General features: G+C 31.2%; 5 protein-coding genes and 1 non-coding gene across 8 annotated transcripts; 2 read left to right on the plus strand and 4 right to left on the minus strand.

Annotated features, from left to right (window-relative positions):
• Positions 1-28438: 28438 nt before the first annotated feature.
• Positions 28439-31117, plus strand: LOC103493079 (DCD domain-containing protein NRP-B). 2 transcript variants are annotated; one of them, XM_008453704.3, is made up of 5 exons: positions 28439-29863; positions 30016-30116; positions 30248-30331; positions 30427-30537; positions 30669-31117. In XM_008453704.3, exons 1-5 carry the CDS (start codon positions 29086-29088, stop codon positions 30708-30710), a joined length of 1116 nt encoding a protein of 371 aa, XP_008451926.1. In that variant the 5' UTR covers positions 28439-29085; the 3' UTR covers positions 30711-31117. The 2 variants fall into 2 exon arrangements, with proteins under 2 accessions (XP_008451926.1, XP_050943071.1); XM_051087114.1 differs by having other exon boundaries at positions 28751-29863; positions 30427-31117.
• Positions 31118-34890: 3773 nt separating this feature from the next.
• On the plus strand, positions 34891-34962 carry TRNAC-GCA (transfer RNA cysteine (anticodon GCA)). The gene has a single exon. It is a non-coding gene; the product is annotated as a tRNA-Cys (tRNA).
• Positions 34963-35058: 96 nt separating this feature from the next.
• LOC103493080 (uncharacterized) lies at positions 35059-36099 on the minus strand. The gene has a single exon (XM_008453705.3). The coding sequence runs from the start codon at positions 35859-35861 to the stop codon at positions 35295-35297; it is 567 nt and encodes a 188-aa protein (XP_008451927.1). The 5' UTR covers positions 35862-36099; the 3' UTR covers positions 35059-35294.
• Positions 36100-46047: 9948 nt separating this feature from the next.
• On the minus strand, positions 46048-47808 carry LOC103493081 (RNA polymerase II transcriptional coactivator KELP). The gene is made up of 3 exons (XM_008453706.2): positions 47402-47808; positions 47162-47267; positions 46048-46610 (listed from the first exon to the last, which is right to left on the minus strand). Exons 1-3 carry the CDS (start codon positions 47675-47677, stop codon positions 46516-46518), a joined length of 477 nt encoding a protein of 158 aa, XP_008451928.1. The 5' UTR covers positions 47678-47808; the 3' UTR covers positions 46048-46515.
• A 1676-nt stretch (positions 47809-49484) lies between these two features.
• On the minus strand, positions 49485-56809 carry LOC103493082 (uncharacterized). 2 transcript variants are annotated; one of them, XM_008453708.3, is made up of 3 exons: positions 56452-56809; positions 55516-55758; positions 49485-49736 (listed from the first exon to the last, which is right to left on the minus strand). In XM_008453708.3, the coding sequence occupies exons 1-3, from the start codon at positions 56670-56672 to the stop codon at positions 49712-49714; spliced, it is 489 nt and encodes a 162-aa protein (XP_008451930.2). In that variant the 5' UTR covers positions 56673-56809; the 3' UTR covers positions 49485-49711. The 2 variants fall into 2 exon arrangements, with proteins under 2 accessions (XP_008451930.2, XP_008451929.2); XM_008453707.3 differs by lacking the exon at positions 49485-49736 and adding an exon at positions 53214-53966 and having other exon boundaries at positions 56452-56763.
• Positions 56810-57647: 838 nt separating this feature from the next.
• On the minus strand, positions 57648-60607 carry LOC103493084 (F-box protein SKIP8). Its single transcript, XM_008453709.3, has 3 exons — positions 59808-60607; positions 59246-59442; positions 57648-58411 (listed from the first exon to the last, which is right to left on the minus strand). Exons 1-3 carry the CDS (start codon positions 60291-60293, stop codon positions 58153-58155), a joined length of 942 nt encoding a protein of 313 aa, XP_008451931.2. The 5' UTR covers positions 60294-60607; the 3' UTR covers positions 57648-58152.
• Positions 60608-67176: the final 6569 nt, after the last annotated feature.

Genomic DNA, 67176 nt, shown 5'->3' on the forward strand with positions numbered 1-67176 from the left:
TATGTAACGTTATAACTTCAACTTTACGCGAGTTTATTTGTTTTGAATTGTTGCTAGCATGTTTGTCACATACTACTTTATATTTACGGTTACTATTATAAAGTACCTACCATATATTTGTTCGAACAAACTATTCATTGTATTGCTCAATATGGGTCGATACGGTTACAAACCTCTGGTTCAAGACACCAAAACGTGTTTTCGGTGACTCAATTTTTGTCGTATTGATTATTATATTTCTAAATTCTTTTTACCATTTTTAATATTATAGCTTGACCTAAATAAAAAAGTTTGTGGAATGGGATCTTTAAAAGAATTGTCATTCTATCCAAACATATCAAAACGATCCCATTCTAATCAACCATAGATTACAATTGAAGTTATTCAATTTATACAATATGCTCTTCTTTTTTTTTCTTTTTAATTATTATGTTGTTCTTAAGTACTTTGACTTTGGAATATATATTTCTATTTTAAACATCATGTTTATGGCCTAAATTCTTACTAAACCAAATTAAATTGTATCTTAATGAAATATTCTGGGAAATTACGACGAAACTTTGATGCAAAAATTAATTTCCTAGTTAATAAAATAATAATATTGCTAAACATTCTTGGAACTATTTATGTCTAATTTTTTACTATATTGTTCTTTCTTTCTTTGAATTCTGATTTTTACATTTATTTCTCTTATGTGTATTTTTAGAAAAAAATATATATCTTAATAATCATAAATTAAACTATATATATATATATATTATATATATATTGTTCTTAAAATTGTTTTTGCAAATTATATTCTATCAATTCACACATCATAAATTGTTTTTTTATATATACCAAATATACTTAACTTGTCTAATTATATGTGTGGTTGATTAAGATGAAAAATTTGTGCTACATTTGTTTGGCAATTTTTCATTTCTTTTATAAGCTTGAAGTTTCTTTTAAATTTCAATTATTAGTTACATTGGAAGTTCAATAAGTATATATGAATAAGGGTTTTGACCATCTTTAATTTATTTTTTATTTTTGTTTCAAATTTGAATGATGTTTCTCTTTTCATACCGACTATCGATATCCCATATTTTGAACTTCTAACTTCAAATTGATAATATAAAAGTACAATCGACAATTGAATTGACATATATTGTATTTTATTTCTTTTAAAACTTATATATAAGTAAAAAACAATGATAAACACAAACACTTGTGTGTTCACATCAACACAAATCTTAAAAATGGAATATATATATATATATACACACTTACTTCAACCTGATGATAGATATATTTTATGGGTTATTCTCAAATATAGCAAATAAAGTAAAATATGTATTTATAAATATAGAAAAATGTTACGATTTATTATTAACAATAGACATTGATAAACTACTATCATTTATTACTTATAGACACTTATATATATCTATTAACGTTTATGATAATTTATTATCAATAGATACTAAAACTTGGCTATATTCATCAATATCCTTAATAATTTTGTCATTTAAAATAAATGAAATAGTAAATGGATAAAAAAAAGACTTAGTTTTAACCAAACAACTCAATTATTTTTCATTAATTACACAAGTACCATCACTGTAGAAGATAACATTAAATCTAAAAAAAAAATAATAATAATTTTAGTTTTGGGTTGCTACGTAAATCTTTTAAACCCATCAATAATGGTACTTTTGAGTTATGCATAAAATAAATGGAGCCACTTTACTAAAATTTAATTATTACATTTACTTTTGCATTGATATTCCTATATAACTTACTACTTCCATTTGACATTGTGTCCAAAAGAAAAAGTACACCAACTTGACAACAGAACTCAAAATCCCATCAAAATTCTAGGGTTGAATCTTTAATAGTAAACATATAAATAAATATCTAAAAATGGTACCTTTTTCCCATAATTAGACTCATTGTAAATCTCAATGTCTCATCTTAATTGTCCAATAACCCTATCAAAAAATCAAATTTGTGGAAGAAAGTTTGAAATTCTCCTCTAGTATAAAGGATCAACCTGTGGTTCTTGTGATCCCATATATTCATCCATTTTATAATTAATGGTAAATTTAGAAGCTCTTCAATTTTGTCCAATATCAAATATGTTAATTACATAACTAGACTTCCGATGTAATCGTTAATGTCCAACATTTTGGGACAAATACAATTTGGAAATTTTAAATTTTAAATTAATACTAGACATATATATATATATATATATATGTCCAAAACATTTTCTCAACAAAATTTGAAAAAAAATATTAATTTCTCCATTCCCCAACTAAGAAAGGTTCAACCTATTTGATCATATGTTTTCCAATACCATAAAAAGTATATTGTAGAATTTTCAATTTCATCCATTAACTTGCTAGAAAAATGTTGAATACGTGGGTTAGTGTTATTAACTAGTTGGCTTTTTTATTTTCATTCGTCCCAATACTCACGTAGACGTAATTAAGTTAGTGCATGTCTCATTCACTTTCTCTATGTATATACTTATTTACTTATGTTGTACCTTTTTCATTCACTTTCTGATCTATTGAGGTTCTTTTGTTGGATATTACGTGCACTTGTGCTTATGTAATATTTTTTTTAATTACATTAATTAACGCTTAATTATTTAAAGAGACTATTATTATATAATGAATAGATTTAAAAAGTTAAAAAGTTTGAAATCGAAACTTTTAACATATACTAATAAAAAAAGTTACATAATGTAAATATATAGAAAATGAAATAATGCTTAAAAGTTATACTCTGAAATGATGCAATAATTGGAATTGAAATTAGAACATGAATGATATGGACTCTCTTAAGTTGATTTGAAGAAATGATTTAAACAAACGTTTGTAGAGCCCACAAAGGGAATGACATTGTTTAATTAAGAATGATATTTAGTGCTTAATGGATAAGCATTTGTATGAAGAAAGTGGTTTATAGTTTTAAATTTATTTTATTTGTAATGGAGAAGGAGAAGATGGACTATGCAAAGGACAAGCCAATAAAGATATGGTAGTGTGTATGTTTGGTTGTACCTCTCTATATAATTAGGGCACCCAAAGAAAAAAAGAAAAAAGAAGAAGAAGAGGGGGGGGGGGGTTATTTCTTAAACTCAACTTTAATCTCATGACACGTGTCCATTATTATTGTTAATGAAATAATATAAGGCTATAAGGTGTGTGACTCTTGCCTCTCTTGAAGAGTTGGGGGTCTAAGTTCTCCTTTTCTTGCTTTCTTTTTTAATTCACCAAATTACACTCTTATTGCCCAAAAGGAGATAATGGCACTTTTTGGTTTATATGATGTTTCAACTCATCATCTCATTATTTAAAGCTACCACTATACCAAAATTTTAAACAATTAACTAAATAAATAAATGATAATTTCACATTATTACATTATTACTTGATTTTATTTTATTTCTTTTATTATTATGTTTTATAATAATATGTGTTAATTAACATTGGGAAAATCGAATCTTTCGCTACTTTAAATAGAAGTTTTTTCCTTTTTATAAAAAAAAAAAGAAGTTAAATAAAAGTTTTATATTAGTTAAATAAGTTCATTTGAACCATATTTTATCGTGGAAGTATATAAATTTTGGTTGAATGCTTAAATAAAAATAATTATGTATGAGATGGATAAAGAAAAAAAAAAAAGAAGAAGCTTAAAGATTAACTTAAATATAATTCAAATTAAATAGATTTTTTAAAACCTAAATTGTTTTTTTTTAAAAAAAATTTGTAACTTGAAAAATGTGCATTTTTTTTTTAAACTTTCTATATTTACAAAGGTTTAATTTTATGAATTATTTTTAAATACATCAAAATTAGCTAACTTATTTATAAATATAATAAAATATTAATGTTATTTATTTGTAATAAGTACTAATAAATAATTATTATGATCAAACACTAATATTTGTTGCATTTGAAAACATTATCGACAATTTTATCATTTAAAACAACAATTTCATGTAATTGAGATAAAAAATAAAAAGAAAATTGTACTTCCAACCTGAAAGACAAGTGTGTAGCAACAACATTAGTTTGTTTTGTGATTTTGAAGTTAAAAAAAAGATAGTATAATCAATGTTAAGATATAAGGTCCTAAAAAGAAGAATAAAATGAAGGTTAATTTAGGTAAAAAAAGAAAAAGAAAAAGAAAAAGTAGAGATGCAGAAAGCATGATTATGATAATGATTACGGAAGTGCTTAATTAAACCTTAAAAGAAAAAATGATGAGAGATTCAAAATGCATAAAAAGAAAATGGAAGGGGTGAGATTGATTTAGAAGTAATTGTCAGCATCATGATAATCATGGACAACATGTACTTCATCTTCCCCAATTTCAAGGTGGACCCACCATCATCCCCTTCCTTCAAACATCCAAACATATTTTAACCAAAATAAAAATCTCTTTCTTTTTTCTTTTCTTTTCTTTTCTTTTTTTTTTTTTTTTTTTGCAAAATTTATATTTTTGAAAAAAAAGAGAGGAGAAAATAATGAATGAAAATACTTTGAAGAATAAATGCAATTAAATAAATATAAATATAGTTAAAGAGACAGTGGCATTATTATTGGGTATGTTATAAATATTGTTTGTAACTTCCCCATGTGGAGACCATTCCAACTTGTTCTCTTTTTCCTTTTTTGCCCTTCCTCTCCATAAAAGGACCACTCCTCCTCTATTCACAAAATCATATAAAATATAATATGTCTTTTTTTTTCTTTTTTAAGAAAATAAATTCTCTTTTCTTAAGTTGAATTAGAATCAACTTTTAGGATTTTTTTTTTTTTTGATTTAATCCTTTTATTTATTTATTTATTTTAAACTAAATCTCTCTTGGAAATATGTTTTAAATGTTGTCCTTTTGATCGAAGGCAACTGCTAAAATTAGGTTATCGATGGGTGAGTTTTTTCTTTTAAAAATGTATTATAATAAATATAAATGTCAGTTGAGTTAAGTTCATATTAGCTTAATAGATAAATTTACAAGGGGTTTAACCAGTAAATGCAATAGGATTGATTTTGGTCACATTTACTTAAAATCATGAATATGTCATAATTTTTATACTATTAGAAATTCAAGTTTAAAAATAGACCCCGCATTTCTTTTGGATTATAAAATACATGTAAATGACGAAGATAATTAACTGAATCAAATCAACTTTGATTTGTTATGTTTCTAATAATATAAACAAAACCTTAGTTGAAGTAGGGTGGTTGCAAGAGGACCATTTTTGTTAAGAAAAATTCACAATGAATCTCTCATTGTATATTTAAAAAGTATTTAGAATATTGTTTGGATTTATTTAGTTTCTTTAATTAGAAATATAATATTCTCCCTAAATATATATATATATATATATATATATATAAATGATATGGTTTTTAAAGAAGAATTAATTGAAAGTTACCATGATAATTTAAAATCCAAATGACATTTGTTTCCCTTGGTCATATTTTTATAACAAACTTATTCTAAAGAAATGTGTTAACTAACTTTGTAATATAAATGCCAACTGGCGGTCACATGTTTTAAACAAAATTAAAATATTGCTTTTCTAAAAGAAGGGTATGATTGGGTATAGCCATGACTACCCTAACAAGATTTTACCACTCGATGTGCTTTTCTTAAATTATTTTAATTTCACTAATAAATCAATCTTCATTCACCATCTCAAACCAAATAAATCGGACAAATTATGTGATAATATTAATTTCAAGGTTAATTTGTATTACTCTAACAAAATATCAAAATATTTATAGTCTGTCTAATAAAATCAAAAAACTTAAAAGTTCGATAAAATATTTTCATAAATTTTAGATTTGTTTTTTATATTGATTCGTTATTTCTCTTTCTTCTCCTTCTTTCAATTTATTTAGCTTCTCTTCCATACTTTCTTTATTCTATTTTTATTTATTTTCTTTTTTTGTCTTTCTTCCAAGTCTTCTTTTTTAATATCAAAATCGTTTAAATATCATTTTGATATGATCTAAACGATTATTTACCTGGTCAACACAATCATTTAGCATGATTAACAAGATTTGAAGCCTTTTTTCTATCGTTTAAAAAAACTACACGATCGTGTGGATATTATCTAAAAGATCACTCACCTAATCAACATAATCATTTAGATTTGAAGCCATTTTTTCATCGTTTAAAAAGAACTACAGGATCGTGTGGATATGTCGTAAACGATATCTTACCATAGTCAACATGATCGTTTAGATTTGAAGCATTTTTTCTATCGTGAAAAAGAACTATGTGTTGATATTACCTACACGATCGTATATCATTTCCTACACGAATGCATATCATGATCGTTTAGAAAAAGAATTATACATGCGCGTGTGACCAATTAATCGCGTGTTAACTGTGACATTTTTTGTATTTTCCATTGTGGGTCTATGGACTTTTTCTATTTTCAAAATTGTTAATTACAGTGTAAATATTTTGCGAGTTTGTTATATCTTTGGAAAAACCACTAATTTAAAGGTTTATTATTAGTTAAAAAAAGGATAGGATTTTTTATTTTTATATTAATTAATAATATTTTTGGTCCTTTTGCATCATTTCACAATCCAACGATAAACGAAAGATTCAAGATTCACCTCGTTTCTTCAATATTAAAATAAAAAGCTAAGAACAAAATACCTACGATAAGGTTTCTGAGAGGAAAAAAAAGATATTTGTTAAGTACAACAACTGTCAAATGTAAAATGGAGAATCAAACCTTCGACTACCGAAGAAATATTTCAAATTTTATTGAATCTAGTGTTGCTTTGTAGAAAGAAAAATATTGTTTCCTTTTATTTAACTAATTATATGTTATATTTATTCACCTTGTTTACTTTGATATAAAAGATCGAATCATAAAGAAAAGAAATCAATTTTGAAAGAAAACTTATAAACTTTGAGTCTACGTGAAAAAAAAAAAACAACAAAAGGTTCAAAATATTTATTGTCCCTAAAATAAAATAATATGTAATGAATTTTTGTTATTTAATAGTTTTATATAAAATATAAATAGTTTGTTTTTATATTATTTTTAAAAATTGAAAAAAGAAAGGATAACTATTTTTTTTACAACTGAAATATAGTTAGTTATAGAAATAATATATGTTTTATGCCTTAAAATACATTATTTACATATAAATTGAAGAAGAATAAAAGTAATGATTTTGGTAAAGATTTTTAATTGTGGTTCCATCATGTAATAATTGATTAAGAGATACAAATCAAGTGGAGATAATCATGGAAAAATGGGAAATTAGCCATCAATAATCCATTTGAAACGGATGATTTTTTATATTTAATTAATTATTTTTATTATTATATTTTTTATGAATGGATGATGGAGCCGTGGTTTAAACTCCAGACCTCTTATCTTTAGTTAAGCAAAACTTTTATTAACATTTAATTAATCAATTACTTCGACCATCAAAATATTTGTTATGCTTGACAGTAAAATGGTTATGATTAATACTATCTATGTTTTGATTAGTAAACTGATAAAAATATAATATCAAATTATTTTGGATCAAAACACTTCTTTTTAGGGTAAAAGTTGAACTTTTAAAAGTTAAAATAAAAGAAAAGATATAATTATGGATAGACTTAGCTTATAAAAGGTTGAGCTAGGATCGCCTTATCAATAATATTTATACAATATATCGTTTTAATATAATTTAAAACACATGTCAGTATTTTTAAGGATGGTTTTCAATCGTAACAAAATGAATCAAAATATTTATAAATATAACAAAAATATATCATAGTCTATCGCAAATAGATCACAATAGATTGTCATCTACGTCCTACTTTTAAGTATATGCATTAAAAATTGTGTTGAGAAGTTATTGTTTTCCTTAAATCGAACAATAGAATGAAAGATATTTACTTGGAAGGTACGTCAACTAAAAATAATATAGTTTTTCTTTTCTTTTCAATATTGAAAATATGTATCAATTTTCTCAGATATATAATGTTGTTCTACATTAGAGTATATGTTTTAAGAGTAAGCATACAAGTATATATATACACGGACAAAATGTGTACATATATATTCATGTCTTCAAAGATTATATAGAATCAACACAAATAATCATAGTAACTATTATGAGTAATGTTGGACCAGTAAAAAATCATGGTAAAAGTAAAAGCCAAAAAAGTTACCTAGACAAAAAAAAAAAAAAAAAAACCAAATCTTGCAAGAAGTAGACGGAGGATAATTCCTACAAATAGCAAAAGGGCAATTGGGCTAAAAAAAGACCAATTGACCCTTCTTGACCGATAAATCCCTTGAAAGAGGTCAATTCGAATTTAGTGTTTGGTCTGGAACATTTAAAGTGACTCAATTCTAACCTTAAAGGAGTTAGAAACATAGCACACGACAACTCTTAAGGTAAGCATAGCTTCTCCCTAAAAATTACTTGCTTTGATTTTTGTGTTGAGTTTTGATTTATAATGCATTAGAGGAGTATCAGTGGCAAAATGGTCGCTGGTGTGTTAGTTTTTGTTGTTTTGCGGGTAACCTCTTCTCCAATTTATAAATTGATTTCTAACAATATACACGAAAGTCATGTTAGTTTGTTTTATCATATTTTTCCATTTAGAATGAAGATTACTATTTATTCACGCGTTTCTTATTAAATTCTAGCAAATAAGCTTCTAACCAAGCAAAAAAGCCAAGGAAAATATTTGCAACACACATGTGCATCCAAAATAGCAATCCTCACGAAGCAAGAATTTGAAATAGGATTTGAGAATGACATGAATATAATAAAGAAATGAACATAAAACAAAAAGAGGAAAGGAAAAAAAAAAAACCATAGAGAAAAGACAAGAAATTGAAGAAAATAAATATAAGTTGGACTTTAGAAAAGACATGTTTCCTAACTTTGAGATGTTTTTTAAAAGGTGCAAAAGCAAAATCAAAATCATTTAGGAGTCACAAGATTGGTCAACCTTAACAAAAAAGAAAAACAAAAAAAAACTTGGAAAATTTTGTTATTAGTCAAACTTTGTATTGCCTATATATAATCTGATTTTATTAGTCAATTTAAAAGGAAAAATTAAGAAGAAGAGAAAAAAGAGGTGTGGAATGGAAACCCTAATTTGTGGGGGTGATGAATTCTAGTGCTCATAGTTAGGTCAATGGAGATACCTACTACCCACACAATGACAAATTTATTGGTGAGGTGAACCTATTATGCAAGAAAATAAATAAATATCAATTTACAATCTTTTTTAATTTACCTTATTGTTGATGGTCTTTTTTTTTTTTTTATTTTTATTTTAAAACATAAATAAAATAAAAGGTACGTTTAGAATTGATTTAAACATATCACATGTACATATTTGATAAATATATTTTAAAGATAATTTAAAGTAATTCATTTTTTTTTTAATTTAATTGGTTTCTAAAATCTAGTAATTTTATATTAGCTTCTTAAAACAATATATCCTACCTCTTTTACCTAACTATTAAAATCTCAATTTTATATCTATTATAAAATTTCTTTTTCATGTTTAAGTATAATTAATTATTTTCAACTTAATAGATTAAAAATGTTTAATATGTTTAATTTTTCATTTAAATTTTGATTTTCTTTTAAATATTTCAACAATAATATATAATCGACATTTATATAAAATTGAGATTTAGACTTTTTTATCCTCCAAATTTTAAATCCTAACCATGGAAGATAAATTTCATAAAATGGTCTTCTATATATATATATATATATATATATATATATATATATATATATATATATATATATATATATATATATATAACCTTCTAAACTGTAATTAATCTATACACAAACAATGTTTCCACCATAAATCAGCTTCATCACCACAATTTAGCCCCAAAAAAGTGGGATAAAGACATAAAAGCACACTATTCTCTAGAATCAAATTAGGTAAAGGATATATTTTTACTCAAAAAGAAAAAGAAAAGTAGGTGTGGATTAAAAAAATAATAATAAAATGTGAATAAATATTTTTAACGTTTGGTAAAATGTAATTTTTTAATTTTTTACCATTTACTTTCTTCGTAGGAAAAAAAAAAAGGAATCCATATATGGAAATTGATGGTGACATTACAAGAAGGGTTGATTTTTGGCAGACAAAAATTGAAATTTAACCCTACATTATATATATATATAAAAAGAAAAATAAGTGTTAGTAATAAAATGAATCAAATTTGGCAAATATAAATTATCTATTAAATTTTAGGCTTAGGAAAATATGGCAGTAGCACAATTTAGATATAACATATTATTGCTATAAATTCCTAATTTGTGATTTGCTACAAAAATGGGGAAAAAATGGAGTTATTGTTGAAGGAAAAAAAAGAGAACCTTAATCATATTTATATTAGTCTTGAACATTAATGATTAGGTGTTGAACAATACCTAATTTAGCCTAATTAATAATTTGTTAATGCCCCTTAATTAAACAAGTTGAGATTGATGGCAATTATAAGATATGATCTTACCAACTAATTCACTTTAACACTCAACCATTTGAACAATTTTTTAAAATAATTTTTTTAGGGAAAAAAATTGTTTTTCTCTTTCTTTTATTTTTATTGTTTGAAATAAATCTTTTATTAATTTATAATTGAATCGTACGATGATCATATAAAAAAGGAAGATCTAAAATAGATAATCAAAGTTAGCCCACGACACTTTTAAGTTTGTTTCAATTAATTAATTAGGTAACCCACGTTTTGCAAAGTGACTTTTAACTTTCATGTTCGAGAGGTCTATAATTTTTAAACTTTACATTCAAAGATATTGTTTGTAACAATGAATTGAGTTATGAAGTATATATGAAATTAATATATATGTCGAGCTAACAGATAAGTTTATAGAAACATGTGTTTGTGTCGAGTTATTAAGTTTGATATGGTACAAATTGACAGTTATTTTTGTTGGTTTTAATTTTTTTGTTCAAAATATTTAATTGCATGCACTCTTATTCAAATCATCAATCCTTAAGTGGGATGTTAATTCAAAACCTTCACGTATATTTTTATAGTTTTTTATATGTAATTATTGTAGTTTTAGATAGAAAAAATACTCATACTTCATATGAACAACAAAGTTACAATATACTTTCATATTAGTAAAAGATGTACCGAGTAAAATTACAATATACTTTTATATTAGTTGAAGGTAGAAGTAAAATTTAAACTTAATTTTAAAAAACCAAATGGATACCAAGCATGACTTTATAAACTAATAATTTCAATTTTGTATTGATAAAGCACTTTTACTTCGTCTAATTTCTTTTATAAAGTACATGTATGATGGATTGTGTTAATTGATATAGTTACTTGCAAGAGATTAAACCGATGAAATTGGTCGTAAGATGTACTCGTTGTAGGTGGTACTCCCCAAGATGTGGTTACTACACCAAGTCAGAAGTGTTAATTAATACAAAATAAAATGTCAATAGTCTAAACTTTGTCATTTTTTGCAATAATGCCTTCTTTTCTTAATTACATCTAATTATATACACATAAATATAGCAAACATATGAAAAAAAAAAGTCAAAATTGAAATAAAAAAAAAAAGAAACTTTAAACTCAAATTTAGTATTTTTGTTGTGACATTTCAATAATTTGTGGCTGAGTATGTATATGCATTTTTTTTTTGTTTGTTTGAAATTGAAAAATGTTAGGCAACAAAAATTTCGTTTATTTAACTATCCTTCATTGCTAGAGCTAGGCTATATATCTACCAAATTAATAACAAATTAATTATACTTTCACTAATTATGAAGACACCCTTAGCCACTTAGAAGCTAATTAGTAGGGTCTTTTCACTAGTTGCCACAAAATATATGATAATAATCATAATCCTATATATATATATATATATATATATATATATATATATATATATATATATATATATATATTTTGTGTTCTAAATTTAGTTTAACATTTTATAAGAAATTTATGTCATTTGATTTGATTAGAAGTTGTTGTCTATAAAGTAAGTTTAGTTACATCTCATTTTTACTTTTCATGCAAATTTTTTTTGAAAAATCTAACAAAATTCTGTTTTACATTTTATAAATTCATAATTAAGATATGAATGCTGTTAATTAATGCATTATAGTGTTTGGAAGATGGATATTAACTTTAAAAAATGATACAAATGTACATATAACAGATTATTCCATCAAATGGTAACACCAAAATGCTTGAATGGGAAAAAGAGTTATAATATTTAATCATTAATTTTCTTTTCTTTTCTTTTATCAGAATTTAGTTTTAGTAATATTTGCCGATCAATTTAAATTATTTTGAACAATTTAACTAAAAATTAAAATTGAGGTAACACGCAACTAAAGACAATTGGATGAAAGAAAATAACGATAGACCGATTGTCAGTGATGGAAGGGTTGATTTGGTTGTTGGCTTGGTCCAAAGCCAACCAAATCATTTGATTGGACCTCGACCCAACAAATCATATGCATCTCTCGTATGATTTGGCCCAACATGGGCTTGGAAGAAGGGTTGACTTGTTCCAAAACCAAATAAGCTCGTTCAGCCTCTGTTAGATCAATGTCGAGTCCACCCAAGTCATACGATTCTTGCATGATTTTGCAAGAAAATATTAAAAACCGTGAAACACAAAAAATCCCTAATTAGAGAAGATTTAGGTCATCGAAACCTACAAGTACACAATAAGAAAAAAGGCGAAAAATGTAAGTTGATACTCTATTAAAAATTTGGCAATGAACTTTTAGTTATGTTTATGTGTAGTTCCTTGCTAACCTAGAAGTTGAGATCTTCTTTCTCAAATATAAATTTTCCACTATTACCGGCCATGATAAAAGTTAGACTATGGTATCATGTTATCATCATTTTAGATTTCAATAAGATGATCATTAATCTATCTAATATTATGTATATATATCACTATCTATAGATTAATAAAATATATAAAAAAATGGTTGACATTTTAGAACCGTCGATAGATGTGGATGAACTTTCTTATATACACAAAGTTGCAAAAGAGTGATAGATAGATTTAATAAGGATGATTAAATAAACAAATGCAATGGTTTGTTGGGGGTAAAATTGTTGCACTAAACAAGGAGAATCTCCCAATGGAATATTCTCATTAAGAATAAGCTTTCTTTGTTTACAAAAAATCAAAGTCGTGGTTTCTTCATAATAATAATAATAACAATAAGAAGAAGAAGAAGAAGAAGAATAAAATAAAAGTCATGGCCAATTTTGACCATGATGATGTTCCTTTTGGCTTCAAAGCCTCCTCAACTAGGCCCTATGGGTGTTGGGATTCTATGCTACATTTCTTTTTCTTTCTTTCTTCTTCTTCTTCTTTTTTTTTTTAATTAGATTAAACAAGGGCAGTAAATTGTCTTGAAATTTAAAGATCTATTTATTACAATTTTAAAAATTAATAATTTAATATTATCTTGAGATTTCATTTCCAACAACAAAGATGCTTAAATTATTTACCATCTAATCATCAATAATATTCAAATTTTATATTACTTCTCATTTGATTTCTTTTTACTATTTACTAACTATTTCTTTTTCATATTTAATCTACATTTTCATATTATCAATTAAAATTCTTAGTTAAAATTAAACGATAAAAAAATGCATGATATTGAGACACATAATATCGATAATAAAAGAAAAAAAAAAGACTTTATTCATTATATTTAAAATATCACATGGTGTTAATTACAAAAAAGATAATTGTCAAATATAGTAAAGTCAATTAGATATAACAAAATTTTATAATCTATTATTGACAAACATTGATGAAGAAGTATTATCAGTATTTATTAGTGACATTGATAGACACCTATAATTATTGAATTTTGTTATATATATATATATATATATATATATATATAGATTTTTTTTAACAGTTTTGTCACTTAAAGTAATTTTTCTGTAATCAATGATAATTAACATGACATTCTCTAAAGGTTAGTAGTTTGATCATGATATCTACAATTACATTATACTAAAAAAAAAAGTAAACATATTAGTTGAAGATAGTATGTCTGTGTATCAAGTAAATTTATACTTTAATGTTGTTATTACTGTGGTAAAAGAAATTCTAAACTTAAAATAAAAGTAATATATATATAAAAGTAGTTCAGATACAAACAATTAAGATAGTGTATATGTAAATTGAAATGAATATAATTAAAATGAGAGATCCAAATTAGAATAAAGTGAATGAAGAGATTTAATAAGAAAAGAAAAGAAAAAAGAGAGAGAAGAAGAGAAGAGAGAGGGAATTGCGTAGGCACATGTGCAGCTTCTTCATACATTCACCTGCAGCCACTACAGTAACCACCACCAACCCAACTTCCCCTTTTCTTTCTCTCTTAATTATTATCATTTTCTTTAATTAATGTCGGTGTTAAAGTTAACATTTCTTTAATTAATCCTTTTCCTTTTCTACTCTTTTTTTTTTTTTTTTTTTAATTTTAATATTTATAATTATACAAGCTTAGGGGACAACTTTTTGTTCCCTTTAATTAATAATATATTTACATTTTTATATTTATGTTTCTCCCACTTACAAGAAATTGATTCTTGTTCTTCTTAGACTTCAAGTTTTTTTTTTTTTTTTTTTTTTTTCCTTTTTCTCTTTCTTTCTTTTGGCTGTGTCAAGAAAACTGAAAAGTGAGCAAATGGGCATAGGTTAGGATCATGTCCAGCCCTAGCTTTGTATGTTTATTCTCAGCTCTAACTATTTTTTTTTTCATTGTTAGGTTAGGTAGATGTGTTGCATTTGAGTTATCTTAATTTTATATTTTTGTTTGTTTTAAAGTTCGATAAAATCATTTTGTTAGGTTGAAAATTATGGGCACAGTAATAAGATTAGATTAGTTTGATATTTTTAAATGGAATTTTTACAATTGAGTTATGTTTTGAAGGGCCATCTAAATATTGTTATCATTATTAATTAACGGTGCTTTTTTATGAGAAAAGAAAGAGTTGTCTTTTTGAAGATGCATGATTTGAAATACAAGAATGGAAAGTTCTTGATAAGACATGAAATCAAAAGTAAACAAACAAAAGATGTTAAGTACACGTACTATATTTGTTCAACAAAAAATTGAACAATCCTTTTGATTTCAAAATAACATAAAATTAATAATAATAATAATAAGAAAATTGTTCAAAATTGAAAATTTGATAAAATATTTTCTTTTCTATTTTTTTAAATTAAATTTCTCTTAGATAAAGTAGATAGTTTATTTTTTATTTTCTATTTTTGGAATATCACCTAGATATATTTATTTAAAATTATCATTACAACTTTTAGATCCTCATAGTTATTTAGAAATATTCGATTAAAATGAAAATGATCAAGTTAGAATTCATTTGAATCGTTAATATTTTTATAAAATATATGTTTTAATAAGTTAAATTAAGATATTAAAACTATTTCTATGTATAATAAAATATTAAAATTATTTTAAAAATACTTAAATGAGTTATCTAAAATTAGATAGGTTTTGCTATATTTAAAAATGTTTCTAAATTATATCTAAATTGTCTTTTTCTTTTGTTAAGCATTGACTTTGGGATGGTTATCATGTTGTGATTGTTATTGTTATTTCAAATATAGGTCATTATCTAATCGAAATTAATAGTTATTTTATTTAATCTAGATATATCCTAATTTTTTTTTTATCAAAGTTTATAATTAGGAATAATTGTAAGTTTATGATATTTTAAAATTTATTTCTTAATTTGGCATGAAGTCCCAAGTTCAGTAATTGGAAAATTGAAAGCTAGGGCCCAGTGGGCTCTGCTGGATATTAACTGATTGAAGAATTGGGCTTAATTAAAATTAATTCCATTTTTATTGTGCTTCCTGATGCCCAACCTGAAGATGCATAATTTGAGTTTGGGCAAGTGGCATAAATGCCACATTTAAGCCCTAATAAATAAATAAATAAAACAATATCATAATCAATAACAATATTAGGAATAATAATTAAGTATAGATTTTTATGGTCTACCAGTATCTACTGTATAGTTTATTAGTGGTAGACTTCTATATCAAAAATAGATTTTGACAGATCTTTTGATACTTGCAATTTTTTAAACATGTGTTATAAATGTTAATAATTTGAATTTAATTACTGTATTTAAATTTGTCTAGTACAAGAATAAAATAATTGTATGTATTGTACAAAAATTGGTAAACGAGCAAAAGTGTAAGCTTACCATCTCAAAGGTTTCTTCTTAGATTTCTCAAAATTAAAAGCCATCGGTGATAACAATCATCGTTGAATAGCTTTTAAATTGAGAAACATGCTATTAGTTGCTAGCATCGATAGAGGCTATTAGTGATAGCTTCTATCAAAGATAGTCATTCAAGAACAATCTTGACATTTTAAACGAATATATTAATTGATTGGTTCAAAATTTGCTAATTTTACAAATATTTTATCCTTATACTATATTTTAAATTTATTTCTGTAATTGTGCCCCACCTATCATTTTCCTTTGAGTTTAAGCTCAATTTTTTGTTTGTGGAAAGGGGTAAACACATATAACTTATTTTATTTTTAATCAAATCATATCTAACCTAGGTAAAGAAAATATCAAATTTCAAAAAGAAAAAAAGGAAGATTTTTTTTTTAGTTTGTTCATTATCAGAAAAAATAAAATGAACAATATTAGAATGTATGATATAAATAAAGCCTTCTAATTTATATTTTACTAATTAATAGTTATTTGCTTATTTTTTTTCCTATGCAAAACAAATTATTTAATCACTTTTATTTGAAAATTTACATTATTCATTACCTAAAAACTTGATGTTATTAGTCTAATTTTAAACTGGTGGACCGTTAGAGGCTCATGTCCAAAGATAAACTAATGAGTTATGCTTCTGATAGATTTTGGTAAGTAAAAAGAATCAACTTGCAAGAAAGTGAATAAATTTATAGGCATGGTTTGTATTACAACTTATTAGAGTGTATTACATTAATAAATGTTTGTTGGCTGCATATGCGGAGGCCGTCTACCCAGTTGGGAATCAGTTAGATTGGAAGACAAGCGAAAACTACGTACATATGACTGTTTTACCTCTGAAAGTAGTCAAAAGAGTTAGTCGACCGAAGAAAAAGAGGATTCCAAGTGTTGATGAAGCTCCGAAATTGCATAAGTGTGGTCGGTGTAAACAAATAGGTCACAACAGATTAACGTGTATCAATCCAATTTCATATACCGACAAGTCGAGCATACAAGATTAGAAATTTCTCTACCAATGTACTAATTATTACACTAATTAATGAATGTTTGTTAATGATGTGTTTTCTTAATGATGTGTCCCAACATTCTTACTTTCTGTGCTTCCAGATGGATGAAGAAGACGAAAATAACAATTGGCTTATTCATTTAGGAATACAAGAAACTGGTTTTAGGATCGTTTAAAAATAACTACACGTTCGTTTAAAATATCTAAATGATCGTTTTAAAATAACTAAACGATCGGTTAAAAACAACCAAACGATCGTTTGAAAACAACTAAATGATTAGTTAAACAAAACTAAACGATCGGTCAAACAAAACTAAACGATCGTTTAAAACAACCAACCGATCGTTTGAAATTAACTAAACGATCGATTATAAAAAACTAAATGATCGTTTTAGTTTTAAACGATCTTTTAAAACAACGAAACACACCTGCGAATTGTTTACAACCGCGATTTAGCATTTCAAAAAAAGTACGCGAATTTACAATATTGCCCCTTTGGTAAAAACAACCGATATATACGTTCTGCCTTCTTCGTTCGTTTTTCGTCACTTCGCAATACACAACCGCACTGATCACTCACCTTCGTTTTCTCTCAGTCCATTGTTCTCTGAGACCATTTTTGTCTCAGTCCATATTTTTCGTCAATGTCAAAAGGTATTTTCCCGAACTTTTTCTACTATAACGTTACCTTTTCCTTTCTTTATATTTCAAACGTTTCGATTTCTGTCTTGAAAAACTATCATTGTGTTCTTAAATTATTTTTGTGAAGCGTTTAGGGTTTCAGATTCGACTTCTGTCTTCAATATAGTTCTCCAGATTGTTAAATTTATTACTTTCCAATTAACTATATTTTCAGGATGGTTGTACCTAACGACAAGTATTTCCCTGCCACTGTGTCATGCCAAGTGCACAAGATCGGCAGTCTTATTAAGGATAAACTGACCAAGGAACAGCTGCAAATGTTCGACAAAACAATTTTTGGTCCATTGCTGAATGTGAACATGGTCTTCAACGGCCAGTTGATCCATCATTTCTTGCTGAGGCAGATACTTGAAGATGGTAACGCAGATGGAATCTGTTTCTCAGTTTTGGGGAAGAACGTCCGTTTTACCCAAAAGGAATTCAACATCATAACTGGATTGTGGCCAACAAACAATCCATATAGAGAAAGATTGCGATATCAAACGCCTACAAAGTCTTCTATTCGGATCAGAAAATAAGAAACTAATAACATGCTTGGAAATTGAGGAAATTTTCAAGAATTTTGAGTTTACAAATGATGACGATGCTGTGAAGGTCGTCTTGGCTGTCTTTATAGAAACTGTGATGGTCGGGAAGGATAAGAAACCATAGTTTGACATGGATATTTTGGGAAGAGTTGATGATGAAGAAGCATTTAAAAGCTTCGATTGGTCAACTTTCTTCTACACTCGTCTGCTCAACAGTTTAAAGACAAGTCTCCAAGAAAAAAAAGAAGCATACGAGCTGAAGAAGACAACAAGTTGCAAAACAGTGTCATACTACAACATCAAAGGCTACGTGCTTGCTTTTTAGGTGATTTTTATTTGTTCATACACTTTAAGTAAATGCCAATTGAACATCAAAGTTTAACATATTTGTTTAAATGTTGTAGGTGTGGGCTTATGAAGTACTCTCAACTGCAAATGAGCACCTGGCCACAAGAAACAGTAAGGGATTAATCCCTAGGATATTGAGATGGCATTGTACGCAAGCTCCATCTTACAAAATGCTGCAGAAGAACATATTCGACAACAAAAATGTAAGTAAAACTTGTCAGCGATCGTTTAATACAATTACATTGCAGACTGTTGTTCAACCTAAACTGAAGATGTCAACCCAAGAGAAGGCTTTCATGGAGAGTCGAATTCGAGGATGATAACATGCCAATGGAGGACGATGAATCCATTGGAGCAATGAACAACAAATCATTGGAGCAATCAGACTCATCTCCACAACTGTCACCCCAAAGATAACAAAGTCAAACAGTGGCTGACCAGTCTGAAATGCATCCAATCACCAAAAAGAAACATTGCAGATCAAAGAAGTCCAATGACAAAGAAGAACAAAGTCATTCAAAATCCTACAAGAAACTGAAGAAGAAAATAAAAGAAGTTCGTAAGGATTTATCCACATTGATTTCTATAGTCTGTAGGATGGATGACACAATCACAAAGCAGTCATTGGAGCTGTATGAAATAAAGCAGATGCTCGAGAGATTGGTCCAGGTAAAATTTGTTTTCATAATACATTAGTTACACGATCGTTTAATTTTGATAGACGATTGTTTATCAAAGTTACGCGATCGTTTACTTTTATATACACGATCGTTTAACAATACATTATTTTTTTAATTTTATGTTCGTTTTTATTTGTTTATTAGAATCAAACTGAAAATCAAGGGAATGATCATACTCATCAGAATGACAATGAGTATGTTGTTCAAGAACAACATATTGAACAACAATATACTGAACAACAACATACTGAACAGCAACATACTGAACATCAAGAGGAAACCCAAAGGTTAACATTTCATTCATTGTTTACTAGTTTATAAATACCAAACAATTATATTTTTTTCTTATTCTCATTTTTTTCTCATTTTGTTTAGGGAACATCAACAGGAATGTGGTAGTGATATAAGCATAGACGGTAGTGATATGTATCATTTCTTGCTAATGACTATAAGAGATATATCAGATAATCTAACTGCTAAAATTCAAAAAGAAACAGACCTGCCACAAATGATTACTACCCTTCCACTTGTGAGCCAACCTCTTGTACTTTGTGAATTGGCTCCATTGAATCAAACTGTACAAATTGTAAATGAAGAATCTCAACTAGTATGTATACACAACAAATTTGTAGTCGTTTGAATTAATAGTCTGTTACTTGTTTAATACAATTACATTGCAGGAAAAAACAAAAAAACAGATTGAGATTCAAAAAAATGCTGAAGTAGTTACTTTGGTTGAAAAAGAACCAGTAACTGTGCCTGATAAAGATGAACAAGAAAAACCAATAAAGAGAAGAAAGTTATGTAAAATAGAAAATAAAAAGGTGCAAGATGAAGATGAACAAGGTAATCCACCCACAACATCTACTAAGATCATATATGAATCTACAATACCTGTCCCAGATGTGGAAATCAGAGAAGTAGATAGATATAATCTGATGTGGCAAGTGGATCCAAAATTATGGAAGAAATACTTACAATGGAAAAGATCAAGAAAAACAACCCATGAAGAAAGGAAAGTAGTCTCCACAACCAGAAAGAAAGACTTTTTCAATCAGCTTGAAGAAAACACATGGGTACATGGAGACGTAAGTACTCTTCCCAAATTTTATTTTATATGTAAACGATCACTCGTATTTTCTAAACGATCGCTTTTATTAACTAAACGATCAGTTCTATTAACTAAACGATCGCTTCTATTAACTAAACGATCGTTAAGTTAATATTACACGATCGCTTAGTAAGTAAACGATCACATGTACATTTCTTAAGCGATCGCTTATACTCTCCTTTCATTCACTAAACGATCGTTTATTTTTTCTTTGTAGACATTGGATTTGCTATTATCCCACTTGCAGAAAAAAATGTTGCATCTCAAGCAACTTTGTAAGCGTTCTTTTAGAATATTACATTCCTCGTTTATAGTAAGTTGTTATTCTTTAATTTTTTTTTTGTATAGAAGTTAAACTGCATCATTATATTCTGACTAAATTTTTTTACTTGTTCTTCAAGAATGGAATCAATAAACCAGACTGCATTTTTTGGAACCATATTTTCGATACTCATCTGGTGACACCAGATAATAACAAAGCTGAATGGACAGACCCAATAGCACACCTAACTAAATGGACAGAAAAAGATGTGGAATACTATTTCAACACAACTGTTGGTGATTACGAACAAATACCAGGGTGGGGAGATGTCAACTACGTGATTAGCTGCATCAACATAAAAGAACACTTGGCTATTGCAGCTGATATGAGAAAATGCAAGATCTACGTGTTCGACTCAATGCCAAATTATGTTGAGCAGAAACTTGTTGATGAAGCTCTTCAAATGCCTGCACGATGCATCGTCTCACTTGCAATTGCAATTGGAGTCAACCTCCATTCAGATCATTTCACATATGGCCCTTGGCCAATACGCAGATCGAAGGCCACATTACAGAAAGGGCGTTCATTGGATTGTGGAATTTTCTGTTCTAAATTTGTTGAATGCCTTGTAACTGATAGTGACCTTGGTTGTCTAACTGTGCCAAACATGAAACTATTTAGACAACAATATGTGCTGGAACTTTGGGCGAATAAATACTTTTGGTAAATAAAAAAAAATATATTTGGTTCTTTTACTTTTGAGTTAATATTTGTATTCGTTTAGATACATATCACAAAACATTCGTGTAGAGAAATACTCATCGCGCACATATGTTTAAGCGATTGTTTAGTAAAGTCTAAACGATCTTCTTAATAAACGTCAAAATATTAAGCGATCGTTTAAAGAAACTACATTAATATCTAAAAGAATATTAAGTGATTTCCTAAACGTTCAGGTGAAGAGTATTATGCGATCGTTTATATGTATGACACTAATGTAAAAGATCGTGCACATATCTTTACACGGTCGTTTAGTAAAGTCTTAACGATCTTCTTAAAATCATAAAAAATATTAAGCGATCGTTTAGCTACAAGTAGTTTTGCAACATAGAGAATAATTGATACTACTAATTGAAATGCCAATTGATACTAATTGAAATGCAACATAGAGAATAATCGAAAAGCCAATTGATACTTGTGATTTATGTAAATATTTCAATACATAGGAGTGTTGGTCCATAATTGAAATGCTAATTGCTTTCTGAAGTAGGACATGTTTTCTTGACATAATGTATCTAAACTAACACCAGCAGCTATGTACTCAAAATACTTAATTGTGAATACGCCACAATCACTATTATTTCGTTGAAGTGGAATTGAGTCAACAATGACAACTGGCCAAGGTTCCTTGTATGTCGATGATCTACCTCTCCTATCAAAGAAGCCAGTACTATCTAACAACTTTGGCACCAACTCTCGAATGGGCAGTAATATGTTTGTCATCTCTTCGGCAGTTGTAAGTGACGGAAGCGAATCTCATACCTTCACTTGACAACTTACCAAATCCAAGCATAATAGAACCCAATGGTTGGCATGGACATTGAATGGAGAGTAAACGTAATCAACACTTGCCTAAGGATCTTGGAAGTTCTCTTTTGACCCGACAACATAGTCAACCAATCTATACTCTTCCTCCCAGTCAAACGGGCGATTCTCTTTAATACATTCTTTGTATAGGGGCCACTTCGCAACTAAAATGCACTGCAAAGAAAAACATACAAACACAAATATCAGGCCGAAAGACAAATATCAAACGCAAATACATACATAAAAGTAACGTGACGATTCCAAACCATAAAGATTGTGTCTGCAGTTGTGAAGTTCTGCGAAGAAGGTATCCCGGTTGCCTTAATCTTCAAACGAATGAAAAGAAAAAGTGCATCCAAATGCTAATAGAAACAAAAGTAAGCAGTAAATGTATAGAACCATAACAATGAAAAAATTATAATGCCATAAATGATAAGATAATCCCTTACCTCATCCGCCAACCACCGGCGACACATAAACAAGTCTCTGAAAAAAACATTTGATTTTTTCCCATGAAAGGTTTCACGCACCTCATCGTCTGTACGCTTGTCTGTAATCCAAGCTCGAAGTCTATCTAAATGGACGTCAAGTATTTTGTGCATAGGATCATAAACAATTGGTTCAGACTGAGAGGTGGTGGTGGTTGATGTCATAGACCGTTTAGGTGGAGTTGGGAATGGGGTTGATAGGTAAACACTTGCACGCTTCCTACGGGTGGGCCGAACGTGTGATCGTTGAGTGAGAAATGGTTCTATCTCTGTGACGTCTTCATCAAAATGAGTACGAAGTTTTTTCCCACTATCCTCAATTTCAACCTCATCGTCAGCGACATCTATTGGCTCCTCTAAACCAATATCAACCTTCTTCTCCAACACATCGATTGACTTCTCTAACTCAATATTAAACCTCAACCAAGGAGGTGTACCGACAGTGTGAACATCTTCGTCGCCCTATGGAAGCTCATAATGCATTAGTGTGGATAATGATAGAAATTAAACATCAATATTAGCAAGAACATGGAACCAAACCTTCTTTTTAAGTTTAATGTGTTCATCCTTCTTTGGCATCCTCAACCAATTAGGGTTACCGCATGTGTCAACATCTTCGGTCTTAGCATTATCCACTTCTTTACTTTCTAATGTATGATCTACTAAGCCTTCAGACACCTTGCGGTCTCCTTCGTCACCCTATTCAAAATGAATTAGCGAGAACATGCAACTTAACGTATGAGTAATTACCAAATATGAAACAACTAACGTCAATACACTTAACAGTTTCATTCCTAACCTTACTTTGAAGTCCAATGTGCTTCAATATGCTTGACATCATGCCCTTCAATTCGTCAATATCTGATTTTATACTAGTAAGTTGCCCTTCAACAACTGCTACTTAATCTTGGAGATTCCGAATAGCCTTTTTCATCTTAGTCTTGGACTTCTGTTTCTTACTCTCTTTGAAGTCATCTTCATCATTAACAACTTCTCTTCCTCTTTTTGAACCACCATTCTTCGACTGAATAATGGTAGATGAGCGGAAGTTTTCAAAAAGTTTACCTGAAGCAATTTTCAACTGCTCCTCTTCAGGTGTCATCTCAATGACCACCTTAATTATAAACTGCAAATAGAAAAAGGCAAATGTATTTAGGACAAAAAAATAAGCACAAAATCATGCGATCCTTAAGTTAGTTACTATTGCTTGCTACTTACCATTGGCGAGTCAAACACCTGGCTTATAGTTTGGGACTTTGGTGATTGTTGGCACACCCACCTCAACATTCGTGGTATGACATGATCGTTTACTTTATCTACACCACATCCAATGATGGTTGGTATAGTCTCATATGCCCAAACCTATTCGACATTTGACAAACAAGTTTAGGAAGTGCCACAAGATATATATAGATATATAAACAAGTGGTTTCACAATCGTTTGAAAACAACTAAACGATCGTTTAACATAACTAAATGATCGTTAAAAAATAACTAAACAATCGTTTAAAATAACTAAACGATCGTTTAAAATATCTAAACGATCATTTAAAATAACTAAACGATTGTTTAATTTTAAATGTATGCATAAGTTTTGAAGCAAGAAGTAAGAAGTCACATACCTGTAATGCATGCGGAAATCCATTGATAGTATATTTTTTTGTCTGTGTTGATTTCTTCTTTCCCTTGGCATATTGCTTGTCCAATGCTTTTTTTAAGGCACTTAGCGTGCGTCCAAAAACAATCCGACCTCAATCATAATTATTAAATGTATTCCAATCATCAGCAATCTTGAAAAAACCAATGTCGACTTTGGTTCGCCTATCTTTTCCCGACAAAGATATCTCTATAAAGTAGACTGAAGCTAATTTCACAATATCATCGTCATCAACCTCGTATTCCAAAAATATATCCTCTAAGTCGCTAACATAAATACACTCCTTGTCTTTGAAAAACTTCTCCAACAGTCGACTGTTCTTAACCAACTAAATATAGTCCTCTTTAGGACCCCATAGTCCAGTTATGATGTTAAATTCTCTCCTACCGAAAGTATAAACAACGCCCCCTAGTAAGAAACTTATAGAATCCTTTCCTTCATCTTCCACCTTCCTTAACAGTAAGTAGTGGATGAGTGGCCCATTAAAGACAATATTTAGGTCCAAAAAGTGCCCAAACTTTGTTTTTCTAAATAAGGCTAATTGGTCGGGTTTGAGTTTGGCCTTAATATTATGTGTTGTCTTTTCTAAATGAGACAAACAACTTACTAGGGAATAAAAATGATGGGAAGGATTAATCTTGTACAAGGGTCCGTCGGTCGATGTCGATGTCATGATTGAAGCCTGAAGAAAAAGGAACAAATTCCAGCAAATAAGTCGATTCCAAAACCAAACATTTACAGCAAATATATTGAAAATGGGTTACAGATAAAACTTACTGAAATAAGAGAAGACGCTCAAAGTTGATTCTTAGGTTCGAAAAGGAGAAGCGACGAAATGCACTGGAGGACCGACGAACAGTCGGAGTATCTTCGAAGAGCAGAGTGGGAAATTTCAAAAGCCAACGAAAGGAGATGTTTTTTTTTACTTCAGGTGTTCTACGCGAAAGAGAAGGGAAAATGAACGTGGGTAGTCGAAAAATTCAATGAAGAGGGATAGAAATTTAATGAAGGGCATTTTTGTCCATTCACACCCAAATTGTCCTAAAAGTCTTTCTTTTGAAAACTTGTCCCAAAAGTCATTTAAACCTCTTTTTTTAACCTATTTTTGGCAATTTCCCAAAAAAAATTCTATTTTATTTAAGAAATCGATCAATTCATTTATTTTAAAATCATTGAGTGTTTATTTTAAAGATTATATTGTAAAAAAGTGAACAAAAAAGATTTATAGTTTTTTTTTTCTATCTATTATTTATAGTTAAAATTTTTTCATTCCATAAAAAAGATTATATTAATTTAGGGGTTTAAAGTTTAGTAAAAAAGTATTTTAGTCCACCAAGAAAATCAATAAAACCACTCTTCAAAGAGTAATAGTTGGGGAGAAACAATAAGTTACAATAAGAGAAGTATGGAGAGAACCTGCATTAAAAAAAATTAAGAGGAAACGAGGGTGAATCGGTCTCTAAGATGGATGATGGTGGAGAAATGGTAGAAGAGAATTTTGGATGGATGTTCCTATGGGACGAGGTGAACCGATAAAGATAAATTTCTCTCATTTTTTTTCAATTTCTTACCTAACACATATCTCTCACAATTACTAGTCCTTTATGTGTACGGAAATTGAAAAGGACGAGAAGTTTGTGTAATACTCATTAGGGATGTTTTTTGTCGATGTCTAATTTTTTCTTTCAATCTTTGCAAAATTACTATTCTCCCCTCTCTTTGTTTAGTAAATATCATTATTTCTCACTAACTTATGTAGAATCTAAACCAAATACTCCCCTATATCCTCAATGACACAATACATCGACACAAACACGAAAAACTTTAATTATTTCCTTCTCATATATATCTACTTTACAAATCATATTTATTCATAACATGACTTACATTGCAAAGATTCTTATTCTTATTTTTCTTTTAACTATAACTTTCTCATCTACAATAGAAGCAATTCAAGATGATCTGGAAGTGAGTTTAACAACACGACTTAAGTTGGATGACATGACATTCGATTCTTGGAGATCTCTATCTCAAATCAATATATGTATCAATGATATTGGAGCTTTATTTCGAGACGGCCGTAAATGGAAATAAAACCCATCTCAATTACAATAATAAAACACAAAAACTTTATTGAATGCAAAATATATATGTATTTAAATAAAGACCCACTTCAATTACAAGGAGGTTGAGAAATTAGCGGGGGGGTACTGGTTTATAACTTCACACAACCACCCACTAACTCAAATACATAAACCAACTTCAATTAATTGTGTAAACAAAAAATATATTCAAACAAAACCAAAATTAGAATATATTTAGTTAAAAAGAGACATGTGTTAACGAGTTGTTTTAACATCCCCACAAACTTAAGGAGGAATAGTTTGCATCTAAGCTCACTGAATTTCCACCTGATACTTTTTTTTAAACCTATTGTAACACACTGTAGCAGCATGTCCATACTTACAACATATCTAGCAGGTTGGTTTAAAGTTAGCACCTTTATATATATGGAGAAAATCTGCCATATCCTCTTCCCCTTTCATTGCCTCTGATGCGTTTGTTGTTTTTCCGTGATTCTGATTGTTAAAGTTTTAATTGTTGCTTTCACAACTGTGTTGTCTAAAGGCTAAGTTAGCACTTGCCTCGACTACATCACCATTCGGACTGACTACATATTCAATCGAACCAAATTGTTCTCATATGTAAGTAAAGTTGATTATAAATCATACCAACTCATATTCTCTCTTACTTCAATAAAACATATAATTGGTAGTTATTCAGCTTCTAGCCCAGAAAGAATACAAGATATTAAATAATTGAAATGGATAGGTTCACCTGCTAACTTAAGACTTTCTGAAGTTTGTTTCTTAAGTTCCAAGTAATCATACATTCTTATTACTCCATTTTTGGTATTTTGCAAGATATTTCGGAGTTGATTGACACGGGGTCTGTTGGAGGCTCCATATAAATCTTCAATAGCCTTCCAGACTTCTTGTGATGTTTTGAAGTCTATCACTATCACATGCTCTTGATAGTGTCATGGATTCCAAGAGCCATTCGAGAAGGGCTTGGTCGGTGGTGCACCACTCCTCATATGTTGGATTTTGACCAGGTTTTGATTTTCCATTTTGATCAGCAATGACTATCATCAATTCACATGGCTTATGTTTCGTACCCAGAATGAACCCATACACTTTCTATCCTCATAGAACAACCAGCACCATGCTTCTCCACAAGGAGCAATTCCTTACATCAAGTTTCATTGTGAGCACATGACCAAAAGATGAATTGACTATAGAGGTCTGATTCTTGGGGTTAAGACTTGAAGTGGCTGAAACATTTGCTTGAGAGGTAGAATCTTCCATACTTTCCATAACTTAAAAAAGAACAACCATCAACTCCGATACCATGTTTAATTTTGAAGAAGTTTGAGAAAATACACATGAAAACATAAAAACTTTATTGAATGGACAACATGTACTTAAAGACCCATTTAGATTACAAGGAGGTTGAGAAATTAGTGGGGTACTGATTTTAAACTTCACACAACCACCCACTAACTCAAATAAACATCCATACACAAACCAACGAAAAATATTCAAACAAAACTAAAATTAGAATATTTAGCTAAAAAGGAAACATGAGTTAAATGAGCGATTTAGAATAAATTTTCAAAATTTTCGGACTAAAATATTACTTAGTAAATAGGTGGTAAGTCTAAACAAAAAAGTGCAATTTATTTTAAATTAGATGAGAAAGGTTAATTGGGAAAAGAGGGAGGTGGGAGAGTCACGGGTTAGAACCAATTAATCACGGTGGGACACGTAAAAGTTATAAAAGATGACACATAAAAATTGTAGTCACTCACATGGATACGGTCATAGTCATCAATCTTCTCCATTTGTCAAACCTTCGGTACTAAGCAAATCAATGGCCGATTTTCCTCTTTCTAGAATCGCCTTCTCTCCTCCTGTGAAAATTGAAAAAGCCTTCCCCATATGACTCTCTCTCTCTCTCTCTCTTTTTCTATCCCTTTCACTCCCCCACTTCCTTCCATATTTCATTTACGCGTCTTTGTAATTGGAGATTACTCACTTTCTCGTTTCCTCAACCACTCTAACCCTTCTTCTTTCTTTAATCATTTCTTTTTTTTTTTCTTCCTTTCAATTTAGCTTTTTTCATCTTCCACACGCAATCTCCTCTTCCTTTCTTTGTAATTTCCTTTCCTTTCCTTTCCTTTCCTTAATACCCATCTTATTTAACTCCATTTCTCTATTTCCCACTTCTTCATTTTCTCATTACACTTGCTTCCACTTCTATTTTCTTCATTTTTCCCATCTGGGTTTTTTATTTTTCTGAGTTTTCGGGTGTTTTCTGAGGTTGGTTTGTTTAGACATGGAGAATAACCCCCAATCGTTCAGGCAATTCAGCGATCAGCTTCGAGTGCAAACTGGGAATCTCGCCAACCTGTCGCTTAACGATTCTATCTGGAGCAATTCGTATGTCTCGAAGAAGCCTGAGGAGAGGAGGAATTTCGATGTAAGAAATGGTGGAGAGGTAAATTCTTTGAATAATTTTAAGCCTAAAGTCTCTGATTCTGATGTTAATCGGTTCAATGATGGATGGAATAGTTTTAAGCCGAGTGTTGCTTCTGATCTTAATAACTGGAGTAATACCAGCAATAGTATGAATATGAGTTCAACTGGGTATGAAAAGAATGCACTCAATGTGTTTGATAATGGGTGGAATAGTTTCAAGTCAAAGGGGTCTGATTTTAATGCCTTCAATGATGGTTGGAAGCTTAATTCTGCTAATATGGGGGTGGATCCTGTGATTGGAGGAGCTCAAAAGGGTATTAATGGAGGCTTTAACAAAGGGGTTTACTCGAAAATTGGGAATTTTAACAGTAACAGTTTTGTAAATCTGAAGAACTACAAGAACAGTGGGAAGGTTGAAGAAGAAAAAGGAGGAAAGACTGGGAAGAAGAACAGTAACAAGAACAACAGTGGTGAAAATAACAATGATAATAAGGAAGCTAATAAGAATGGTTTAGACAAGAGGTTCAAGACCCTTCCCCCTTCAGAGTCTTTGCCCAGAAATGAAACAATTGGTGGATATATCTTTGTCTGTAACAATGATACTATGCAAGAGAATCTCAAGAGGCAGCTTTTTGGTAAGTTTCTCCCTATCCCTTTCTTCAATATTTATGATCTGAATCATCTGACTGCTTGTTTTTCTTTTTTTACATAGTTTTGATTTATGTTCGCCTTTTCCCCTGTCTAGGAAGCTCTAAGATTTTCTATTGTTGTTTAACCAATGATTTAGGTTTACCTCCAAGATACAGAGATTCAGTCAGGGCCATCACTCCTGGGTTGCCTATTTTCCTTTACAACTATTCTACCCATCAACTCCATGGAATCTTTGAGGTGGGTCTCCTTCTTTCCATTAGATTCAATTTTGCTAGATCCATGGCTTCATTAGGGAGCTTTAATATGTTGATTGACCAATATCTGCTTGTTTTGGCTACTTATTTTGAAACTATGAATCATCTTTCTAGGCTGCAAGCTTTGGAGGAACGAACATTGATCCAACTGCCTGGGAAGACAAGAAGACTCCTGGCGAATCTCGTTTCCCGGCGCAGGTAACGCCCATGTTCTTGTTCTTGTTGGTTGAAACCTATTTTATCAAATTTTCACTTCCATTGATCTAACCTGAAGTTTAACATTATTGAAACAGGTAAGAATTGTGACTAGGAAGATATGTGATCCTCTGGAAGAGGACTCTTTTAGACCAATTCTTCACCATTACGATGGCCCCAAGTTTCGGCTCGAACTCAACATTCCAGAGGTAATTTACAAATCAAACAATTTGATTTTCATCCTCTTTTGTTCAATATAGCTGGATTAACAAACAAAACTATCTCTTCAACTTCAATGAAGAACTCAACAAATCTAATATTGGTTCTTAATAATTTGCAGGCACTTTCTCTGCTGGATATATTTGGAGAACAATCCTCCTGAACACTAGAACGTGCTCATACACTAGACAGAGACATATACAACATAAGTACACAAAACAATCTATAGTATGGCCAACGAACGATTACAACGGTTGAAAGAATGCATTGGTGAGTTTTGGGAGTTTGGAAGAATCATCATCATCATCATCATCATGTCCTTTTAAGCTATAAATATGTTTGTTCTTTGTCTGGTGTTGGCTAATGTGAATGAACAAGTGTTCACAAACAGTACTTTGGAAGTTAATGTAACAATAAATGAACATATATTGTAATGTTTTATGTTCTGGATACTGTATGGGGTTACATTATAGGGAGATGAACTTGTGTTCGTCCTAAAAGTTTTAACCTGAAATGGAATAACAGAACAATGATGATGGAGTATTGAATTGTGTTACATATTTTGCTCAAGTCTTGTAAGGGTTCTTCATTTTTGAGAGAATTGATATTATATCATATGATTAGCTTAGGTGATCTGTATTATTCGGATTAGCTTTTGTTCATTAGATCAAAGCATATAGTATTAAATTTCTGTAAAATTAAAACTGATAGTAGATTATGACATGCTTTGCACTAATTTGCTAGAGATCAAGATTGGTTTTTTGTTTCTTTGTGAAAAGATCATCTCATTGTTTTGTTCATTAGTATATTTAAAATAATGATAATAAAAACGTAGTCATTGTCGTCACCTTCTTTGATAAGGATAGGAATGGTTGGACTTTTTCTCCCCAAAATTTGATTTTTTTTCGCCGATCAATATATGTGGCTGGCTTGCAGGCAGGCAGTTGGTTTGAATGGGTCTTAGATTTTTATTTTCATGTTCCTTCTTTATTATTATTTAAGAATGGGTCTTGTTTTGTAAGCAATTTGTTTTTCTTTTTAAATTACAAGTTTTAGTTCTTATAATTTAAGTTTTTATTTTGCATCTGATGAGTATTTAAATTTATGAAGCATTGAAGCTTTAATTTTTTATCAAATAACTTTAGGACATAATAAAAAAAATTAAAATAAATTGATCATATAGATATTAATTAAGGTTAAAGTGGCAATGTGAGCTTATTTCAAGGTAATTAGATAATAGGAAGGTCAAAGGTAAGGACATAATAGAAGCAAAAAAGTGATTTATTTCCACTATCTAAGTTTAGTAAATTAACAGCTGCTAATTCAAATGATTTTGTTGATACTTTAAAATTTAGATTTTGTTGATAGGAATCTATGAATGACAATAATTTAAATTATCCTCTATCGATGATAAATTCAATAGAGTAATAATAAACCATATCTTTAATAGAAGTGAATGGAGTTTATCATCGACTATTTTATAATATTAATAATCCTTCCAAATGTTGTTATATATTTAATTGTTACATTCCAATCCAATTATTAGATTTGGATGGTAACTATTAAATTAAATTGGATGAATATTAAAATCAAAAAACTTTAAACTAAAAATAATAGGACCTAGAATTAAATTATATATGTAAAATAAGAGCCTAATAATTTTCAATTGTGTTGTAAGCAGCAGAAGTTAGGTGTATTATTTTCATTGAGAGGTGAATTAATATTTGGGAAGTTGGAACAAAACATTAAAGCATTGAAAGATTTGGTTGATACATCTTTTTCAACATTTCAGTAGTCTATTTTACATAACTTCCAAAATTTTACAACCAATTTCTTGACTCTTTCAAATTATCCTTTCAAAGTATAAGATATTAATTTGCGTTTCAAAATCCTTATTGAGAATTAAAATTTTAATATTACGTATCTTGTTGCATCTTTTCTCCTTAGAGGAAGAAAAGGTCGAAGAGTATTAATTTCTTTAATAAATAAAACTGACTTTTTTTATAAATAGATTAACGGTGGATAAGTTTTGAAAATGTTGTTTAAAACATTTTAATTCAAGATTTGTTCAAATTATAAATTTGGTTTATGTACTCACTACTCAATAGTTGTATTTATTTAGTTGATAGTCTTTAATAAGTTTCCCAACAAACTTCTAATTATAATTATATTTATATTTAGTTCGAGTAATTAAAAGTGATTGATTATTAAACATTAGTATGACACTCCACTAGATAACTTTTGGATGAGATGTTTAAGATTTGGTGCAACCAATTGTTATAGCCTTAGTCATATCTAATCTTACCATTAACTTCTCAAAGAATATATATATATATATATATATATATATATTATACCATTTATTTTAACCATTGAATACTAAAATTCATTAGGATTATGCATAGATGGGTTGGAATCAATTTTGCAAAATCGATATATCGATTATGGTCAATAAGAGTGTTTGACAGTTTATAGATGCTCCATAAAATTATTCGAGTTGCATATATAAAATGAAACAGATAGTTAGAAAGCTAAAAAATATGAAGTGATAATAACTCAATTAAAAAAAGAACGTCCATCTAAAAATAGCTTGAGTATCTAATTTAGATATGTAACACAAACAAAAGAATTAGATACTTGAATCTTTCGACTCAACATTTTGTTAAAACCAAAATTGATAAACAAATCCAAATAGGTAGTAGACTTAATCATTTTATTGTAAAATTGTTATCCATATCGAGTGAGATAGGAATGATATTAGAAAGATACTAAGAGTACATTAGTAATTAGTTAAGTACTTTTATAGTAAAGTTTAACAATGAGTTGAGTAGGAAAGAAGGAAGACAATTTTTGCGAATGAATTAGGACTTGAAATTAATCTTAACATCGGGAGAGTCCAAATGTTACAAATTATATACAAATTTAAGTTAACATTCGGAGAGTCCAAATGCTACAAATTATATACAAATTTAAGTTATACTTGGGGTGATCTCAATTACTTAACTATAATTAAATATCATAAAAGTTAAATAGAAAAATGTCATATCATCGTTGGATTTATGTTAGTTTCTATTATTGATAGAGTTAATGGTAGACTTCTATTGATTTTCATTACTGATAAATATTGATAAACTTTTATTAACCTTTATCAATAATAAACTTTTATCAATTTCTATCACTAATAGACATTGATAGACTTCTATCAACATTTATTAATATTGTAACAAATGTGTAGTTTGATTCTTTTTTATTTTTTTATATTTAAAAAAGTCTAAAAAATATAAAAGAGTTTTAAGAGGTTAAATGATTATTAGTTTAACTAAATTTACAATTTTGTTTCTTTAATATTTTATTGATATTTAGGACATACCTTTGAATTGTAATTCTTTTTTTTAACACATTTAACATCGTCTCTTTTTCTTTTTCTTTTTGTCTTATTGACGATGGAATCCAAAGTGTTCCACTTTGTTGTAGTGGACAACTCCTCCTTTTAATTGGAAAAGTTTCTGTTCTTTTTTTTTTTTTTTTTTAAATGTAGTGGATTTCAAAATTTCCCCCGAAAGTTAATTTTGATTCGAATATATAAAAATTGGATTGTTATAAGGTATTTAACTTAACGATAATTGGTATGATATTTCTTTCTAAAATTTAAATATTTAACTTTTAGTCTCATCTCTACGTTTGTTGTATTAAAAAAGAAAAAGAAAAGAAAAAGAAAACGAGCCCTCAATTTTAAAAATTTCCAAAACTAACAACAAATCTTTTGCAAACATGTCATGATAACTTGATAACTTGAGAAGTTAGATTTTAGTAGCTTAAATTACATTACTTTTTACCTTATAGTTAAAACTCTCCATTCTAACCTTATTTTAAATACAAGTAGTGATTTTGCTATACAATGTTAAATTAAACAAACATGGAAATAGCTTTCATTAAACTTTTTTTTTAGGAGTTTGGAATAATATATGATGTCTCTCTCTCTCTCTCTCTCTCTCTCTCTCTTGCAATGTGAATGGAAGTTGATTGGAGCATCACAAAAGGCCCACACCCACAAGTCATAATATATGCCCATTGGAAAAAGCCCTCTCTCTTTCCCTCTTTTGTAAAAGAGAAAGGCAACAAATGAAAGTTCCTTTAGCCCACCCAACTAGAATTATCCCACACCAAATTAACAGGTTGGAGTTGGAATTACTCGATGAATGTAAAATGTAAGCAAAGAAGGAAATATTTAGTTATATGAAATGATGCCACAAAGGGGTGTAAATTTCAATAAACCCACAAAAGAATCCAAAGTGTTTTCATGTGTTAATAAATAGATTTTGTGAGTCATTTAGTCCAACAATGGGTCCTTAGCTCAGTGGTAGAGCATTTGACTGCAGATCAAGAGGTCACCGGTTCGAACCCGGTAGGGCCCTATTTTTTAAAAAACATTAAAAAAAACCCTTTTGATTATATTTTTTCTATTTTGCTTTATGATATTTTGTTCTCAGGACTAAATGTTGAAATTCTCATTCTTAAATCTTAACAATGTCTTCAATTAAATCAAAAAATTTAGAGCACACCATACTAAGTTTATAACTCCTATTAGGAGCCCTTTACATTCACACCTTTACATACAAACTTTATCTACAACCAAACAAACTAAAAAAAATTACATTTTACACAAACTTTGTTTATCCTAATAATAAAGTTAAAAAAGGGAAGAAAAAGAATAGTTTAGGGTTTATGTTGAATATAAACACCCATCTCAAGAATTAAATTCTTTAATTTGTGCTTTATTATTATTTCCAAAATCCATTGGAAAAAACTTTAACCAATTCCCCCACATCGGCTTCCACCCTACGATCTTCCCCCGCCGTGGACTCTGCACCGCCGCCGTCGCTGCTGCCGCTCTAATCCTCTCAATCAACGCCTCCGTATTCCCTTCCTCCGCCAAAATTTCCCCCAACTGCTTCGTATCGATCACCAATTTCACCCTCCAAACGCCGTTGCCACTCGCCGGGAGCACTTCCAGACCCGACTCACTTCCAAGATCCTTCGACGGCAGCGGCGGCGGCGACGACTCTGTGTCGTTAGTGGGTTGGGAAAGCGGGAGGAGAAAGTAGGATTTTCCGGCGTCGAGGGGCTCGGAGAAGGGTAAGGGAGAAGAGAGATTGGGTCGCCGGAAAACCCCATAGATCCCGGGAGGATAGTTGTTGAGGATTTGATGAACTTGTTTAGGGCCGTGGAAGTTGATTATGTGGCCGGAATCCGTTAAGATTCTGATGGGCTTCACGCAATCCACCGCCATTCCTTTGAGAGAACAGTTTCCCATTGCGATTTTCTAAGCTTTTTCTTCCACCTCGTTAATGGTGGAGCTCTTCAGTGGCTTTTCTTTATATATATAATGTATATAGTGGAAAATTTGGACTTTATTTTGTTCAAAATTTAGTAACCTTTTTTTCTTTTTTTTAAACAAATTAAAATGTTGGTTATTTAGAGGATAAAAGTACACCTGATATTTTGCAATTGTTTAAAAGTTATCTCATGAAATTTCCAAAGTAGGAAATTTTTCTAATTTTGTATAATAATTGAGATATGATATTGTGTTGTGGTGAAGATATAAACAAAACTTTAGAACACTATGTCATTATCATGTAATTTTAAGTTTTGATCTTCATTTAAATTTTTAAAAGGTGCCACATTACAAATATTTTTGAGTTATTCATCAAAGTTAATGACAATAATATCAACTTTGAAAGTATTCAATTGTGATAAATGTCAAAGAGTATTTATTATAAATTTATCTATGTTACTTACTTCTATATTTTATGAATTTTCTTATACTATTGAATTCACTTTCACATGTTTAAAGATATATTAAAAGTATTATAGAAATATATAAATGAAAAGAAGCAAAATAGTTTTCGTGCAAAATTTGAGAAGGAAAAAAAAAAAAAAAAGATAGATGTGAATACAATATTTACAATATCTTATAATGGGAAGAAAATTACATTTTTTTGAAAATTTTGGAGAAAATACCAAAAGTAGAGGAAAAGAAAAAAAAAAGTGAATAATAAAGTGGTGTGTTTTTTAAAAAAAGAAAAAGTTTCATATTAAATTGGTATCATTTAATCCTTTTGACGTCATGTAACATTTTTAATAATATTTAGATTCCTATTGTACTTAAGGTTGGATTTAACTTTTTTACTTTTGGAAAAACGAAAATAATAATCTTTTTAAAAAGCCCAACTTTATTACCATATCATAACACATTTGAATTTGATTAAAAAAAAAAAAGAGTAAAGCTAAAATAAAATGATGATTACAAAAATCTCTATCATTCTCTAAAAAGTAATTCAAATCTAATATATTAGTCCACTAATTATTTTTAAAAACACTTCCACCACTGGTTAACTAGATTTTATGCATTACTCAAAATAAAAATAAAAATAAAAAATAACTAAATTTTATAATTTTAAATATAACAAAACTACTAAAAATGGCATAATATACCAAAATATTTACACGATCGTTTATGTTTAGATTTGTTTACACGGTCATTTTTTTTACACAATCATTTACACTTGGCTACCTATTTTTTTTAAAAGTCTTTGTACACGATCGTTTACATTGGACTATTTTTATACATGATCGTTTAGATTTGGCTGCTCAAATCAGCCAAATGTAAACGATGTTTTTTCAAGTCTCTTATATTTAGTACACGATGTTGAACAACTAAATAAAAGTTTGAAAAAAAATTTAAACACATAACCGTTTGGAAAAAAAAGTAGAAAGACGATGGAAAGAAAAAAAAAATCAAATCGTAAAAGAGAAGAAATACGATAAAAGGGGAGTACAAACCTAAAATATTTAAAATATAACTAACTTTATCGTAAGGACTCTAAATATTTTTGTTATATTTATAAAAAATTCCCTAAAACTATTATTATGGATTAATTTGAATTCATATATCAATTAAATGTCAAAGGCTAATGCCAAGACATTTTAGAGTGTTTTTGTTTTCAAAATCTAGAGAGAGAGAGAGATTCACATGTGAATTTAGACCGTTGGAGGGACAAGAAAATTGGAGTAGGACAAAAAACAGCAACGTTTGAGGGGGAAAAACAATATAAATATAAATATAAATATAAATATAAATATAAGAAGAGGTAATTAATAAGTAATATAATATAACATTTTTTTAAAATAAAAATAACAAAATAAAAGATAAGGTAAAATAAAGAGAGTATAAGACATTATTTGAGAAGCAGTATTTGATAAGACAAATTATGTTGAATGTCACGTTTGATTGATTCCTTTCCCAATACATTAAATATTAAACTAAACACTTTATCTTTTATCTCAAACCTTTTTTTTCATAGGTTCAATGCATTCTGTTTCATCAAATTTCTTAATAAACTTTTATACATTTTAACATCATATATAAATGACAAACTCAATTTTGTGTTTTTACTTTAGGTTCATGAATTTTTCATTCTATTACATCTTTCTTTTTAAGTCTACGTTTGTCTTTTAGTAGAAAGAATTAAACATTATTTTTATGAACATGCTATTTTCCCGTGTAAAGGTTAAGGTTTTAACTTTTAGTGAAAGAAATATAATGGTATGAGCTAGTTATGTCATGCCAAATTTTTCATATTTAAAATCACTTGAAATGAAATACAACAATAATAATTCAAAATCAGTTTATTATTTAATTTTATTCTTTAAAATTGTGGTGTTTATGATGTTAGAATTAGTGGCCTCGTTGTGTGTTGAAAGCCCAAGGGTTTTTTTTTTTTTTTTTTTTTTTTTTTTTTTTTTTTTTGAGCTGCTGCCTAGCCTTGCCCAGATAACGCCACAGACGCAGTCCCACCCAATCCTTCTTCAACCGCATGCTTCTGTTACCTAGTCACAAATAACCCTAATATACCTTACAACTAACCGGCCACAAATCTTAGTACATCCAACCATTCCAACCGCAAACTACCTCACTGGAAACTAGCCAGTCACATACCAAAATCATGCTTTACTCCACTACTTGACTAGATAGTACACCTCATCGGAAACTAGATTCAATTGTCAACCCGGTGTAGGTAACCCCCATGCTTGGTCATCATTTGAGGTTGGTGAATATTTGATTCAATCATAACCTCATGTACAGAATGTCTCTCATGGTACTGCCCAACAATAACCGGACATGCTTCGATAGCAAACCGCAATGGTTGAGGCAACGTTAAAGACTCCGTCCAACAATCCTACATTTGGTCTTCATACAACCTTACCGACGTATTTTGAGAATCCAATAACCTTGTTTCTACTTTGTCATCTATTTATACGTGTAATTCAGTGACACAGTCTGCATGAATTTTTACAAGGAATAACTGAATGGCCAAAACTATTTCATATGGTCCCAATCTATTAAAATGATCTTTGAGGGGCGTCACAAGTTTGACTTTCTGACATGAGAGATACCACATCCTTATCTAGGAGGTGAAGGGATGAAACCCTTTCTAGCGGAAGAATTACAGAGACCCAATTTTAATTGGAACCTTAACAAATATCAATACATTGGCAAAAATTACAAAACTAATTTTTATGGTTAAACATGCTGTCAAGAAAATATAGAGAAGAAGAACTTACTCTTGTTAACGACACTGAATCTATCAAACACCAACTTGGGTCACTACCACTTGGCAACCTTCATATTCTCTGATTAAGATGATTTGTGGGAACCAAAATTAGATTGAGGGAATTTTTTTAGAGAGAAAAAGTTTTCAAAGAGAATGAGATGAACCTTTTTCTTAAAAAATCACAGAACACCTTCTGTGTATTTGTTACGCAAAGAATTTCCTCTTCTTAAAGTTGTCTGAAGAAGAGGGAAGTTAGAGAGAATTAATGAGAACGTGGGAAAACCACGCACATATTATTAATTTAATAAATAAATATTAAATTAGCATATATTAAAATAATTAGTTAATTATATTAAATAATTAATTAAATCATAATTAATTAATTATATTAAATAATTAATTAAATCATACTTAATTAATATTTCATTTAAATCATATTTAAATAAATATCTATCGCATAACCTATAGTTTTAATTTAATTAATTTAATTAAATCAAATTTAATTAAATCAAATTAAACTAAACTATTAATTAATTCTCCAATTAATTAATTTCTAAATTATATATCTTATATTTAATTTAATCCAAAATTTGAATCATATTCAAATATAAATTTCTCTCATAACCTATAGTTTAATATGTATCACATACACATTAAATTTTAACTAATAGTTTTAATATGAATCTAATTCACATTAAACTAATATTTGAACTCATTGAAATATTTTATTCTCTCGTAATTTAATTTTGAATCATATCCAAAATTAAATTTATATAATAAAGTCTAATTAAAATATAAACTTTATATTATTATGATGTATCAATATACATTATATTAATTCCCAAAGTAAACTTGAAGATTTCAAATTACAATCAATATAAATAAATCTCATTACTCTTTATGAGCTAGGAAGGGGATTTAATGGACCTACAAATCAGAAGCTACAACGATATGAGATTAATTAGCTAAACTCATTAACCACATTAATCAATATTCGTTAACTGTGTGTGCACTCTACTAAAGACTCACAGCTGAACTCTTCTTACTGTAGATATATTTCTGTGTCCACGGATATAGACCAATACCAATAAGTTAGTCCTTCACAAGTGTTCGTAACACCAACTGGGTCAAATTACCGTTTTACCCCTGGGTTACTTCTAGTCCTTAAATACCATTGCCCCTCTAATGAATAACTTGTTTATGGTCCAACCACTAAACAGAAAGCCGTCTCGTGCCATAGAGAGGGTAGGACCCTTTGTTCAAGTCCCGGAGACACCATTTAAGGGAACATTTATCTACTTACCCTAAAGGTGGGAAGGAGTGAATTCCATCTTGTGTGATTATGTTTCCAGCTCCCCACTCGATCTTGTCTCCAAAATGATAAGCATATTGAGTCGGAAATTTGGCCACTCTCACCCGTACAAATCAAAGAACAATCCCTCGCAAACAAGAGTTTATAATACATTCAGGATTAAGACTAAGTCACCTAGGTCATCCTAATGAAATAGAAATCCAACTAGTTAACGAAGTTACATCTAGTAATTACTATTTCGTGGTCCAGTCTTGTGCAAACTCATTGCATAGGATACCCTCACTCGCATGTCGCATACATGAACGCATTAGATCAATGTGTTTGTATCAAATACAAAGTGAGTCGTATCCATAGTGTTAACAGAATAAGATACCCAACCTTAACCCTATACTATAGACCCTTTAAGCTGATGTTGAACATTGATCCTCGTATGTCTTTACAAACTGTTCAAGACTCATCAAACAACTTAGGATGTTAGTTTATTGGATTTAGGTTATTAAGACAAGACTAATAATATAATCAATAACACTTATTGAAATTATAATAATAAAACACTTTATTAATAACGGTCAATTGATTATATTTACTATCTACAAGTTTTAGGATATAAAACCCAACAATTCTTCCTTGATGGATGTTTGTTTTGAAGACCGATTTGAGGAGCTAGACCGTACAAACGCTATGAATATTCTGACAATACTTGTCATTGATTCTGCTGCCTTCAGTGCGAGGTCCTCTACTCATGACAATGAAAAGAACAATGGAAAATAGGTCCCCATCAGTGAGCATTGCAAGAAACAGTGACACACCAAGGAACAATGTTGAAAATTACATGAAAATCTTACGGAAGGTAAGAAACATCCTTCAAACAATAAACATAATACAAGCGAGCTTATGTAAGTGGGTTTGCTGGATATTCTCATGCATCTGGTCACAATGGAAACCAGAATGACCCTAGTCCAACCACACTAGGAGTTGTTGCCCAGCCAGGTATGCCTCAGTCCCAAGTATTATCAGTGTTGATAGGAAGAACCCCTGAATTCTAGATTCGAGTGCTATAGATTAGGTTCATATGAGAATTTTGACTCCTATTTTTTGTGTGCCAGTAATGAAAAATATTAGAATTGCATATGGCTCATTGACCCTCATTACTGGGAAAGGGTAAAATTTTCCTTTTGAAAGGCTACCCTTACATAATATGTCGCATATGCCTAAAATTTCTTATAATTAATTTGGCGTTTATAAGCAATATTACCTGTGAGTTGAACTGTAAAGCAATCTTCTTATCTGATTTTGTTTCTTTTTAGGACTTGAGCTTGAGGAGTATGATTGGCACTATTAGCACAATAGAGGACCCTACATCCTTGACAATGATACTTTTGCTAGTAGCACTTTTAGGACTAGTATTTTATCTTCATACTTTACTACTTGTGAAAAAGACTGTGTGTTGTGGGATTTTCGTTTGGGGCACCCAATTTTTCAATATATGAAACATATATTTCCCCATCTTTTCTCTCATGTCGATGTTTCTACCTTATCTTGTGATATGTGTATTCATACTAAACAACATCGAGTTTCCTTTCCCTCACAACTATACAAACCAACCTAACATTTCACTTTTATCCAAACTGATGTTTAAGGGTCGTCTAAGGTTACTATCGCCTTTGGAAAACAATGAACCTTCATTGATGACCATACCTGTCTTACTTAGGTATTCCTCATCTTCGAAAAGTCCTAAGGTCACTTCAATATTTCACAACTTCTATCACACAGTAGAAACTACCCAGTTCAATGCAAAAATTGCAATTTTACGAAGTGACAATGGTCATGAGTTTCAAAGCCATTCTCTTAATGAGTTTGTGTCCTCCAAGGGGATTGTTCACCAAAGCTTATGTGCATACACCCCAGTAAAATGAGGTTGCTGAAAGAAAAAAAAATCCACCTTTTAGAAGTAGCATGTTCCTTTGTGTGGTCTACTTCCATTCCCTTCTATATATGAGGAGATGTAGTTCTTACTGTAGCTTATCTTATCAATTGGATGCCTTCTCGTTTTCTCGATCTCCAGACTCCTTTAGAATGTCTTAAGAAGTCTTATCCCTTTACCCGTCTCATTCGGTGATGCTTTCTTTTGGGTGTTTGGGTGCACAACCTACATTCATAGTGATGGTCGAAACCATCGGGTCCAAGCGTGTGTGTTTGTTAGGTATCATTTTCATCAATAGGGCTATAAATGTGTCCATCTTATTTTTCATAAGTATTTTATCTCCATGAAAGTCATATTTCTTGAGGATCGTCCTTTCTTTCCCGTTAGCTTGCTTCAAGGGGAGAGTGTGAACAACAAGCTTAACTAGGTGGTTCCCTTAGAGTCTACAGTCCTACTCTTGTTACCTTATCGTTATCCAACCCGATCTTCATAACACGGTTTTACCTACAAGCCAAGTTCCTTGGATAACCTATTATTGAAGGAATCTCAGAAAGGAAATTGGATCCTCTACTGCTCAGCCAGCTCCGATCCAAGATCCGAACCATTATGAGATCACGGTATGACTAATTCTAGTGATTCATATATTGACAGTAGAATGGATACGAATTACAGGTCTGATATAGCTTTTCTTGAAGTTATGGGTGAAAAGGGCAATGTTGATGAGATTGAGGTTATGGTAGAAATGATAGGTGATGAGGCTAAATGGGATCATTTAGGTAACCTTGATAAGTATGATCCCTCTATTGACATATTTATTGCACTAAGGGAGGGTACTAGGTCCTGCACGAAGCACTTCATCTGCAACTATGTCTCTTACGAGAATTTATCACCCTAGTTCAGAGTCTTTACATCAAGTCTTGACTCCATCATGATACCTAAAAATATTCACATTGCATTAGAGTACCCTGAGTAAAAAACTGCAATTATGGAAGAAATAAGAATCCTTGAAAAGAACAAGACTTGGGAGCTTTATGCCTTCTCCTAGGGGCATAAAACTGTGGGATGTATATGTGCTCTTTGCTCTCCCTCAAGGGCATGCTTCTTACAAAGAACACATGGAGATAGTAAACAGGATCTTGAGGAATTTAAAAACTACTCTTGGTTAGAGGGTTAATGTTCAAGAAGATTGACGGAAGGTGTATTGAGGTCTTTACTTTTGTGTGGGACAATCTCATTACGTGGAGGACTAAAAAGCAAGGGGTTGTGACCAGAAGCAATGCTGAAGCTAAGTACAAGGTTATGAGTTTGGAAATTTGTAAGGAAATCTAGCTCTAGAAGGTGTTATCTAATCTTCATCAAAATTATGAGAGATGCCTATGAAGTTATTCTTCGATAATAAGGTTGATATTAGCATTAATAACAACCCTATTCAACATAATAGAACCAAACACGTGGAGACTGAATTACAATTTATTAAAGAAAGAATGGATAATTGTAGCATCTACATTCCTTACATTTCCTCAAACCAACAAATTGTTGATATTCACCCTAAGAGGCTTCTTAGATAGAGTTTAGATTCTTGCTTTAGCAAGTTGGGTCTTATCGACGTTGAGGTTTCAACTTGAGGAGCAGTGTTAGAATTAATAAGCTTGTTATGTGTTGAAAGCCCAAAGGTTGCTTTATATATATGTAACCGTAATTATTCTTTTTTTATTCTATCTTAGGCTTTTGTTGCCTATTAATTCCTCCATTCGTATTTTTTGTGATATAACAAAACAAATAATTCTAAACCATAGTTTTTCTCCCTATACTAGGTTTTCACATGTAAACTTGTGTATTATTCTCTACTGTTACTATCAATACAAACCATTAAAATTTATTAGACTCCATTTTAACTGACTTCAATAGAAGCATGGTTTGAAATAATTTTGAAGATAAAAATACATTATTTTAATTATTTTTAAAGTACTTTCGAGCATGTCACGGCTCAAACTAAATTACTACTTTGAGATAAGTTCCAAAATCACACTTTTTAGCATATGTTCATCAAAATTATGAGAGATGCCATGAATATGACGCGTAACAAAATGCGGATGCAAAGTTTACACACGTTTGAAGCTCAATCTCCAAATACATCATAGGCCATAGAGACTACTTACCAACCACATTTTGAAAGAAAGAGTAATAATTGAATTCAAACGTTTTAACCACCAAGAATTTGCTTAAAGATTTAAAATTTTAATTTTTAAATACCTATGACCATGTTTGATTCTTGTGTTAACTTTATTTAAAAAATTAAAAGTTTGTTTTTGTTTTTAAAATTTCTTATCTAAGGAGTGGTGTTGTAATAACAATAATAATGTGATGAAAAAAGTTGGGGCAATTTTCTTTGTTCTCATGTTAAGAAAAATCAGAAAAACATGAGACCAAGACAAGTACTTGAAGAATTGATCTCCTACTAAGCAGCAAAATATATTTATATAATCATTTCCTTTTAGTATGATAAGAAAGAAATACATGTCAATCGCTTTTGTTCAAGCAAACAAAACACACCACACAAACTACCACACCCAAAAACCCTAACCAAGGAGGGAAAAACACTATCTAGTATCTAGAAATTCTTTCCAAATAAAAGAACACCTTCGAGAGGAGACCAAAGCTTCCATGTCATAAACAGATTTATTCTCCAAACAAAACACACCACACAATATTAATATGGTTTTCAACAACAAAAAAAAAAAAAAAAAAAAAAACATTCACGGGGATAAAAATAAAGTGTGAAAAGATAATCCCTTTTGTTGTTATACCAGAAGAATCTGACTATCCTTACAACAGGAAAAAGGAAAAAGTACTTCAGCAAAAAGCCAATGACAAGAAACAAAATGAACAAAGCTGACAAGTTTGCGAGTCACCACTCACCGTAAGAAGAAAGCCTGAAGTAACATTTTCAGAATCCAAGCAAAAGGTTGGACACAAATTTGGCTAAAGCACACACTTATAGTTTCTAAACAACCATTCTTGAAGAAGAAGAAAAAAAATTCAAAACCACCTTGAAGTTTAAAAAGCATCTAATAGATTTTTGAAGTTGCGATTATGTAGCTAATAAGCCTAATATTAAATATATTTAATAAGTCCCAAAACTTTCAGCATCGGATCTAATGGTCTCTAACACCTTCGTCCTTTTTTTATTATCTTTTTTTTATAGAAGTTAACCTTATAACTAATGGAATGGAATTCTAAATTTCTAGTTCCATATCTAGTACATCCTTAAGTTTTAAAAACATGTTGAATAGGGCACATATCAGTTAGACAGAAAATTGGAAATTTAGATACCTATTGCAGACAACATTGAAAACTCAAGGAACTATTAGACTTTTTTAAAATTAAGAAACTTACTAATACATGAAATCAAAAGCCACTAACCTAATACTTTTTGTCTAGGGAGCAAATAGACAAACAGACGAAACATTAAAATTATAGTTAAAACGGATAAACATCTAATCAAAACCTAGAAATAATGCTGAAAACAAATAGAAAACAACATAAATGAATCAACACACTACACCTAAAGGGATTATGCAGAATGCAGCGAGCTGTATGGATTTTGAGCACGGCAATAATTCCCAAAAACAAACCTGCACAAGCACAATTCACAAAGAGCTTCTGAAGACTAATTAATGCCTACCACATATGTCTATAGAGTCACAGTCAAACATCAGTCTCCTACAATTGAATCAGTTCAATATCAAATATCAAAGATATTCAACCTTCAATGACATGGCTCGGATCACATACATTTAAATTCATGTCATGCGTTTTTTAGAAAAAAACAATTAGATAAGAGATCATTCACCATTATCAGCTCTGGTGATCGAGAATATGTACCATAGTTATCCACCTTGATGCCATGAAAATACACAGGTAGCCTGAAGTTTTTTGATTGTCGGCGATCTAGGCTCAAAACAGAAGTACCAAAATATCAAAATATTCTGCAACCAAAAAACTGTAGCAGTTCCAAAACTAAAACCCCTTCCCTCTTTCATTGTGATAAACGTGGCTTCCATAGATACATAGCATCACGGCTTCAAACCAATCAACCATCAGGTGATTGCTTACTTCACATTATTTGTGATTGCATATTCTTAATAGCTTTTTCTATGGCAGGTACATTCTTCTTAAAGACAGACCATTGTTCTTCAGTCAAGCTTATTCCTGAGGCAAAACAAAAATAAGAGCAGTGTTATTAGCCTGAAATAACAAGCCAGATTAATTTCCAAAACAGAGAGAAGGAATTGTATGAGTTTAATCAAAGATCCTCCAAGTTCATAAGAAAAAGAGATCAACAAGCAATGGGTTTACAAACACCATCCCCATTTCCTTGCTTTATTCAAGTTAAACTCATACAAGCTTCACACAATTACTTGAATCAGAGATGTCATAAATCAAATGCCTGGCCCTTGGTGCTCATTCAACTTCAATCAACGAAAATTATCCTTTTATTTTTTCCCATGTCATTGGTCCAATAATTGTGTTGTCTTTACTTATAATTGGCCAACATGTTCTAAGAAACAGTCCATTTGGTACAACTTTTTCTACTTCCATTGCATCATTATGGTTACGGAATAGAAAATGTTCAAAATATTCATAATATCGAACAAGAAGCAAACAATTGACAGGAGTTCCACCTAATTTGCATTCTCTATAAGTAATATATTAACACACAAAAATCCACAAACACAAGCAAATAGCATTTGGAGAATCACCTTTAGCTGTAGGGAGGTCTTTTCCATCCTTTCTATAAAACTCCCTAATCGAAACCAGAGTCTTCCCTCTAAAATCCTGAATCGTCACCTTCCTCTTGCTTGATAACTGAGCCAAATAACACCAAAATTTCAAAATTCACCACAAACATAATAGCAAAAAGAAATTGAAATCGCAAGCTACTGGAAACGAGAAGAGGCAGAAAAGAAAAGAACAGAAAAAAGAAGAAAAAAAGCACAAACCCAACAAACAATGAGATCGCCGTCGTCGTCGTACTCCTTCTCCTTAGCAGCAGAGGCATCCTCGGCTTGGTCTTGAGGCTGTTGTTCAGAACGTTCTTGGAGAAATGATTCGACAACGGTGCGAACGAGAGACTTGTAAGGGGATTTGGAGAGGTCGAGATCGAGGTCCTTAGAGGCAAGGGCTCGAATTTTGGACTCGGTCATTTCGTCCATGTCGGAAGTTTCGAGAATTCTGCGGACAGCTTCCTCGATTCTGCGTTGGGTTTCGGAATCCATAGCCAAATTCTTGGATTACTTCTCCGTGGATTTCTAGTGAAGAGAGTGAATTAAGCTGAAAAATTGAAAGATAATGAAATTTTAGGGAAAGTTTTTGCTTTGGGCTGAGCTCAGCTCAATCTTTCTATTTTACATTCCTGTTCGGTCAAATAAATAAATAAATAAAAATAGAAAAAACCATTTTCTTACCTCAATTATAGCAAATTGCAAATGTTGGTATATAATTTAGTAACCCATAGATTAAGTTTTGATCAATAAGAACGTGTGGTCTAATTTTTACTACTATTATGATAAATGGATGATTTAAAACAAATAGTTTGATAATTTATTAATCAATAAATTTGATGTAAGAATGGTTAGTTTTGGTACATCAATTGTATAATTGATATATTTTATAATTAGTATTTCAAAAAATTTACATGAGAAAATATATTAAGAGAAATTGTCAAAAAAAAAAAATCTTTGGCAAAATATTTATATTTTATTAAAAAATTAAATGTAATTAATTTTGTTTTTAACGATTTTATTCTCTAAATAATTTATCAATTTTTTTATTTTTGAAAAACCTTAAATATTAATTTATATTCTTAAACTTACACCTTTGTAACTCTGGATTTTCTTAATTTCAGCAATTTACCTTTTCCTTAGTGATCTGTTTGGGTAAATATTGTGTAAACATGCAACTTGTTTATAAAGTACAAAAATAAAGTAATATATAATCAAATTATATATTAAAAATTAAATTGTTATAAATTTAAAAGAAAAATAATTAAATTATCATATACAGTTCATATGTTTCAATTTCAAACTTTTTTTAAATGTTATTGATTATATAAGTTTAAATATTAAATCGTTACTTTTAGACTTTAAGATTTCGGTCAAGAAAGTTTATTACATCAAGAGTGGTAGTCATCAAACACATATACTTTCTAAAAGTAAAATAAAAAGGTTTACTACTTACACTTAAATACCATATAATAAGTTGATTATCATATGTTAGTTTTTAGTTTAAATTTGGAGTGTTTGGGGGTAAAGAGTGACTTAATAAATAACTTATAGTTGATTTATAATAGTTTGTGGTTGAAATTATTTTAGTTTAAATTATAATAGTAAGTGTTTTTGGTATAGATTATTTTAATTTAATAAAGAAATAGTAAATAATGTAGCAAAGAATAAAAATACAATGAATGTCAAATAGTAAAAATCGAGCAAATAGTAAATATGGTAGAAAATGAAATATTTTGAAATAGTATTTACCGTAACTAATTAGATATTTTAAAATAGTATTGAAGTGGTTATTATAGTCTTGAATAATTCTCGTCCCAAAGAGTCCTTCAATGTCTTTGTTTTAGGACTATTACAATGTTTTTCTAAAGTTTAAAGTTTGTAATAGATATTAGGAACATTTTGTACTTAATTTCTGAGAAATTAATCGTGTGTTGTATTGAGTAGCCAACTTAAGGGTTGAAAATAATGTTCCAGTTTTTTGAGTAGCCAACTCGATCAACCCGAAATTCTAATGGGTCTAAGAAAATCCCAACCCAATCCAATCTAAGTATGTACACTCTTAGTAGGAAGAGAAAATCTATTAGGTTGCATTTTGCTTTCTAAAGATTGATTTCATTTTTCAAAGGGGATATCTGCTTCAAACCAGGTTCTAATTTCCAATAACTTGAAACCAAATGGCTATTGTTAAATGTTCTTAGGATTGGAAGCAGTCATGAAAGTAAAAACATAGTATCTCAGATGCAACAGGAAAGAAACATGTTCTGCAAATAATGAATCTTGATGAGCTTCGAACCAAGCATTAAACTTGAAAATTTTCCCTTTAAATATTAAATATAACCTCCCAATACAAGCTTGTTGATATCATTACAGAAGCCTAAAGAAATGAGAATCTAACCAAATTTCAATCAAATTCCCTATGAGAAAAATTTTGACATGTTCTTCAAAAGTCACCCCTTTCACCTTTGGTATCTTTTTTTCCATATAAACAACTCTGACATCCCATCCTTCATTTCCTCCCTGTCTAAGTTACCCCTTAGCTGACTTTTTCTTGCTGGATGAAAGAACATTGTGCAAAATGGATGAATTAGCATCATTGAAAAGTTAGAAACTCATAGTTAAATATGAAGGAAATTCATGGAAAAACAACTGGTAAAATCCTAAACCACGATGAATAACAAGAAGTCACATTATGCAAACTGCATCATTTCTCATGAGCCCTTTTTTTAAATGGCTGATCCTCACAGAAACTCTCTGACTATTAGGCTGATATGAACAAACGGATCAAAATGAAACAAGATGATAACTCAGAGATTGATTACACAATGACCATGGCTATCCTATGCTACTTTAATACACATATGTTTGCCCAAAGCTTCGAAACACTATTTATTGAAAGTATAAACGAAGAACAAACACAAGTTCTATATAGAAACCCTAGTTCTGGGAGAAAAACCACGGTGCAAATCTTTTTTATTATTTTCTAATAAAACTAATAATACAATGGAGCATTAATTTATGGGCAATCGGAGCCTAATTAAAATAATGAAAGATAATTAAGGTGACATAAAAGACTAAAAAACCTTTGGGCTCTCAACATACAACAAGCCCGCTAATTCTAACACTCCTCAAGTTGAGCCGTAAATGTAAAAAAGATTCAACTTGCTAATACGAGACTCGAAGCTTCGTCTGAAAAGCGTTTTTGTGGGAACATCAACAATTTGTTGGCTTGAAGGTATGTAAGGAATGCAAATGCTACCACTGTCCAATTTCTCTTTGATAAAGTATATCAATCTCCACATGTTTAGTTCTGTCATGTTGGACCAGGTTATTGGTAATGTTGATAGCTGCCTTATTATCGCAAAAAAGTTTCATAGGCACCTTATAGTCCTAACGAAGATCAGATAACATCTTCTAGAATCAAATTTTCTCACAGATTCCCAAACTCATGGTCCTATACTCAACTTCAACACTGCTCCTTGCAACAACCTCTTGCTTCTTACTTCTCCAAGTAACGAGATTGCCCCACACAAAAGTACAGGACCCAGAGATAGAATTTCTATCAACAATAGACCCAACCCAGTTAGAATCTGTATAGGCCTCAATACATCTTTTGTCAGTTTTCAAGAATGTCAACCTCTAACCAGAAGTTGCTTTTAAATACCTTAAAATTCTGTTTACTGCCTCCATGTGTTTTTGGTAAGGAGTTTGCATGAACTGACTAACAGTACTCATAGGATATGAGATGCTAGGCATAGTGTGAGATAAATAAATCAATTTTCCCACCAGGCACTGATATTTCTCTATGTGATCAATCGAAACTTTGTCACCTGTATCCCTGAGTTTGGCATTGAACTCAATAGGTGTATTAGCTGAACGACATCCTAACATACCCGTCTCAGTTAACCAATCAAGGGTGTATCTTTTTTGGGATACAGAGATGCCCTCTCTAGATTTGACAATTTCCATTACAAGAAAGTATTTCAAATTCCCCAAGTCTTTAATTTCAAACTCATCTCCCATCTTCTTTTTTAGGTGGAGGATCTCATTGGTGTCATCTCCAGATAAAACAATGTCATCAACATAGACTATCAAAACTGTAATTTTCCTAGACTTAGAGATTTTTGTGAACAAAGTGTGATCATAGTGCCTTTGAGTGTATCCTTAAGACTTGATGAAGGTAGTAAATCTGTCAAACCAAGATCTTGGTGACTATTTCAATCCATACAAGGACTTCTGAAGTTTGCAAACATGATGGCCAAACTGGGATTTTAATCCTGGTGGAGGACTCATATACACTTCCTTTTCTAAATCCCCATTTAGGAATGCTTTCTTCACATCAAGTAGATATAGAGGGAAGTCTTTATTCAGACCCTAATAGTATTTATATTTGCAACAGGAGAGAGTCTCAGAGTAGTCAACCTTATAAGTTTGAGTGAACCCTTTTGGAACTAACCTGGCCTTATGTTTGTCAAGAGTACCATCTGCTTTGAACTTGATAGTAAACACCCGTTTGCATCTCACATTCTTATATCCTTTAGGGAGAGTGCAAAGCTCCAAGTCTTCTTTTCCAGGGCTCTCATTTCTTCCATGACTGCAATTTCCCACTCTAGGCATTCAAATGCAATATGGATATTCTTGAGTATTTTCGTAAAGTCAAGACTAGTTGTAATGGCTCTGAGTTGAGGAGATAGGTTCTTATAAAAAACATAGTTAGCAATAGAGTACTTTGTGCAGGACCTGGTACCCTTCCTTAGTGCAATATGCAAATCAATAACGAATCATACTCACTGATATTTTCTGAACGATCCTCCCCAGTTTCATTCTCAATAACTTTTGCACTAACCTCATTCTTATTATCACAGTTCTTTCCATCTGAAATGACCTCAATATCAACACTACTCTGTTCACCTATATTTTCAGAAATAACTATCTTGGACCTGTCACTTTCACTCATTTTAAGGTCAATATGTGAGTCAATAGAATCAACCGTACATTGATCTCGTAAAGGTTCAAAATCTTAGACTAGAGCCGGCTGAATAGTAGAAGACCCAACTTCCTTTCTAAGATTCCTCCTCTAGTAGGTTTTCTAAGGAACTTAGTTCGTAGGTAGGACCGTGTTGTGAGGATCTAGACTAGGTAGGGTAACAAAAGTAGGACAGGTAGACTCGAAAATCGCCCAGTTAGACTTTTCACTCTCACTCTCCCCTGAAGTAGGATAATGGGAAAGAAAGGATGATCCTTAAGAAAGAAAGGTGACATCCATGGAGACAAAGTACTTATGAGAAAACGGATGAAAGCATTTATAGCCTTGTTGGTGCAAAGGGTAACCAACAAAAACACATGTCTGAGCCCAAGGAGTAAACGTCGTTGGATTAGGGCCATGGTTATGAACATAGGTTGTGCACCAGAATACCTGAAGAGGGACATAAGAAATGAGGAGGTAGAGGGATGTAACTCTTTAAGACACACTAAGGGGATTTGTATATGTAGGACACGAGAAGGTATTCGGTTGATAAGATGGGTGATAGTGAGAACAACATCACCTTAGAGATAGGAAGGAAGCGAAGTAGTCAACATAAGAGAACAAGGTACTTCTAAAAGGTTACGGTTTTTGCAATCAGCTACCCCACTTTGTTAAGGGGTGTAAGCATAGGAACTTTGGTGAAAAATCCCTTTGGAGGACAAAAACTCATTGAAGATGTGGCTTTGGAACTCACGACCATTGTCACTCCATAGAATAGCAATTTTTGCATTGAACTATGTTTCTACGGTGAGATTAAAGTCCCTGAAGATGGAGGTGACCTCGGATTTGAAAGACCCAGGTAAGACGGATATGATCATCAATAAAGGTTACAAACCGCCATTTCCCAATGAGATAGTTATCTTGGATGGTCCTCAGACATCACTATGAAGAAGTGTGAAATGGTGGGTTGGTTTGTATGGTTGTGAAGGAAAAGAAACTGCGATGTTGTTTAGTTCGAATACAACATCACAAGATAAGGTAGACACATCATGTTTAGAGAAAAGATGAGGAAATAAATGTTTCATATATTTAAAATTAGGATGACCTAAACAAAAATGGCACAACACACAATCTTGTTCAGAAATAGTAAAATAGGAAGATAAAAGACTAGTCCTAGAAATGCTACTAGAAGAGGCACCGTCATCAACACTGCTCCTTGGTATGCCATTGTTTCTTGCAATGCTCACAGATAGGAACTTTTTTTCCATTATTCTTATCTCTGCCACTGGTAGAGGACCTCGCATTAAAAGCAGTCGAGTCAATAGCAGGAGTGGCTAAAACATTCATAACACTTCTACGATTCTCCTTAAGGTGGATTTTCATAACAGACCTTCATCAGGGAGGGAATCAGTCTCTGGCTTAGTATACGCCTGCAGACTACATCAAACTTACGGTTAAGATGTCAATCTCTTCAATTTTGAAGTACTGCACACCATTACTAGGAGTGCTCCAGTTTAGTTTTTTGCATGGGTCAATTTCTTGCTAGATAAGAGAGAGCTTGTTAAAAAAGGATGTAACATTCATGGTTCCTTGCCTGCACTCATGAACCTGTTTCCGTAGTGTGTATAGGCAAAAGGCATTCTGACATTTGGAATATAGTTTTTGGACTGTGTCCCAAATATTCTTAGCAGTTGCAGAGTACAAAGGGTTTGCTGATCTGTGGCTCCATACTATTGATCAATGTAGATCGAAGAAGAGAGTCCTCTCCCTTCCAGTACTGTTCCTGTTGGTTTCCCGGTGGAGGACGAGGTATTTTCCCTGTCAGAAAACCAAATTTATGTCATCCTTCAAGGACCATTTTCATTGACTGAGACCATGAGAAATAGTTATTGTCATTCAATTTTTTCCCTGGAAAATATCATATAGACTATGTCACTATATTAGTCACATAAGAAGACGATAAAGTGGGGAACGAGGTTACCAGAGTCTCAAAGTACATCGGTAAAGATGTATGAAGGCCATGACCAGGAGTTTTGGATGCCACCCCTAAGGTAGCCCTTTCTCGAAGAAGAAGAGGAAGCTTGCACGTTAAGGTTGGAATGTGTTGAAGATTCATCAACCTCAAATCTTGAGTGAATTTGAGAATTCCTAACCTCTGGATGATAATTAAGGTTTGTAGTAGAATCAGTGGGTGGCAGCCATACAAGTTTAACTAAAAAAGTGGTGGTGGCTGGATGGAATTAAGTGACAGCATATGGAGCAACATGTAGGGGACATTATAGGCCGCAGATGAAGCAAGGGTGGCAGAGAAGGGGTTGGTGTGATCTGAATTGAATGGGCTGCTCCGGTCTCCGAAGGTCCTCGGTAACGGCGTGTGGAGCTCTGGCAGCGGCGCATGGAAGTGCAAACAACAAAAAGGGTGATAGAACCATGTTGGCTGGCATGGTCTGAAGGTAGCAGAACTATTCATCCATGGCTGCACTGATCCAAGCATCGAAGATGGTGGTGACGGCGGCGGGATTGATACCATATTGAAAGTAGAGACGAAGAACAACACAAGTTTTACGTGGAAACCCTAGTTTAGGGAAAAAATCCGCGGTCCAAATCTTTCTTATTATTTTCTTATAAAATTAGGAGCATTAGTTTATAGGCTATTAAACCACCAATTCACCCAAAAGGGGTAAGCTAGTGGTTGAAGACAAATTTAATTATGTATCACTAAAACTCCCATTCACTTGTGGGCTTGAAATATTTGAAAGGCTCAACAAGTGGAAATCAATTTTTAATTGGGGAGGAAACAACAAGCTTTGATACCATATTAAACCACCAATTCACCCAAAACCTTAAGCTAGTAGTTGAAGGCAAATTTAATTATATATCACCAACATAGGCAATAGAAGCCTAATTAAAATAATGAAAGATAATTAGGGCAACATAAAAGACTAAAAAACCTTTGGGCTTTCAACATACAACAAGCTCGTTGATTCTAACACTATTCAATGTGGTTATCTCGTAATAACTTATAATCATTTGACATAGATTTAAAAATTTGAATGTCTCCTAATAAACAATGGACATAAATTTGAGGTACTTCTCTTTCATCTATCCTACGGTATACAGACTAGTTATATTGTAGCAATTGTCAAATAACTTTTCCAAGAGTTCCTAGTCATAACAAGAAATCACAATCTTTAAAAGTCGTTTCAAACAAGCTTTTGTAGTAAGTGCACTGAATTGGTATCAAGCATTTGGTTTAGTTATTTTGAAAGTTCAGTACGCATGAAGAATGTTAGACTGCAGTAGTACGAACTCCAAAAGGGAAATAAACATAAGAGTTTAAGTCGAAAAAGGGATCTCAGGATTGTACCTCGACGAGTCCTTTCTACTAACACTGGCAGAGGCTTCAGTCCTCCCCCCTCCAGATGTAACCTCGTCCATGCTTTGTCCGCGCCGCTTGTATCTGCCACCTGATGCTACGAATCCAGGACAAGGCCTGTATGCCTTTATAGGCCACCAACCAAAACCAGGAACTGTTGCAATTCCACCTTGTATCCTTCCCTCACCATTGCATCCCCTCTCAATTTCTTCCTTTCCACAAGCCTTACACCCTCTATTTATAAGAAATGAAACACAAACACAACTCGTTCTCAGTCATAATATTGACCACCATCACTATAATATCTGAAGAGGAAATGACTTGAAAACATACTTCCAGATCGATAGTGAGAAGAACACTTAGAATTGAAACTTTCAACTAGTTTGCAATATGCATTATGGGGCTCATTAAAATCACATCATTTGCACACCGAAATACAAGGCCTTCAATTGGAATGAGCAAAATGGGGTGCTGGTGATTTTCATTGTTGAGCCAAGTTTTGTCCAGTGTCAGCTTTTTTCTCAACTAATGACACCAATATGATTTAGTACGACCAAAGGAAGCCTAGAGGTCATAAAGTTCCTGCCACATCATGTTTGTTTAACCAGTTGCTAGAAATAGCATGGAAAATTGGCAAATCTATTTGACTCATCAACTAGAGCATGAGCAAGGGCATGGACTAACAGCTAAGGGGCAAACTAAAAATTTAAAGAAAATTTTGCTTCTAACAGAGTTATCATAGCTACAATAACAGACAAACGATGCCCCATATATTACTCCCATGTAGAAACAGAAACCTAAACAGCATAATATAAAGTTTTCATTCCATTCGACAACACAACCCACGTAACATCAGAGTGAGTTGAAGATATAAAAAAAAAAAAAAAAAAAAAAAAAAAAAAAAAAAAAGATGAATATAAACAATACCTGAAGGAAGAATTTTCTGGGTCAGATTCAGATTGAAGAGAGAGTTGATCTGGGGAAGAAGAATTGATTTCTTCATCAACAACCGAAGCTGAAGAAGAAGAGGAGGAAGAAGAGAGGAAGGTGGTGGGTCTAGATGATGAAAATGGGAGTGAAGTGGTGAATCGGGAACGATGGGAGGAATGGAAGAATGGGGCAGGAACTGAGAGAAGAGCAGTTCCCATTTTGTGGGTGCGTGGTGGACAGTGGAAGAGGAGCGGCAAAGAGCAACAAGATATTTGATTCCTGCCTAATGAGCGGCTCAAAGAATTTGTGATTTTTGTTTACAAAACTTCAAATTTCTGATTTTTTTAATTGGTTGTCTTTGAGAAAGAAGCTTGTGGCATAAACGAAACCCTGTTTTATTATTATTATTATTTCTTTTGGATGATATAAAAATATGTCTAAATCTTCTGAGTTACGGATATAAATTCAATGATTCCATAATAACGTATTCCTAATTTATTTCAATACAATCAAATTGACAAGTTTAGTGGATAAAGCAATTATCTCTCAACAAAAACTTCTTCAATTTTGGAAAATTACGAATGCCTTCAAAACTTATTGTTACCTTCTTACTACAACAATTACTTGGTGGGGTGGTATTTAGAGATGCATATTGGTGCAATGGTCGTGGCCACATTTGTCGAGGGTTTGGTTGTGTTGCAGTTGAAGAAGTTTTGTTGTTGGGATTTCAAGGGTGTTGGTGAATTCACAGGCAATTATTAGAAGTTTGTAAAACATATTCCACTGTTATTAAATGTTGACAAATGTTACAGTGGAAGGCAGAGGTTGTTCCGACATGACCTCGGCTTAACCATACACATTTAATTAGTCACCTTTCCGTTTTTACTTTTGATTTAAAAAATGTGTGCTTGTTTTTATTTATAATTTCTTTTATAATTAAAATTTTTAAAAAGTTAGTCAAAGTCTAAAAATCAAAAGCAATTTATTAAAAATTACTTTTTAGCAATCAATTTTCAAATGTATTTAAAAATAGCCGATAAGAATTTAACTCATACCTACTAATAAATTCTCCGATTTGTACTTAAAAATAACCTGAAAATAGATAAAAAGAATAAAAAAATTTGAACAATGTTTGCAAACCCAAACTCTTTTGGCATATAACCTAGAATATTTGAGTGCCAAGAAAATTCATATGATATCAAACTTTCACCAACAAAGATGTATTTACTATCGCTCAAACTATCGAGTTCCAAAACAAAAAAGCTTACACACATTTACAATTTCCTTCCTTTTATACAGAGTTACTGAACAAGTCAGGTACCTGTCATGGAGGAGTTAATTGAGCATCTCAATAGCAACACTTCAGAAAATTGAAGTACAAATATTTGGTAATCTTTGTTAATGACTACTCCTTCATTGCTGGAAACACATGCATAGCCATTTCAGCCTTCAGCATGGAATCAAACTATGGAAGAAAAAAAATGCTTTGAAAGAGAAAAAAAGGGATCAATCAACACAGATCAAGAAAAACTGAGGTTGGAACAGTTTAAAATGGTGTTGATTAAAAGTAATGGACAAGAATTTTTTTTTTCTTTTTCCTTCAAATCTTGCTTCTTCTACCAAACACCACCCTACCTTTGTACCACCTAGTATTGTATATTTTTTCCATGCTTTACTTTCTCTTCTATCTTCACTCTGTTAGCCATGAACCATTTGTTGTTCCATCTCCCCAACAATAAGCATTACAGAGCTGTGATGATGCACCATGTACCATCGACCATCATGAAACTCGTAAATGTTGGTTACGTTGAATGGCCCCGTATCCATGTCAACATAGGTTTTCATGCTAACCCAAGCCATATCGGTAAGCACACGAGCCCGTACGTCACGGACCTGAAAATTAATCCCTTGTTCCCAATTAAATGCAACCTGCCAACTTTGAATTACGGCATTATACCTGTAGAAAGAAATCCCAAACATAGTAAGTACCGGATTATGTGAATTTCTTTGAAAGCCTTTACTGAACATATAACAGGAATTCAAAGAGTTGTTGGATGACATAACATGCATAAATAGTCTAAACATCTAGATATTAGCAACTTGACAAGCTCAACATTCAATCCCTTCAATATAGTTCAACCAAGAACTAAAGTGTTGATCGCAAAAGGTTATTTGCAAACCCCCCCCCCCCCTAAAAAAAAAAAAAAGAGGAAAAAGTGATCAAGCTCAACATGCTTGAACAACTTCATTTATAATCACATATCATAAGATTAATACGAATTCAAATTGAACTCGATATGGCAGGAGCGGATTACAAGAAGCATTCTTCAGTATCTCACTAATCACAGAATCTAGTTATCCATGCCCATATGCATGGTCAAAATTCTTCCCTTCAAGAAACATTAGAACTACATTCAAGTGATACTAAAGAGTAGAGAGACAAGGTCAAGGTCTATTGTCGGTCCAACATAGTAAATAAGTAATTCTCGACAAATGTTCTTATATAAAGAACAACTTAAATTCAAGAAATTCGGGTAATCAAAACACGCATATGATACTAACCATAAGCCTAGAGTCATTTCTAACTATCCCTTGTATATCACCTTCTCAGTAAAAATGCTTAGAAAATGTAAAGATCACATAAGAAGACAAAAAGAAAAGAGGGCAATATATGCAACTTCACAGAATCACAAGTCTGAAGAAGAAAATGTTGGCCATGTTTGCTAATTTAGTTAGCCATAAGAAGCAGCAATCTGATATCATGCTAAAAATAAGACAAGAAGGTAAATACCCTGAAAAGAATTCTCCTGAAGCATGAATGCACTTCACATAATCTGCATTCAACCAAAAACGACTCATCGCTTGAAGAGACCTGTCTCTGATGATGTTATAGAATTGGGCATTGATATTCATAATTGTTCTTGTTGCAGCATAATAAGACTTCCACCCATTAATTGGAGTTACAGTATCCTGTTCCAGTGTGAAGTCCTAAAAGATTTCATGGAAAGGTTGTTTTAGCCCCAGAGAATCCTAAATAGATTTAAACATCAAGAACAATACAACAAGGAAAGCATAGAGATAGTTCTTGCAATTTTTGACCACAACCCATCAATTGAAACGATCCCACTACTTGAAATATAAAAGTTAATACAATCAATTCGTTCCCTTGAAGAACTACAAAAAGACGTTGAGTAAATGTAGACGAGATAATGGTAGCAAAATTTCATAACAATATTCCCAAGAACAGAGATTCTATATTCCCTTTCGTGTTTCTTTCCCGGCACTCATATTCAAGAAGAAAGATAAATTAGAAAACGAAAAACCGTACAAAGAAGATTAAACCTAACTCGTACCTTATGATAAAGCGCCTTCCAGGCATTATCATCATTCGCGGCTTTGCGCATCAAAGAATTAGTCATGGACAAACGGCATAGGCTGGGATAATCCAAGTAACTAAGAGCGTGCGTAGTAATCTCCGGCACTAACTGCTCCATCATCGAAGCGCCCGTCTGCCGCTCCGTAACAACTACCGGTGCCTTCTCCAATACTTCCACTGCACGACCGTTCAAATAAGGCATACTCGTACTAGTCGAAGAAGTAATCTCAGCCCTGGGGTCCAAACCCCTAATAACCACACCACCGTTAAGCGAACAAGTACAATTACAATTCCTCGTACCCACGCTCTCCGATTGTAGAGATTTCGTCCTTCTAATGTAAGGAACAGAAACCAATCGAACGGCGACGAAAATAGCAAGAAGAAAACAAAGAAAAGTAACAATCGCAGCTATAGGAAAGGGTTGGGACGACAAGGCAATGGTGGCAGAAGAAACAATCTCCATTCAAACGACATGAAAGCGTTGTATGACGTTCAACCATACAAAACATGAAACCCTAAGAAAATTTGTGGCGTCGGGTTTCAGCGGAAGGTGTGTAAACGCGCCGTCGCCGAGAGAAGGTGAAGTATGGAAAATATGGTCAACTGTGGAGTTAGGAAGATGAAATGCGTTGGGCGGAGACGGAGATGACTGTGGGGGAAATGATCTCTGGTGACGGAGCCGGAATTTCTTCGGTATCGGAAGGGCGGAAGAAGGAGGTGGAGGTTTTGGGTGACCCGTGAAATGGTATCGTAACAGACGACGAAAAGGAGAAAAGTTCCCAACGTGTGAAACTTCTCTGTCAGTCAGTTTGTTTTTCGTGGAGCGTAATTTCGTAATTTACAACACTCCTTTTTTTCTTTTGCAAAAATGTATTTTTATTAATTGGAAAATCGAAAATTGCAACCAAATTAGAGAATATAATAACTCAGGGGAACCATATTTACAAAACTGTATATAATAACTCAGGGGAACCATATTTACAAAACTGTTTATTTTTTACTCATCATAATGCTAAATTTTTTTAATATCTCAATTTTACTCCCCAATTTCCTTCCTCTTATGCTATCAGTTATTACTTCTATCAATGGTATCGTGTCTAATAGGTACAACATGTTTTTCATGAATTTATTACTGGTAACTTCAACTTTGAATTTCTAAATAATGTAAACGTCGATAACATAACCTAAAATCAATAATTTATTTCAACTAAAGTTGCAACTAGACTAATTTCATTTATACTATCAGCAATAGAAGCTATCATATGGATGGTATATTATTAGTGATCCAAAGTTATTACCGTTAGCATGCTAATCTGATCTCTTTTCTTTGTTCATTTATACTAAAAATAGACAACCACAATATCATTTTAAAGTAGCATTACATTGACATTATTGATATATAGTAGCCTATTAGGGGATATTACTTATAAATGCTATCATGATATATCTTTATGTTGCTATTACTGATAGATATTACAAGTGATAGCAATAGAAAAATATCATCCATAGTAGCTATCAAAAATATCAATTGATAGTCTAACTAAACCTCATCGATTCAAAATTGATATGTATACTAAGGAGATATCACTTATAAAAAAATATCTTTCTAATGAAATCGCTTATAGTTGCTATTAGTGATATCCTTTTAATGCTTCTAATGCAATCATTGATAGATAATGTTAGTGATATCATTTTACGTTGATGGCAATAAGATAGAAAAATTACTTCTAATAGTTATTAGGAATATCAATTGATAGCAACATCATTAATAGAAGATATTCGTGATAACAATTGATATCACATTTCTTAAATTGAAAGTTATCAGCGATAGCAGCTAACTAGAGCAACGAATATCATATTTCACAAATTTAAAGTTACTCTACCTTTTTGTGGCTATCATTGATAAAAGTTATCGCTGATAACTGTTATCAATTATATCAACTGATAACATATTTTTCAAATTAAAAGCTATTAGTGATAACATCTATCAGTGATAGCAACGTACAATAGCTATCAATGATAGCTTTTAATTTAAGAAACACAAGAAACAATATTTGTAGTGATGATAAGTTATCACTGATAGTAGCTATCAGTGATAACAACCGATAACAGATATCAATGATATTCATTAATTGTAGCTATTAATTATAGGTTCCTACGTGAAAAAATCGAGAAGGGTGTGAAATAATCATTTTTAATATTGAAAGCTATTAGTGATAGCAATTATCAGTGTAACAATTATCAATGATAGATTCTACCTGTGATTGGTTTTAAAATTAAGAAATTTGACAAAAAACACCCAAAACGGTGGTTGGACGTAGGTATTTTAGTCTTTTACTATTTTTGTACTACGTAAGCAATTGTTTATTCTTGTGCTATATATGCTATTATTTTAGTTTTTTTTTTTTTTTTTTTTTTTTGCCATTTGTGCAAGTAACCCGGGCAAAATTATAGCAAATAACACAATCTAGAAAACAAAAAGAAAGTATAGGGAAAATGACAAAAACGACAAGTTTAGGTTTAGGTTTTACCTTTCAAAAGTAACGCACTTAAACTTGCATTTTTATTTTTCTCGAGCAATCTCGATCAGAATTGACTGTGAGATATAATGTTTTGTTTTTAAAATTCAAAACAAAGAATATGTTCAAATTACCAAAAGACCCTTGTTTTTTCGAATGTTTGATATTCACTCTCACTAACACAAGCTTCTCATTCCGGCCGAGTTTGAACATTTTGCTCTCAAGATTGACTGATTTTTTCGTTGCGAACCTTATGAAGTGTATCCCGAGCTTAAATCTATAGAGGTAATTAACTTTGAGTCGTTAAGTAATTTGGAGCTTTGTTTTAAGTGTAGGGTTTAAGTTTATTTGGGAAATCTAAGATTGAGGAGTTGTGTTTTGTATTTTGTTTTAAGTTAATGCAAGTGGTTTTGTTCGACAAATTTTAACAATTTCATCAAACTAGGCTCGTGTAGATGATGAATCTCAGACAAGATTAATGAAATTGTCTCGAGATTTGTTGAATGGGTCTCGAGATCCCTTGCATTCCATTTGCATTCTGTTAGTTCTTCGTGTCGATTTTGGTCGAGATTATCCCAAGATACATTACAGAATGCATGTAAAACTCAAATCTCATCCCAGTGCAATGTGGTTCCGAGTTTTAGGATTGGTTTTATTTTATTATATGTGTTTTCTGTTTGGCAAATGCCTCTTGTTACAAAATCTGCAATACAAAATTCTTTCTTACAAACTTCTTTCTTACAAACTTGACTTGTACTCCGTTCACATTTATCGAAGACCATCTCAAACATTAAAAACAAGTTAACACTTAAGGAATGTAATTCCCAAAGCGGAAGCGTATGAACGTCGTGCAAATGATATTCAATTTATAAAACAAAAATATTAAAAAAAAAAACAAAACTAAAGCCTAAGCATGCTAATTCTAAGGAGGAAAAGGGGGAAAGAAACCAACCTTTGTTGAACCTCCAAGAACTCTTCTTCGAATATTTCAACAGCACGAAATCTTTCTCGTTATTGTCAAGGAGAGAATCAACAGAGAGTTGTAGGCTTTTGTGATTTGGTAAGGGAAAATTTTTTAGGAGATTTCTTTTCCTTTTTGGAATGCAGAGAGATCATCAGATTGCAAATAGCAAAAAAATCTTAAACTCAATATTATTTTAACCATCAACAGAAATGGAGGTGTTGAATAAGAAATTTTAGAACCAATCACAAATTGTCACGTAATTTACTAAAATAATTGTATTTGGAATTAACTAAAAATTGGCATGTCTCCTAAATTAAATATAAAGACAAACACGACAATTCTAATGATGTCACGTATCTTTATTATGACAATTGGATCAAATTAATTATTTTGGTTCAATTAAATATTATTTACTTGGACTAAAATTCAATTGAACCCAAAAATAAGCTTAATTTAGCCCAAAATTAAATATGACCCAAATCCATGTGATTGAGCCCATAGGTATGGTCCATGGACCAGACCGGACCCAAGTCCATACAAGTCCACTAGGGAACTTTATAAATAGAGGAGTTCGATTCATGTGCGAGGAGGAAAATTTTTTACTTCAGAAAGTCTAGAGAATTTTCCAAGAGATAGAAGATTCCTCAACTCCTGAAGTCAAACACCCTTGAAGATTGAAGCTCCTTTGAAGATATAAGCTTTTAAAGATACGAGCTTTCTTCCAAAACTCCAACTTTAAGAACACCCTCAAAGATTGAAGCTCCTTTGAAGATACAAGCTTTCTTCCAAGACTCCAACTTCAAGAACACCCTCAAAGATTGAAGCTTGTTTGAAGATACAAGCTTTCTTCCAAGACTCCAACTTCAAAAACACCCTTGAAGATTGAAGCTCCTTTGAAGATACAAGATTTCTTCCAAGACTCCAACTTCAAGAAAATCACGTGCTTCGCTTCCTCAAATCAAGCGTAAGCATCCAGCCAAGAGAGAATCAGAGGATCAAATTCTAGGGATCGAACCACATCGCATCAAATCAACGTAAATACAACATCAACACAAGTTCAACTCTAAGAATCAAATTTCTTTTAAAATCTCGTGTGTACAGGAGGGAAGTTATCAAATAACTCTCTCCCTCTCTCTGCGCATAGAATAACTCCCTTAGGAGTTATTTTACTAATTAAAAATATATTAATTAAAATAAAACAAATTAATATAAATTTAATCTATATCATATCTCATATAATATAAACTTTATATTATGTCATATAAAATATAACCAATGGTTTAGATCTCCTATATGATCTATAGTTCTAATATAAATTGAATCCATATTAATTTGAACTTATATTTTATTTATGAATTAAAGAGTTTAATTAATTAGTCTTTAGTCATTAACTATTCGTTATTCCACTAAAAACTAATAGTTACGCTCAATACTGTAGATATATTTTTGTGTCCATTAGATCTAACTAATCAATAGTGCAATGACCCTTCATAAATTGCTCGTAAGTACAGTTATGCCAAAATTACCATTTTCCCCTGTAGTTACATCTAACTCCTTAAGTACCAATGGTTCCTCTAATGAACAATTAATTATAGTGTCACTATAACTGAACTCTCAGGCCAAGAGAAGGTATGATGCCACATTGTTCAAGCTTTAGAATCAGCCCTTAAGAGAGCAATTTCTATACTTACTCTATCTATAAAGAAGGAGTGGATTTCTTCTTCTGTAGTTGTATTCCAGCTCCTCAATCAGACGAATCCTCAAAATGGTAGGCATATTGTGTCGACGACATAGGCCACTCTCACCCATGCAAATCAAAGGACCGCCTTCATAGGCATAAATTCACAACTTACTCAGAATTCAAGTCAAGTTACCTATGTTCATCCTAGTGAAATGTAGTCTCAACTAATAACGGTATTAATAAGAGAGACCATTCATTTCATGGTCTGGTCTTATACAAACTCTTTGTATAGAATACCTCCACTCTAATGTCTTAACATAAATGATTAGGATCAAATCATTTGTAGCACTTTAGAACAATTGTAAGAACTACAAAGCAGGTCATATTTGTAGTGTCGCCAAGATAAAGTATCCAACCTTATCCATCTACTACAAATCATTTAGATCATCACTTAAACATGATCCACTTGTATGTCTCCACATACATGTTTAGGTTACAAAAGCTAACCTTGGATGTTAGTTTATTGGTTTTATGGGTTAATGCAACTAAATGTCAAATAAAATAAAACACTTTATTTTATTAGATAAATAAAATGTTTGTATAATATATACAATTACAAACTACAAGACTACGAGATTTAGGGCATCAACCCAAACAAACACCTAGGCAGATGTATATGTTTATGAAACAATGTTTGGACATTTCTTGGACGTTAAGAGTTGAAAAACGAACTAGGACTAGACGCAGCGGAATTAACATAAAAAAATTTCTCTAACCCTAGAATGTAAACATATGTGTATAAACAATTAAATTACGAGTAAACATACCTTTGTGTCGATGTAAGTAACTCTCCAAATTCGATTTGACTCTGTTCTGATAAGAACGATCCTTCAAATTCGTATCACCAAAATGTTGAGAAATCACTAGCGTTCTCTAACAGTATCTACACACGAACTAAGAATTTGACTCCTCAAATTCGGGTATGTTAGAACCTCAAAAAATGGGAATTTCAACTCTCACTTTTCTTTCTCTGTAACGAACGAATTTATGCCTTTTACATGTATCTATCAAATAAAATGCCTAAGGTCTTATTTATAGGCTTCCTAGGATTTTCTAATAAGCTTTCAATTCTCCAATTGAGCTATTAATCATCCAGCCCAAAGACAAATTCGACTTCATTCTTTTTGTGCGCGACGCGTTAGGTTAATTTAATATGACAATGAGTCCATAACTCGTTCTATGGCTTATACGTCATAATTGGTATCTAGAAAGACATTATGGCTATCCATATTAAATTAAGTCAATGATCCAACATAACCTAATATAATTATTGCTTTAATCCTTTTATTACGCAATATTTATAATTGAATATAAGGTATGGACAAAGTCACCATATCTAATTCAATTGCTTTTTGGATCAATAAGCATATTGAAATAATAAATGACAATAATACTCTTTTTAATTCATTTATAGCAGAACCATGCATTTCCATAGTCACGTTTAATCAAGGGGCCCAGAGATATCTCTCCATAGCAAGAAGGATAAATTTCATCTAGATTAATCATTGTCCACTATATAAATCATAACGTATTCGAGTACAATCTTTATAATTATCCAATTAAAGATAACGTTTGATTGCATCCACTACAAGAAGAAGGGGATATGTCGACGCAAAGATGTGTTGGTAGACATAGACAAAATCGTCGTGAGAAACGCATCGTGAAAGGCTCTCCCGACGCACAAACGGGACAGCGTCGGCAAAGGGTTACTACCGATGCACTCTTCGCCGCCATGGTCAACACGTCAGCAGTGGTGAACTACTGACGCTTGTTAACGATGCATAAATACCTTATTGTCGACGTCGCCAAGTACATCGGTGTCGTCTAATACGCGGCGTCAGTAGTGTTATCTGATTTTATATTTTATTAATTAACGTAAAATTAATAGAAAACTATTAAAATTCTAAATTTTATTAATTCACGTAAAATAAATAAAAAATATTAAAATTCTAAATTGATTACAATTAACGTATAATTAAAAAAATTATTAAAATACCAAATCGAATTTATTATTAATTCAAATATTACAAAAGTGCACGTTCGTAAATTTAGAAATTACATGAATAATACAAAGTAAAATTAAAAACTTAAACATATTTCTAAGCATCGAAGCAATATATTA

The sequence above is a fragment of the Cucumis melo genome, chromosome 7, assembly GCF_025177605.1.
Source record: "Cucumis melo cultivar AY chromosome 7, USDA_Cmelo_AY_1.0, whole genome shotgun sequence".
Taxonomy (NCBI): Eukaryota; Viridiplantae; Streptophyta; class Magnoliopsida; order Cucurbitales; family Cucurbitaceae; genus Cucumis; species Cucumis melo.

Bases quoted from the DNA above. Each gene is read 5' to 3' on its own strand.
- LOC103493081 (XM_008453706.2), bottom strand. From the start codon at position 47,677: ATGGATTCCGAAACCCAACGCAGAATCGAGGAAGCTGTCCGCAGAATT. The intron at 47,268-47,401 runs GTTTGTGCTTTT...TATTTGGCTCAG, and splicing joins GCGATCTCATTGTTTGTTGG to TTATCAAGCAAGAGGAAGGT. The intron at 46,611-47,161 runs GTGATTCTCCAA...GTTTTGCCTCAG, and splicing joins AGACCTCCCTACAGCTAAAG to GAATAAGCTTGACTGAAGAA.
- LOC103493079 (XM_051087114.1), top strand. From the start codon at position 29,086: ATGGAGAATAACCCCCAATCGTTCAGGCAATTCAGCGATCAGCTTCGA. The intron at 30,117-30,247 runs GTGGGTCTCCTT...TCATCTTTCTAG, and splicing joins AACTCCATGGAATCTTTGAG to GCTGCAAGCTTTGGAGGAAC. The intron at 30,332-30,426 runs GTAACGCCCATG...TTATTGAAACAG, and splicing joins AATCTCGTTTCCCGGCGCAG to GTAAGAATTGTGACTAGGAA.
- LOC103493082 (XM_008453707.3), bottom strand. From the start codon at position 56,672: ATGGGAACTGCTCTTCTCTCAGTTCCTGCCCCATTCTTCCATTCCTCC. The intron at 55,759-56,451 runs GTATTGTTTATA...TCTTATAAATAG, and splicing joins CCAGAAAATTCTTCCTTCAG to AGGGTGTAAGGCTTGTGGAA. The intron at 53,967-55,515 runs GTACAATCCTGA...GTTTTCTGACAG, and splicing joins AGTAGAAAGGACTCGTCGAG to GGAAAATACCTCGTCCTCCA.
- LOC103493080 (XM_008453705.3), bottom strand. From the start codon at position 35,861: ATGGGAAACTGTTCTCTCAAAGGAATGGCGGTGGATTGCGTGAAGCCC.
- LOC103493084 (XM_008453709.3), bottom strand. From the start codon at position 60,293: ATGGAGATTGTTTCTTCTGCCACCATTGCCTTGTCGTCCCAACCCTTT. The intron at 59,443-59,807 runs GTACGAGTTAGG...GAAATCTTTTAG, and splicing joins GGAAGGCGCTTTATCATAAG to GACTTCACACTGGAACAGGA. The intron at 58,412-59,245 runs GTATTTACCTTC...TTCTTTCTACAG, and splicing joins TCAGGAGAATTCTTTTCAGG to GTATAATGCCGTAATTCAAA.